The following is a 72,089-nucleotide window of genomic DNA, read 5'->3' on the forward strand; positions in this document are numbered from 1 at the left end:
AAGCATGCAAAGGAAAGGAAAATGCAAAGTACGGGTCCGATACTTTCAGCGGATATAGCGTTATCCTAATTCTGTCTGGAATTCAATGAACTACTTTTGATATGTCCCGTCCACTCACATAGGTGAACGGGAAGCTTCGTTTACCTATTGATTTAACGTCTATTCATTAAATATAGCGAGCCGAGTCCTGGAAAAGAATCTTTTAATACACTGATGCACTTGATCAGTCTACGAGATCGAATCTGAACAAGGATTAGTCCTCACTTATTCATATTTCGTTTCATAATTGAAAATAAGGTACTGGAAATTAATCAATCTCTTTTATAAGGGCTAAATTCAAATAATAGAGTTTTGTGAAAGTTAATTGTTTGAGCAAAATATGGGTAACACGAATTCGGAGTTATATTGTAACACGAAAGCTCACCTAGCTGCGATCGAACGTTACGGCTCATTATAGGCCTTGTTATGTGGACCGCTTTATGCAAGAACAAATTATAACAACAAACTTTCTGTACACATTTAAATTATCGCTACATTTTTAAATTAAAAAGCTTTTGGCGTTTCATGAAATAATTAAAAAAGAGAGAGAGATTTTGCTGGGGAGTTAATTCCACCTTTTATTCTTACCAGCAAGAACACGTAGGTAGGTATTGAAGGGCGGGCGTTTAAAGGGCTGTCTTTTGTTTTTCCTTCAAAAAGTGTTGATTTTTAGCTCGCTTTGAATAAATGATCTTTTATCTTACTGCTTTTTTCTATTAATTTAGCTAGGTCATGTTTTGGGTTTATACGTCCATAGCTAACCCAACAATATGCGTGGTTAAATGGTGCGAAAAATCATAAGCCTACTAAACTATCTTCTTCGGAAATAGTCGTCTATTATCTCTCAAAGACAGTATTAGGGAAATTACCTTTAACCTAATGAGTGTTTAGGGTCTTTTACACAGAACGAATGCAATGAACCAAGAGCAAAAACGTTATAGTGTTTATTTAGGTATTCTTGCTATACTTCCAAAGTCAATGTTATTTTCACCAGGAAGTATCTACATCGTATTTAACATTTTTTTTTTAACATTTTTATATGTAGCATGAAACCAAATGAAGATTTTGTTTTCTTTTAGTTAAAACAAATTTTTGAAAATGTAATCTTTTAACCAAATAATGGCGATATCATCGCTGAGTGTATACGTATAAAAAATGTTTTATAATAAGCTACTAAACGTTCGAGAATAACTGGGGATCTTTGCTAGTCAGATGATCTTGGAAATGAAATATGTAAATCTAAAGTAATTAAACGTTTTACTTCCTGAATGAAATGAGTCAATTACTTATTCCTTTTATGAAATCTAATGGGAGTGGGCTATTTTTAAATAACCATTTATATCCATAATGCGATATAAAAAGAATGTAATCTTTTTATATCGCATTATGGATATAAATGGTTATTTCCTGGTGTTAAGATGAGTATTTTTGGTGAACATTGTTGTTGTCTAAATATATAATATAGTGGCATATACCTACATTACAAATCGATACATATTTAGTGTCCTGATAATAAATAGTTTATTTTTTCAATATCTGAGCAATCTACCACTAAAAGATTTTATAAATTAGCCTAGTAGTTCCTAAAATTAGCGAGTTCAACCGAAGAAACAAACTCGTTAGTTTTATAATATTAAAAGTGCAAAGATACTGCGCCCATACAGCAGAATGCCGTCCGCCCGCAAGTGTGCGCTGAAGCGTTGACCCTTGATTCGGTCTCGATAAGCCCCGAAATACTTTTGTCGACCAGCATACCGACGAAATTGGGTCGTATAAATAAATAATTTTACGATGTTACCCTCACAACTAACACTTAACGGCCTACCCTTAAAATTGTTAAAGACTCGCAATAAAATCTGAAAAGAAAATCTTTATGGTCATTAATTGTAAAATAAAGCTAAATTACTCCCCATTTACAACTAAGGCAACAATGTTTTTGGGTTGGGTTTTCACACATTCTTGCACTGATGTACGGGGAAGTCGCTCCGAACAGTTCAAAAGTTCTGTCCAAAAAAAAGACTTGAAGCTACATACGGAAGCAAAAATAAATTCTCACTCAGACTAGTTCGTCCGCAGTGAGCGGACTCGAGACATTGACACTAACAACCGCCAGTGCGCATAGTGACGCTAATTCAATACTATATTTTTACGGAAATGGCTTCTACAAAGTCAGCTTTCAACCACTGACATATACAATACACACTTCACTCAATATTTCTTTGTTTATAAAACAAATTATACATCGTAAATTCTCATGAAAATCGTAATAGATAACGATATTATTACCGCAGCACGGCAAATTGCCCTATCATATACTTACCGCTAACGGGCGTTCGCAAACTTTGCCGACTTTCCAACTCGATACAAAGAGCTTCTACCGGTTCTAAACATGCTCTGAAAAAGAATAAATTCAGGAAAACTGCTAGAAACTTACGATATAAGCTAATACACTGAAAGTACTTCTTAGAATTACGAGACGCAATAAAGAAAAACCATGGCTGTATCTCCACAGAGTTGTTAAAAAGTATTTTTTCCTACAGATTAACAGTTAACTTTTCCTGTCAAACAGGAAAATGTACATTTCAAAAAAAGATCTCGTCTTCAAATCTATTAAATATTAAATGTGTTGTTATTGTAAAGGGAATGTGAATACATGTCACGGAAGGCATAAAGAAAGAAACGTGTATAAAATCGTTCCCAATAGTGAGAAGGATACCACAATTCGTGCATGCACGCACGGCGCCCACGCTCGCCCGCCACCGTCCCGTCGTCCCGCCGTGCCGCGCCGACGATTTGTTTGTTTGGACACGCACGATTAACTCCCGACCCTCGATAATCCTATTTGTTTCATTTTTATTTTATTTTTATTCAAAATACACGATTTCATTCTTATTTCAAGTTGTTTTCTTTTCATAGAATCAAAGCTTCATGAAATTCCTAAAATTGATAAAACCCTCTTGTGAAGGCAAAGAATTATGCGGTATTAAATTTTAATCTGTTTCTATATTGTACGCTCGCATTGTCGACACACGCGTTATGTAATACGAGATCTCGTATGAATTTGAGAATTGAATAAGTATTTACCTTAAATGTAGGCATATTTTATTGCCTAAAGCAAATATGCATAACATATTTACGGAGACGGATGCCTCACATTAGCATAAAAAGAAGTATGTAATGTATAACCGACGGTTTAGAATATCCGCGCATATTCTCACGAACGTGGTTAAAATTACTTGGCCAGCTTATTTTGCATACAATTTCTTTTCCCCATACGTATCGGTGCACTTAGCTATTAAGGTTTTTTACTGCTCAAAATTTTGTTCCAAGACTTCATTATAAATATGCCAGTACAATCAAACGATCAGTTTTTCCATACAAATACGATTATAACCGGTTAGGTTTGCACGAAACTGTAATTGAGCAAGTATGAAATAATTTCATTGGACTTAATCAATCATAAAGCCACCCATTATTATTCACTATTTTTCCAGATTTAAGCAACCTTTTCAAATAGACTGAGAATAATTGATTTTCAAAGCTAAACTATGCGAGGGTATAATATTTTTAGGGTTCCGTACCTCAAAAGGAAAAAACGGAACCCTTATAGGATCACTTTGTTGTCCGTCTGTCTGTCTGTCTGTCTGTCTGTCAAGACCCTTTATCTCAAGAACGCGTGGACGTATCAAGCTGAAATTCACATGAAATACTCAGGTCTATTGTCCCTTTAAGCTGTGAAAATATCAAACTTCTAAGCCTAGCCAATCAAAAGATACAGCCAATTATGTCGATATTTTCAACAAATTTTGGACACTCGCAAAGGAATCAAAACCTACAGTATACTTCCCGTAAACTCAGAGTCTTGAAATTTGGCATGAAGCATTGTCATATAATGCAAATATAGGAAAAATTGCGAAAATCTCATTTTTTTAGTTATATAATATAAAAAAAAATATTTTAATAAAATGAAACTTACTACCTTATTTCTCACGAACGAATAAAGATATCAAATTGAAATTTATACCAAATACCTAAGTCTATTGTCCCTTTAGGCAGTAAAAAAATCAAACTTCTAAGTTAACGCGATCAAAAGATACAGCAGTTATGCCGACACCTTAGACGAATTTCCGTCACACGCTAGGGAATCAAAACCTACAAGGTACTTCCCGTGAACTCAGAATCTTGAAATTCGCCACGAAGCAGCGTTATATAGTACAGATAAAGGAAAAATTGCGAAAATGATAAATTTGAAGTTACATAAAATATTAAAATATTATTTTTGCTTACACGACATAAAATATTTTTTTAATAATTATAAACTTACTACCTACCCTTTTTTACATGAACGCGTAGAGATATTAAAGTTGAAATTCATATCAAACACTTCTTAAATATAATTGCCTCTAAACTGTGAAAAATTTTAAATCATTCAAAGGTCATTGGGCACCTTAGTATGGAAACCATACCCACGGCGGATACGAACGAAATATAGCACAGTATAATGATAAAGGCTCTGATTTACTATGGCATTAGTCGCATCTATGTGAACCATGGGATTCTAGAGAAAATCAGGTGTAAACATCAAATTTAACGGACCAAGTTTAACGGATTTGAGAAATCATTTCTTTGTAGTGAAAGAGTATACTCGCTGTTTATTTCCATTGTCATCAGGTCAGGATCTGATGATGGAAATCCTGAGAAATCGAGGGCAACTATCAGAAATTGTAGGCATGCATAGGATTAAAACTTGATTCTCAGATGTATGTCTGGTGATACTATCAAACAGTGAAAGTTTAGAGCTTACCTGATGATGGAGACGTGAGAAAGTCGAGAGAACTCTATGTATGTTTAAAAAAATAAAAGATCCCATTAGTAGTGAATTCTCATCACCTAAAATAAAATAAGCTCCAACACTAGGTTACGTTATAAATTATAAAGGAGTTCCCATAACTATATCTGATCTTTGCTATCGATGCCACAATGGCAGTTAAACCTATCTATGTGGAAAGTCTTCGCCAATACGAATAAAATAAGCCCAAACACGTGGTAGTTGCAACATACCGTTCAGAAGTTCCCTCGACTCTCTGTAGTCTCCATAATCAAATCAGCTCCAAACCTTCACTGTTTACAAGTACCCTCAAAAATACACTCACATGTCTGGTTTTGACTCGATGCGTGACTACAATATTCAAGAGTTGCCATCGATTTCTCAGGGTTTCCAGATCCTCATCAGAACCTGGTCATCCGAATTGGCATGTTCTTTCTTTATGAAAAGTCTTTAACAATAAAAACTAGCATTGCAACCTGTATAATCCTCTGAAACTGCTTGTCTTTTATATTTTTCAAACGATCCTGGACATTCGTCTCCATGGAATTTTAATAAAATATTTATATTCAAAGATACGTCATACCATTCTTCACGATTTAAAACTACTTTGATTCATGTCCGCCACTTTTTACAAAGCGGGTCAGATATGCCCAATGACCTTTAAGACATAATTAGTTATTTTCAATCAGATTTCTGAATGATGACTATAAAATGTTGTATATAAATAACTTTAATAAAATAACTTTTACAAAGTACTGGCCTACTATTTTAGTTATATTATAAAATAAAAAATATTAGCTGTTTTGACTCTCACGAAATTACCATAACTATGATTGTTCTAAACTGAACGGTTGGCGTGAGACTCACTTTTTATCTATACAGGATTTGTACGGAACCCTCGGTGCGCGAGTCCGACTCGCACTTGGCCGGTTTATTTAAATAAAAATAGGTATATCCACTAGGTAATTATTTTCTCAGAATCATACAAGGTTTCATCGAGCGATTGATTTGAGCATTAATAAAAGCTTCAAAACAGTGAAAACAGAAACCCAAAAGTTTCACTTGTTAATACTGAGAATAATCAGAACATTACCTATTTTTACAACAAGGAACCAAGTTACCTACAATGAAATACTTTGTAACCTAATAACTTCTAAAGTAGCCGTAAAATGAGTAAACCAAATTACTTTTGAAGTACAAGTACAATAATATATTTGGTAAATATTTGACGAAGATCAAAGAATCAAGTGTTACGATCTGATATCAATGTTAATAAGTCAATAAAACGTCGGCAGACTGGAAGCAATCTCTTTTTATGAGTCCCGGGACGAGAACTGTCACAATTCACCCCACTCTCAAGTACCTATGACCAATGCAATACTACATACTATAAAAGGAAGTGTTTAGAAAACTACCAAACTTATTCTTGAGGGATTTCCATAAGTTTGTTTCTTTGGAAAACGTTTACAAAAGATCGTTTAGAGTTTTATTGCGTTGTTGAAATTCAAAAGATTGAGGGCTGTTTTCTTAGCGACTCAACTATTAGGTATACATTTTTCAGTTAAGAGTTTTAAATAAAACGTAAATAAATGTAAAAAATATATAAATATCTTTTAAACTTTGAGGTAATCAAAAAGGGCATTATTTATTACCCGTCTGTAAACAAACGCCATTAGTAAGATACTTTGATTTTCGCCCACGTATTTGTTAAAAAATATTCGATGACTGGTTTTCTTCTTTGATTTGAACAAGTATTTATGGTTTGAAGATATACGCCCAATTTTCAAGATGTCAGATTTTAGGTAGATACTTAATTTATTCGTTCATATTGAGCTTATGGTTTGCTCATATCAAATATCTTTTAACTTACAGTTTTGGAATAAATATTTCTTCCTGCATAGTGCAATTCACGTTGAAGATCCCGTTATTCATACGATTGATATAGGTATTGGAACGAAAACACGACTATCATTTTTTCAAATCTAATACCTAAATTAATCATCTGAAATGACTCCGCGTTTTATTGTCAGTCAGCCAGTACCTAAATGATGAATATTATTGTTTTTCAAATATTCTGTTGTACTTGTTATCCAATATTGTTCAGTTATTTCAACCTTACGAGAGATTATTTCACCTGAATTTTGATTTATGGCTTTAACATTTAACAAGACAGAAGTTGTGGAACAACAAACGGAACAAGAGAGTTTAATAACAAAAAGTTTGAGCACAAAGTTACTGTTTTCAATTGACATTTTCTCAATACCGCCCATTTCATTACCTTTGCCATTAAAATGTTTATTTCTACTCTGTTCACAATTCAAATGCCAAAAGTTTATTTGCATTTTAAAATAATATTTTAAGTAAGTACAGGTTTAAACATCAAGAGTACCTAAGTGATGATTGTAAAGTTTCGAAATGAATAAGTGAAAACTAACTAATTATTTGTATTTTAAACAAAAAGTTTTAACATAAAAACAATTTTAATGGTGTACATATTTAGTCTAGCATTTTTTTTTAATTTATTAAAAGCAAAGGTTTCTAAGGCAATTATAAAGATATCAAATTATTTTTGTTTTCTTTTTTGATCTACCCTCACTAAGAACCAAACAAGCATTATCGAAAACATTTACTCTTAAGCACGCTTGGCCCTGCTGGGCCCCGCTGGGGTTGCTGACATCTCTTTGAGGAGCGCGTAGAACAACGCGCGCCGTCGACACGGGTCTGTCGTCGTCAAGTAGACAGAGGGACGATGAGCCACCCGAACTCACCGCCCACAGACCCACGCAAACGGTGGCCGGGAGTCATCTCGCGACACCCGGCGCCCATGGTGTCTACCTGGTCCAGCGCGGCGGCCGGGATGAGAGGTGCGAACTCTCTGGCGTTCCGCCTCCTCCTTCTCGAGCATGACTGCTTCGCAGAAGGAGGCGACGGCATCCCATTCCCTCTCGCCCCGGACCATGGCCTGAACCAGGGCCGGACGCGAGAGGTCGCCGCCGCTCAAAGCCTCGACGAGGACCCGGCGGTGCCCTTCCCATGCGGGGCACACCTGGACTTTGTGGTCCACCGTGTCCTCGGGGCCGTCAGCACAATGGTGACACCCGGGCGCCTCCTCACGACCGATTCGGTGCAGGTACCTCCCGAAACAACCGTGTCCGGTGAGGACCTGCGTCATGCGGTATGTGAGGGCGCCGTGACTCCTCCCGAGCCACTCCTCAAAGAGGGGACTTACCGCCACGATGGTGGCGTGCCCTGCACTGGGTTGCGACAGTCGCTCCCTCCAGGCCACCATGAGATCGCGCCGGAGCTCTGCCCGCTGCGCGACAACTTGCCGCGGTAGCGGGGTTTCCCCCCGGCGCTGAGCCTCCTCGCACCAGTCGTACAGGCGCAAGAAGACTCTCGCCTCCAGATCCCACGGTGGCAGTCCGGCTAGTAGGCCAGCTGCTTCGCGGGAGATCGTGCGGTACCCCCGGATTAGCCTGATGGCTATCACCCTTTGGGGCACGTTCAGGTAGTGTACGGCCCGCTTCCGTACCGAACGTGCCCATACCGGGGCCCCGTAAAGGGCCATGGACCGCAAGACTCCCGCGTAGAGTTTACGGCAAGTGGCGTTTGGGCCTCCCAGGTTGGGCAGGAGCCGCCTGAATGCAGCACCTACCTTCTCCAATTTGGGGCCCAAACCACAGATTATATAATAGTTACTACGTAACAGATAAATCACTCCATACAAAAAAGTCCATACCTACTGTTATAAGCACCTACAAGTTCCCCAACTACCTACAAATTCCTAGCTGCGTTATAAAATGAACCTTAAAAGTTCGAGCGCTTGATTGTTATTCCAATGCGATAGCGCACAGTTCAGTGACCGCAACCGTGCCGTGGCCGCGCTTAGGGTTGCTTCTTACAATTTATTAATATTTAAGTAGGAAAACAAAGCTACGCTTATTTTAAGATAGCCTTTTTTAAAACTGAGTTTTTAAATAAAAAGTAATATCAAGAATATTTTTCTTTAGTTAACTATTGTATTGCCTACTAAAATGGAGTATGGGTACATATTACTAAATATTACCTAATACGTAAGCATAGGTAAGTACTTAAGTAAAGCTTTCGTCAAAATCAAAGGCGGTTTCCAACTATTTTTCGAGCACAAGTGCCATACCCCATATGGTACAACTCCGTCGAGTGTTGATACATACTTACCTAAAATTGGTTTCTGCGTAGCGACACGCGTAATGTGCCGAGTCGTCATTAAGTTGGACCAGAACTATTCCTACTTACACTTGAGATGTGTTTTGAGCCACAAAACTCACAATACAGTTCATATTTAACTAAGTAGGTATCTAAAGTAAAATAAGTACCTAATGATCTCTGTTGTTAAAATCATAAAGTAGATAAGTATTAATTTATTTAAAAAAAAATAGAATTACTAGATAAGTTCATAAATATAAAATGTTTCTAAATCTTACAATAGTAGCATATAAACCAACACAACTCAAAATAATCCATCAGTTTGTTAGGTAGCTTAAAAAACCTAATAAAAACCAACAGCATAACATGCCACGAAATAAAAATAATATTGGAGCGCGCGCGGCGCGTGACTGTTGAAAGCCCTGAGCCGCGTGGGGTTACCGGTAACCCAGCGAGCGGTAGGCATTTATCGCGCGCAAGTACGTCGAGTGACAGAGGCCTGCCCAAACGTCGGAAATGCTCGACGAAGTTCCACCGGCTGTCGAAGACGAGTCCCAGGTATTTCATCGCCCTCTCGACGCCGATGGGAACCCCCCCCCCACCGTGACTTGGGAGCCTGAAGGTGGCGCGTTCCGAAGCCCATGATAGCACATGGCCTCGGATTTGTGCAAGGCCACCTCCAGTCCCAGCACCTGGATCCTCTCGATGACTATCGCAACCCCGCGCGTCATTATGTCGGCCGCCTCCTGGATGAGAATAAAGCCTGTCTTAGTAGTTTTTAATTAAGCTCCGTAACGTTAAACAATTCGAAGAGAATATCTGTGCTTCAGCAGATCATAGCCAGCTTAATTGCCGAACGTCCAAGTTACTACAAACACGCACACAATTGTAACACAAACACAAAGATTTGATTGGGTTCACAATGCCTACTATAAGAACTCGAACTTGATAACTGGATACGTTAAAATTGTTGCTTATTGATTTGTGACACATTTGTATTGCTTAAAGTTATTAATGATCATTTATTAATATAATCAAAGTGTTGAGTACATAGCATAAGTCCTGGGATCAATTTACAAGTTGTTCATTTGTTTTTCTAAATAAGCAAACATCTTGAAAGTTACTGGGAACAACTCAAAGTAAGTCGTCCCTTGTAAGCCACAGATCGAGTGGGTGTAACATTTAACTTTAAATTTTGCTGTTCCTTATTTTTTTTTTTTTTGTTTAATGAAACCTCTTTGAACACACCCTCACAATCTGGCCAGCATTTTCTTTGATGCAGTCAGCATTTTTCTAAGATTACACGACCAAGAAAACGTTGTTCAAGCAAATCAGTAGTTTCAGTAGTACGTGGTAACGTCGTTTCGAAAACACATGTCGTTGAAGTTCCTAGAATCTTATTTTAGCAACAAAAATTTGTATGTCAGCGATACCTCAATCAAGTCGCGAACAAAGGCCCTCGTACATTATAAAACCAAGCCAATATTTGGCTTCCAGGAACTTTGGTATAGTGTTCACAAAACTTAGAAAAGAACTAAGTTCATTTAAAGCGGGTTTTTACTACGTGATAGATACTTATTTTAATACAGCCTAAGGTGAGAGTAAGCGAAAGAAATGAAATTTCCATTTGTTTCATCATGTAGAATAATTACCGTTATTCATAGATTAAATCAGAAACTGAAATAAAATAATTTGGTACAATATAGACTTTCACTTTGACTATATGAATGTTATACCCATCCTTGTATGATGCCAGACAAATGGCCAAAAACAGCCATCAACCAAAAACCTTTCAATTTTCCTCATCTTTTCTATTTTGTTAAAAATGTAGGTAATAATTAATTTTTGTCATCTGCAACAAAGCAGACACTGAAATAAGGCGCATTGGCTGTACATTATTAATACTGCAGCTGCATTACGGTCCAGCAGTATTGAACAATCGAATTTTCAAGTAGCATCAGACCGACTTCAAACTAGACAATACCGCTCAAAACTGACTTCGGACAATAATCCTTTAATCAGCTGCGGCAGAATGTCTAGGTGAAATATTATTGTATTTTTTTAAGGCTCACACCTCATATAAGTTTTTCTAGAAAGTAAATAAAGTTCATGATAATAGTTAAAAAACTCGGAAAATATTATATGTAGGTACGTAAAAACTAATATATTCTCCATCTTTCTAGTTTGCAATTTTTAATACTAACGTATTTATTTATTTTTTACCTTTCCTTTATTTTTCTATTAGTTGCATTAGAATAATCTAAACCAAAACTCACTAAACCTACACAATTTTGGCACGTTCCATTTACGCCACGTAACTACGAGGTCCAGTGGTTAGTGTAGGCCACATGTTAATATCGACAACGCAGTTAAGCCGTGTAATTAATCGAAGTGGGGATATAATTTGTCTTCGTCAAGCAGTAAATAGCTAATTCCCACACATTAGGGACACAATAGCCCGCCTCGTCTCTTATTGATTACTGCCCATTGTTCGCTTTAGACCGCCTTAAATGATACACTTGGCACGATTTACGCGACAACCACTACCGTTTATAGATTAATGAACTAATGATTGTCATTTCAAGGGTTTCGTTATGGGAAATTTCTGTATAAACACACGATACAAAGCTTGTTTATCCGCCTCATTCAGCAGTTTACATGGGTTGTCAAAAAACTCATTACGCTTTCGAAATAACTTGAACTACGGTGCAGTTTTTTCGCGAAATTGTTGAACTTAACACGTTAGCGGTAAAGTAATTAAGACAGTGTTTATGTCCTTCGTGACTTCTAAGCGGATTTATTATAAGTTCTAAATGTTGAGTCACGTGACTGCGGCTCCCTTGAGACCAATTTTCACAATCATACTGGAAATTTACAACTGCTGCTTTGAATGAATGATTTTCACGGAACACTTCGCCTTTTACCTTTACTTGAGCTTCTATTAAGTATTCATGTAATGAGACATAATAATTATTATTTAAGTATTGGTCGGTTTTTTGTTTGTTTTTAATCGTTCACTCTCCTTTGACTGCAGCTTATTTTAATTTGAAGATTATCATACGTAACGTATAATTTCCTTAAATGATTACATAGGTACCTCCATTTTCCACTTTAAAGTAGAGGACCATGACATTGCACATTTTAACCAAGAATACCGCACGGCCTCGGCTACTAAACGATTCCAAACATAGAATATACAGGCCACAAACAAATCTAAGTAAAAAGAAAGCTAATTCAGTACCATGCACCACGTAAACCTAGACGAAAGACATTTATTCGCGAAGGTACCTTACTTGGTGAAGTTTGCTAAACACTTACAGTATTCTGGAAGCCCGTGGTAAGAAGCCCTTTATGATTTCATTAAAGATGAGGTTTTGTGTAATGCATAACAAGATTTGGAGTGATGATGGCATTGGTAAATAATAAAAAAAACACATGTTTATTCAAAAAAATCAAAATTCAGAAAATAACAATACCTTCTGTATCCTTATTTATATTATAGGCCAAAGCCAAGAGAATTATTTTATATAGATACTTTAGCAATCATTGATGTTGAATTTCAGCTCTCATGGGAATTCCTATTATATTCTCGTAGTATACGGCGATAGGTTGATGATGACAATGTGCAATCTTTAATAAGTTATGCAATGAAAAATGAATGCATACTTTCGGCCTTTATTAACCAACGAAGTTCTAACAGCCAAGGGCTCTGGGTCTACCTATATCTTTTCACCTACCTGCCTATCTACATTTGCAAAGGGTGACTCATATACAAGGAACGTGTTCACTGGTCACTACGCATACAAAATGAACACAAAGTTTTGTTTTACACCAAATTGGGCATTTAGCGTCCAACATTTAACAGTAAGAAAGCAATGGTGCGAGATAATCGATTTGGCATTGGTAGCTTTGTTACGTCAAAGGCGAATTGCATAGGAAGCAAGAGGATTCTAGACGCTGCGGTAAGAGTAATTTGTGGATTGCTCTAATGTTTCAAGACAAAGTGCCTTATAACAGATTGATTATATTAATTGGTAAGTGGTTGGTTTAAATTACTTACTTTAAAATTAATATTAGAGAGTGCATTATTCTTCTCGGACTGCGGAATAAGTTCAGGTACTTGTCAATTAAATTGAGTCACGTCTATGGTTATCATTTGTACTTACAAACCGTTACAACGCACAGCGGCCTAATAAAAAATGATTTAATAATATTTTATCTCCTCGTTTTAAATATTCAGATTAGTAAAGCATTTTCTTTCAAACGTTCCCTGGACCTCAAGCACAATGTCTTACGTTTACATAATTAAAACAAGTGTCGGGTAAAAGTTAAAACAACGCTCTGTTACAAAGGTCCTGTACGTGAGGGCTAGTCGGAACAGTTGTGACAACTCAAGCGTACCATTCAAACATTTTCAACTTTACATTTCAACGGATATAAAACAGAGCAATTTACCTTTAATGATCGAGCGTGTAGACCTTTTTTTCCCTAATATATTTCACGGAATCCCAAGTTTTTATGGGAAGTGAAACACAGGAGGGTTTAAAACGAGTTTTCATTGCTTTTTACGTTACAATATTCATATTGCTCGGTTGGGCAATTCCAAGTTGATAATCCAGGGTTTGGTTTAATGAGCCCAATGTTATCCCGACCGGATTAACATTGGAGCTGGCATGATGTTACATAATTCCCCTGTATTGCCTTGCACTTCGTGCAGCGCTCGTGTCAGATTCTAAATGTGAAACGTTACAAGAGCGCTTTCCCTTTCCGCTCGCTTTGTTATATTAATGTGCGCTGCTCATATATTTTTGCTGTGTTCAGTACTTTGGCATTATTTATTGCATGTAAGAGCTGATGATATTTTATTCTGTATCAAAAATGCTTGGTTTTCGTTTTACTATTCCTACTTGTTTCAATTTAAATAAAGATTTATCCATCGACATAATTACCATAAGTCTAAAGATTAATTGGACTTTCTATTAAAAATACGGACTGAAAACTTTTAATAAGTATATCTTGTTTATTTTCATTTGTAATCTAGAATGTATTATTATAAGAATTCTAAAGGGCAACCAAAGTTCTAGAAGTTGTCCAAGTTAGCGTAAGTAAGTGAGCGATATTACCCGCGGGTGTATCTGACAATTAAGTTCTTACCTACATTAAGTTATTTAAGGTCATGCCACGAGTAAGTTCAGTATGGTAGAAACAATTGACAAACTCGAACGCGTTTGTCAATTTTTTTATTAGTAGCACATAATTTGTCTCTACCTCTTCCTAGAATTAATAACTTTTTGAGTGTCTGTCTTAAAATGTTCTTATATACATACTCATTTGTGTATATTTAAATTCTATTTATACATTTGCTCAGCTGCAGTTATAGTTCTCGCCAAACTCAATAGCAGCTTGCAACTAACTTCCGTGCACCTCTGCTACGCGCTAGAAATAGTTTCTGCACAGCGACTCATGCGATGTTCCGAGCCGCCAGAAAGTTTGGTGGGATAGCTTTTAATGTGGATACTATTCAATAAATATCTCTGAAACAATATACAACGTATGTAGGTATATGTGTAAACAAATAGTTTGTCTAATATTACAATAACACGTGTCATCTTCGAGACAAAACAAAAGATTATTTTTACTTCGGACTGTATAGGATTTTATCAATAACCTAATACCTAATCATGTTTTGGTGAATTTCTACTAACATCTAATGTATCCTCCGCATTATTTTAGAACCAAGGGCTTGGTTGTATCGCAGTCTCAATAGGTACATACATCAACGTCAGATGCTCAATATATTATCGAACTTCCGTAAAGACTGATAACGTTCCTCGGGGAATATTGTCCAAATTGTCACACTGTTATTGAGCAGCTAAGTTTAAGTTCCTACCATAAATATATGCCACTATACACTGAAACTCAAAGATTAAAAAAACCTTCAATACCATCTCAATAGTACCCAATAGACCATTGAATTTTTTATATATATACTTCCCAGCCGATTTCGGCTATGGTGACTGCTTTCAGTTATCATTGAGAGAAGAACTAGGATGATCAGCTCTTCTATGCGCCCTTTGATGGCTGCAGTACCCTATTTTATGTGTAAACGTGCGCGAGCATTGGCTGCACGTTAGGATACCGTCCACGTAGTTATAATGAATGGCTACTGGTGTTTTAGCCTTAAGAGCATCACACTTCGCATCCAGTGTGGATTTCCTTTGCTCTTCGAAATCTTTGATCGCATTTTTAAGTAGGCCTCTCCATTCAGGGCGGCAAATGGCTTTTGTCTCCCAGTTCTGAGGATCAATGTTGCACCTTTTCATGTGTCTTTTCTGAACATCCTTGAAGCGTAAGAACTGGCCACCTTGTTTCCGTCTGCCGTTCTGGAGTTCAGAAAAGAAGATGCGCTTGGCCACCCTATCATCATCCATGCGTAAAACATGACCGCACCATCTGAGCTGTCGCCGCATCAGGTACGCTTCTATGCCGCAGACATTCGCGCGTCGTAGCACTTCGGTATTTCTAATCCGATCCGACCATTTGATTTTCAGAATGTCTCTTATGCACTTTAGATGAAATCGGTCCAGCGCCCGTATATGTTTCCGATAGAGGACCCATGTTTCAGCCGAGTATAAAAGATTTGGGAGGACTATGGCCTTGTAAACGGAGATTTTTGTCGAAAGCTTCAAATCATGCGTGTGTAAGACCTTGGCTCGTAATTTACCGAAAGCAGCTGATGCAGCGCCAATGCGATGGTTTATTTCGGTATCAAGGTCACACTTGGATGTAATTGTGCTGCCCAGATATTTGAAGGTATTCACTTGCTTCAGCTCAGTATCGCCAATGTTTACCTTGACAGGTTCTGTAGCTCCTTGAGAGTCGCTTGCCATTACCTCAGTTTTCTTAACACTGATTTTTAGACCGAAACGACAACAGACTCCCTGAAGGTTAGTCATCAGGTTCTGGAGCTCTTGTCCAGAGTTGGTAACAAAACACAGATCATCAGCGTACATGATCTCCGTTATAAGAGCATGAGATACTTTAGTATATGCTTTTAATCTGGCCAGGTTGAAAAGTCCCCCATCAGTCCTGAAACGTATTTTGATTCCAGCAGAAGTTTGTTTGAGCGCTTCACTGACAACGACAGAAAAGTAGAGAGCAAACAGTGTTGGCGCAAGCACACAACCTTGTTTGACCCCACAGGTGACAGGAAAGAACTCTGACTGGTCACCATTATAGGTAACACAGCAGGTCATCTCGTCGTGCAGAAGGCGAATCATTCTCACAAACTTCTCAGGACAACCTAATTTTGCCAGTAAAGTCCAGAGGGCTTCCCTCGGCACGCAGTCAAAAGCTTTTTCTAAGTCCACGAAGCACATACACAAAGGTTGGCCTTGTTCTCGGCTTTTTTCCTGGAGTTGCGTGATGGAAAAGATGGCTTCGCCGGTGCCCCTGTTAGGTCGAAACCCAAACTGAGTTTCTGGCAATATGGCTTCGGAGACTGGTAAAAGCCGGTTGAGAAGAACTCTGGCAAATATCTTCCCAGGGACAGAGAGGAGCGATATACCCCGGTAGGAGTTGCAGTCGGAACGGTCTCCTTTGTTTTTATACAGTGTCTGTATACGGGATATTTTAAATTCAGGTGGTATTGTTTCCTCGTTCCAAATGCGATCAAAAATTTGCCAGATGTAAGTATGAAGTTGCTCCCCTCCGTATTTCAGCAGTTCTCCGGCGATGTTGTCAACGCCAACTGCTTTTTTATTTTTCTGCTCTTTGATGGCTTGAACAACTTCAGCAAAAGTTAGTGGTTCAGCAAGCGACTCATTCGGCGGCAGAGGATGGATACGCCTTATATGCTCAAGATCTGCTGATCGATCTACATTGAGCAGGTGATTAAAGTGCTCTGCCCAACGATCAAGTATATCCTGCTTAGCAGTGAGCTTTTGGGAACCATCTAGGGATCTTAACGGAGTGCAGTTCTTTATGGAAACGCCAATCAACTTACGCATTTCTTCATAGAAAGCGCCTAGTTGGTGGGTATCTGCAAGCCACTGTATCTTTTTTGCCTTCTCAAGCCACCATCTATCTTTCATCTTCCTCGTTAATTTCCTTAAGGAATCACCACTACTTCGGACTTCTTGACTGGATTTATGATTTCCTTCATTACGCTTTATGAGTGCACGATGCTGTTTGAATGCTTCAGTTAGGGCCCTATCATTCTGGTCAAACCAGTCCTCGTTGTTTCGTTTTTTGTATCCTATGGTTTCCGTAGCCACAGTCAGTACGGTGGATGAGATCTGTTTCCATTTTGATATTAAGTCACCTTGCTGGGCATCAAACACATCTAGCGCATCTGTTAGGCCTTTCTGGTATTTTTCTTGAAGATCTTTACAATCCAGTCGATCTAAGTTGAGAGATATTGGTTTAGCCCTGCAGGGTCTTCGTGGTTCACGAAGGCGGAGTCTCAACTTAGTTACCAAAAGCCTGTGGTCTGTCCAGCAGTGCGCGCCACGCATAACGCGTGTGATATGCACCTGGGAGATGTCCCTTCGTCGCGTTATCGCGTAATCGAGGAGGTGCCAGTGTTTAGAACGCGGGTGCATCCAGGTGGTTTTGAATTTGTCGCGAAGCCTAAACAGAGTGTTTGTGATGGTGAGGTCGAATTGGGCACAGAGTGTGAGTAGTAATTGTCCGTTACTATTCATATTGCCCACACCATTATTTCCAATCACGCCCGGCCACGACTCAGAATCTCTGCCAACCCTCGCGTTGAAATCGCCTAGCAGCAGTATTTGTTCGCTTGAACGTATGCTGGTAAGGCATTGGCAAAGTTCTTCATAAAACTGATCTTTGACACTGTCCTCGTTACTCATTGTTGGTGCGTATACGCTTATCACATTCAGGTAGTTGTCGTTTGGTAGGTGAAGGCGTAATGTGATAATGCGGTCCGAGATGTATTGTGGACATTCTGGCAGCTTTTTTACGATGGTGGATTTGATGGCAAACCCTACGCCAGCTAACCTTCGTTCACTTTGGGGTCTTCCTTTCCAGAAGAATGTATAACCACCGCCGATTTCCTCAAGTTCGCCTTGGTCAGCTAAGCGTGTTTCGCTTAAAGCTGCCACGTCTACATTGTATCGAGCAAGTTCACGTGCTACGACAGCAGTTTTACGCTCCGGGCAAAGGTTTCCGTCATTATCGATTAATGTACGCACGTTCCATGCGCCAAATGTCATAAATGATGTTTTTATCTTATTTTTCTTGTTACGTCGACCGCGAGTAATGGGGTGCCTAAGCAGCCGCGGTTGCTACTCCCCCAATTTGACGGGACAAGCATTTTTTTAGGACACCTTTTCTAGCCCCCTCCCCGGCTGAGCGGGGGAAGCAGTGCCTCCCTAAATAGGGCTGCTTCATCACCTAAGGTGCTGCCCAATCCACACTGTTGTCCCAAGTGCAGTGCAGAAACGACCACTCTCCTTAGGCTGCCATACGTGCAGGCTTCAGACAAAGCCGGGTGTGCACCACCACCCAACCTCTCTACTTCAGCCCATCGCCGCAGGTCTTTTATCAGGATCCAGTAACCAGAAGCAGTCAGTTGCGCGTGAAATATTTAAGTGCGTAAGTATTTGCGCAGACACATACGCACTCTCTCGTCCTCCACCCTCTATTCCCAGTGGAACGGAGAGCCGCCACGACTGGAGAAGGTTTCGGATGCAGTGAATGGCCGACGAGCACTTTTGACCTCTGTCGTCGCCCTAAGCCTATCACAAGACTTCACTGCCCCGCCGAATCCGCCACTACCGGTTGCCTATCAGCGTTGGTGTGCCATCTTCGCCGGGGCAGATTCTACGTATAAAGCGGGAGGTATCCGCAGCACTACTACTACCGACCGCCGCGCTACCGACGGCGCTTGCCGCCGTGCTCGACACTGTGGCGCCCTCCAGCGGACACGCCAGGTACTGTGGAGAGCCTGCTCTCGCACACGTCCGGCGCCGGCGGTGACCGCCGCGCTACTGACGGCGCTCGCCGCCGTGCTCGACACTGTGCACGACACTGTGGCGCCCTCCAGCGGACACGCCAGGTACTGTGGAGAGCCTGCTCTCGCACACGTCCGGCGCCGGCGGTGACCGCCGCGCTACTGACGGCGCTCGCCGCCGTGCTCGACACTGTGCACGACACTGTGGCGCCCTCCAGCGGACACGCCAGGTACTGTGGAGAGCCTGCTCTCGCACACGTCCGGCGCCGGCGGTGACCGCCGCGCTACTATGTCAATTATGTCAGTATGTATATTCTTTAATGTCAGTGTAAATGAATAAAATCAAGTTATTTAAAAATATTGTAATTCCATCAGTAAGAATAATGTCAGTACTTCTATTTTTACTTTTTCTACTAACTTCCTCTTTCTACTTTCTAAACTAACCTATGTATAGACACCAAAACACAGAAGTACTTTAAAATCAATATTATTTCGTTAGACCATCCAAAATACCTAGTGGTAATATTTAACTAAATTCGAGTACAGGCGAACTTCGTACAGTTAATTAACTACATGCATTACTTGGTGTTTAAACTGAAATTGTTCTTCTAGGATTATGGAAACTACCTTACTGATGAAAATGCTGCATACAGTTTAATTAAGCAATTTTCTATTACAGCGGTTCAATATTGGTCCGGAAATATAATTCGCTGGTAGATATTCTAATACAGAAATATAAAATTTGGTGGAAACATGTTTATGTGCATTTAAGTGGGTGTTCGACGAAATCAATTGACAAAAGCAACAGCTCTTGTTCTAGATAATTATTTAAATTATTTCCAAACAACTTTAATCACAAAATCAATTACTAGTAATTGGATTTACCTAACCCACAAACTAGTCCCCGAAATCATCTAAATTGAATACCTAAATATATAATTACAGAAATTACATATGTTGGTACTAAATATGTCCTCTACTTCTTAATTCAAAACAAACCAGTATTACAGGCTCCGCTGCACTTGCACAATCACATTTGCTATTCGAGGCAACTTCCCCAAACAATACGCAATCACTATGATGACACATCAACACAAGACAGCATTAACTAGACGTAATACACGGCGGCGCTCTATAAAGGGATCTATTATGAGGATTCTCGCTTGACAACCACTGAACCTAGCAAGCGCTAAACTAGTCTAAATAATAAAGTAATAAACCTATTTGGTAGGAATCACCTAAAATTTCATGGATTGTAGAAAATTAGGCAGAATTCAGTAACTCAAAAATACAAGCCAAAAGACACAGCTTATTATTTTAAACACTTATGTTTAAGGCCCACTGACACACACCATGTCCATAGAAAAACACTACTTATCACACTATCTATATATGCAAAAATGAATAATTACTATATCCCTTGGTCACGCCATTACGCGTGAATGGCTGGACCGATTAAGCTGCAACATTAGAGGGGAGATAGCTTGACCTGGGAAAAGGATTAGTTTTTGTCTCCATCCGGCTACGGGAAGGAGTTATCTCGGGATGCGAGTGAAACCGTTGGTGGAAGCTAGTGTATGTATGTGTTTTGGTGAACTGTAACCCCGTGGTAAGCAGTCCTGATAATAGAATCATTTAGGATAATTACACCGTTCCGTAAATGTTTAACAGGGGTATGAAACTAAATTTAATCGTCGTTAACGCTATTCTATTTCGTGAGACTGTTTACAGTCTTGAGCGAAACTGCTTACTAATTAGTCGGTCTGTTTATTGAGCGCTGAACTTCAAGCGAATTTTAGGTTCACGGTATATAAATATAAATATTTCACCATGAATATAATAATTTATTACATTGATCGGCGACACCTGCATAAAAGTATTTTTAACTCTAACTTTAGCCTCTCGCTTTTGATATTTTAATTTATGTTAGTGCAGTTTAGTTGGTGCTAGCACAAGAATAGGCATTCTTATTGAACGGCGAAGGTAAGGGTGGTTCTGGGCACATTGCCACACGAACTTTACCTGTACAATAATATTACTGCACCACGTTTTCTTGGGAGACAGCTACGTCACGTGATCACAACTACGTCATGGATACAAATCAACCAATAAAAATCGGTTTCTGTTTTCAAATTTTTATCGAGTCAAGTCATCGACACGGCGAACGGTGAATGTCTTTTTTTTATAACGAGGTTTAATTTGATTTTAAGGTACCATAAAATATGTATCTGAAACCGAGCAAGGGACGGTCGTTAATTAAATTTGCTGTACATCAGAGTCACCTTATTTGCATCATGACAACAAAGTTTAATAGTTATGTATATGTTAGCAACTTTTATGCTCATAAAAAAGTTTCAACTGAAACATCGGTAGTTCAGTAGTAAAAAACTGGAGTAAATTTTCATTTTAATGAGGTAATGTTTTTCATTGTTGTTTAAAATAAAATTGCTACGTTGTCATACTACTTTTATTATACGCAATTAATATGAACTAACATAATGAAGTTTTGACACGGTGAAAATACGAACGTTAATTTGTTTGATTCTAAGAATTAAAATAATTAACAGTCAAAGTTGATGAAATTAATCATGCAATAATTAATAATCATTTCTGACTTATATGTTTTCTTCGTCTTTCTTGGATGTTGACGAAATACAATATTCTATCTTTGGACCTCTCTACCTACAAGGTGGATAATTTTGGACTCTTTACAACAGTTATCTATTGGTATTCATACGCTATTTCGATTACTGAACTATTTTCATTTTGAAACTTCCTCAATTTTTCAACTGCGTTATTCAAACAACGTATTTTTGCCCATGAAACTTCAGTAAAAAATACAAGTAAGTAATACCATTATTATAATAGTTACTACGGTAATACTATCTTTATGATTGGTCAATAAGTTATAAATCTCCCGATTCAGACCGGATTGCTTAGCGCAGTTCCCAGCAATGTTAGCATTGTTAAGTATTCTGTCTAGTGAAGCAAATCCTATGAGAATTAGTGCACCAGAACTGTATAAGTACGTAGGTATTATGTATAGACTTGCTCTCGATAGCCAATAACGATTCTTGATAGTAGAAGAGGTTGTTACCCTTCGTGAACTTTGGGATGGCAGATTGATATATTTTTCGTTTAAACATGATTACATGATTCCGTTTAGATGGTCACTTAACTATGTATCTACAGATGTCGATTTTTTAACTATCTACTACTTGAACGCTTGGTTCTCAAGCACCGATTCGGAAATATCTTTGTGTATTTTGCATAGTGCATTTATCGAGGAATCTTGCTCAATCTGAGAGCATGAAAGACAGGGAAGCTAAAATAGGAGCAGAGTTAATTTGTTAGGTAGCTTAAGATAAAAGATTTAATCGTTGAAATTTTAGTTCATAGTGAATATTGAAAACCCCTTTGTTAACTGGGTAATTATCTTCACACGACTATAACCTGTTTAAGACAAATCAATTCACATAGTAAGATAACGCTTTGAAATCGGTAATTGGATAGGCGCTGGAAATTAATTATTTTCCTTCAGGCTAGAGTACAGGCAGGAACATAATTATATGAGGCTGTTGTCAGTTGTAGGTTTAGCAAAACATATCTGCTAATTGGTATACTTTATGAAAACATAACTCTTCGCTCAACAACTTTTGGAAACATCAGGAGTGTAACTTTGAGATTATGCTGGTTTGAAAAACGAACGACTCATCAACATGGAAGGGAAGTATGTTAAATAATGAAAGAGCTAATTAACATTTACGGTATAAAAATATTTACATAATATAAGGTAGGAGTGACTTGTTGACGCTGTTTTGTCAGATTGAATTTTCTCCGAATTTGGACTAGGACTACTAACTCACAAAACAACCATTTTATGATCAAGTTTATCTACCCTTAAGAAAATTTAAATGGATAAGTCCTTCTCCATGTGAGAGGAGGCCTGTGCCCAGCAGTAGGACGATAAAAAGGCTGTAACAGTAACAGTAAGTTCGAAAGAACTCTTGTACTATAGGGGCAGTAGTAAGGAGTGACAATTGTTTACTAACTAAAACCCATCTCTTTTCCTACGGGAGCCTTTCATGTACCAGGGCCACGGTAACTCTTTCAAACTGTCCCACAGCCCATTTACTTACCTGAGAGTAATACTTACAGCATAGTGCATCACTGTTATACTTGTTTTCAAACGAAATCAAGTAGCCTTTTCTCGAAAACATACATCTGATGATGTTCCTTAATGGTAAAAGTGTCCCTGAATTTGACGACTTGCCGATTGAATCCCTATAAGATAAGAATTTTATAACTTTTCATTGACTTGTATGAAGTGTTCAACGTTGCGATATTGTTTAATTCCACGCTATTTTAGTACTCTGCCAATTTTAAAGTAAACAAATGAAAATTGACCGTATAAATTCTGTTGCTACGAAATATTCGGATATTTTAACGTTTTATTGTGTTGTGTGTTTGGGAGCAAATATTGACACGAATATTACTTATAGTATCCCAGTTTTTCATAATTGGCAATAATCAATTCTTATCAGTGAGTAAATGTGCCGACATATCCCTGATTGCCCAAACCATTTATTATCTTGGATTACCTAGTTATAAGTATAAAACGACACTACAGAAAAATGCTTAGGTACCTAATTTACCGTTCACCGGCCATTTACCAAAACCGGAAGATTGTAATGAACTAATTCAAACTACCTACACCGATAATATCGTCATTAAAGGGTTCTCGAATTACTAGTATGAAAGCCAAACTCGATAGTTTTTTTAATAATTAATATTGAAACAACATAATACATGTCACAGAATTTTCATGCGTCAAATGCTACACTGATTCTGTTGAATTTATTAAGCTATATCCAAAAATTGTGAATCAAAAGGTAATAAAATAAAACCACAAAATAAATTAATATTCATTTATTTTTACGGAAAGCGACAGTGGTCCGCGTTACAACAGTATTTTTGACACTCTAGGGCTAAAACAGAGTTATCGAAACATTTTGTATTTACACTGTCATGCACATTTATTACATAGCTCAATGATGACGAAGGCAGACGGGTGAAGAGAGATGCTTATATATATATTTTCCATTACGTTCCGTTAACAATTTGGTGCCTCATTTATATGTTCTATAACATCGGCAAATTACTTTCCTAGTACAAAAGCGATAAAAGCAAACTGATCCCATGTTTACCTAACGTCATGCCCAAGTAATTGACTGCCTTTAACAGATTTCCCGTTTAAATTTAAGCATAAATAACTTACACATTACCTACTTATTACAATTTCTTTAATATATACAAGCCTATTTCGTGGAACTCAGTCTATGTTTATTAATACTTTTAATTTTTATATGACATAATGAATAGGTATATTTATCTAAAATTACTTACACATACAATTTGCCTATGATGAGATCTAGGGATATGTTCCGTAATAAACTATTTAATTTCAAATTAATTTAAATTAATTATACAAATTCGACTAAATACATCTATTAAAATAACAGTAGTAAAATAACATTTGCATTGCTCTAATATTCTCCGTAATCCAGTTATAGGAAATTCAACATACACGGAAAATAACGTGTGAAGGTTTTCACTGACGGTGAAACCAATATTGACATACATATTTATATGTATTGGAATTTATGTTACAGATCGGTCCCATGTGAAAATAATTAAATTCAACATGAGCGATCCTTTCAAAAAGCATGTTACACCAATTGCATGTATGCTTATTTGTTATTCAATCACCTGTTTAGCTTATTTCTACGTGGAAACTCTTATTTAGTTTTTCCGTAACACAATATTGCAGGTTGATTAATATCAAACATAAATACAGGAATGTTGATAACAATATTGGTGGTTTGATTATTCAGCTCAGTAATTACACTCTCTGCAATGAATACGTCAATATTACCAGGAATATAATAATTCCTTTTAGAAGGAAAACAGAGTTAGGTAGGTACTAGTTCGCGGATGTTGATGAAAATCAAAAGCGCAGAGTCAAAACGGGACAAAGCGTTATGAGTTTAAATTTATATACCAGAGTAAACTAACAACGATTAAACTTTAAAACTAATATCAGATACGTAAATTATGAACAAAAGTGTAGAAAAGTTTAAGACAGTGTATTTGAAATACCAATTGGTAAATTACTACCAACTACGGATTTTCAAGTTATGGAAATAAATTACGTCAAGTGAAGGATTGCACCTACGAGATATATTGCTCTTCCCTCTCAGAAATGTTTGCGGAGAATTTTACAATATTATTTTTACCACATTACCTGCCACGGTGGATACATTATGCGGTGACATAATTACTTCAGATTTTAATTCATCCCACGTTGGACTGCTGCATAATGTATAATTGGAACGTTTGATGGCTGAACGAACAATTAATAAAACTTACAGGAATATTCAGTGCTCATCATTTGTGTATGGAATAAAGTCCATTATTTCTTGTCATGTATTCAACCGATCATTTCGGTGTCACATTAAAATGATACACTGGGTAAGTTTTAAAACTAATGAAAGTCACCCAATTTTATAAACAAAATTATCTAGAATCCCGTGATCATGGTCGGTGCATTCGGCTGAAACGTCGGGTAAATAAAAAGGTGTTACCTTTATAGTACATCGCATTTAAGTCCCGTTTATTTTTTTAATAAAATCTAATGTGAATCAAAGCAGATGTAAAAATAAAAACAAGTGTCGGCGCACCTCAGCGAGCAACCGCTATGGCGACCGAAGGGAGTGCTGCGGAGGCCGGGGCGGGGGCTGCCCCGGCTGGCGAGCCCGCGGCCGCGCTCCCTTCACTTCTCCCTGCGACGCGCTTGACCACGGGCACTTACTGGTTTTCTTGTTTATCTTGTAATTTTAACGGCATTAAAAGCCTATGTAATACAGTCCGCACAAAGTTTTATTTATGAAGTCCCGTTAGGGCTCCTACAGTTTGATCCGGCTCGAAGGACCAAACTGTAGTGCGCGGCCGCGGGCTCGCCAGCCGGGGCAGCCCCCGCCCCGGCCTCCGCAGCACTCCCTTCGGTCGCCATAGCGGTTGCTCGCTGAGGTGCGCCGACACAAGTTCCTTAATTTTTCCTCAGTACTATATTTTTTTAATAAAAAAGACGTAGTGAAATAGAACGAAGTCTCTATCTCTTTTCTCATAATCTGAGGATTCGACAAAAGACTATCTGCAAAATCTCGGGCGCAAGCCTAAATATTTCAGTACGTCCACGTTACTATCCTTTAACGTTCAATTTTGTACCCAAACATCATCAAAATAACCTTTTGCAGGTATAGTGTTGGATATGGTTCGATAATTAATTCTCACTATCGGGTAACCAATTAAAATGTATATAGTTTCATAGAATTCAATACTACCAGCCATTGTTTTTATATAATATAGATATTAGTATTGAGTTTCTCATTTTTTGTATGAAGTGATTAACAAGGCCAAAGAATTTAACTGACTCCTTTCAACCTCTTCATCTCAAAATGACGAAAATGTGAACCTTCCAATTTCGTTCATATTTTAAACGAACTTCCCTTATGATAATTTTACCCCACGCCGCAAGCGACATGATGAAACAATTCCATTTTATACACATTTTGAGATTCGTTTTATTTTCATTTATACAATTAAGCCTTAAGTAAGAAACTTTTTGATGTATAAGAAATAATCATGGAAGCATACAAAAAGACAAATTAAAAAACAAATTGAAAGTTGAAGGCCTAGTTATTTTGAAGATTTACAAACGGAAGCTAAGCCCATCTAATTGATTGAACTGTATGGGCAAGTATTATTTACTTAGTGACTAAACTTAAACAGGAACATTAACCCCGGGTCGCTGCTATCTGGATGAAAAGTACTAATAAGCATAAACAAACGCGGCACCAAAGCTCTATTGATCCCGCCCTGTTGTAATCTTGTAACCTGAAATCTGAAAACATTGTACTTATTAACAAAAACATTCATTGTATTTCTGGTAACACAAAGGGATATTTTTTCTGTAGCTATTTATAGAACTGTATTTGTAAGGCTACAGAAATATTTCCCTATTTCTCGAATTGGAACTTTGACGGCACTTGTGTAAAAAATAAACAGGAAATCCTTGCGTGATTCATGAGAAATCGGTTTCCATAATTATTATAAACTATGGAAAATATAAACAATACAAACTGTTTTAATTAATATATTGATTTAAAATACCTAAGGATTCTTTCCGTTCAGACAACCTTCATCAGGTCATAAACCATACTTAACTTTTCAAAAACACAGTTAACTTTATACAAAAGTACGCAGAAACCCATTAACCTCAACGTGACAATTATTATTTAAATCAAGATATTTATATTATAAACACAGGCGAAGGTTCGCCTGTAATTGCCGGATATTAAATCAAAATTGTTGTTGACCGTAGTTAATACCTACCTTGGGTGCCGAAGGGGGTACTTTCAGATGATTTATCAGCTATGATGTTTAACCTTTGGACAACTGTCAAAACATTCACATTAGTACGTGATCAACATTCTGAAACTTTGTACATACGATAGAAATGAATCGGGGTCGTTTACCATATTATGTAGGTATGTGTTTGGAACTTTTTTGTGAGATTAGTAACCTTTAAATGTTTGATTGTAATGTCATGTAATAAATGGAATGAAATATCTTTGGTGCAATATTGCAAACACAATTAAGTCGCTCCAAAGTTACTGGTCGAATATATGGTATAATATACTCTGTAGTTGTATGTACATAAATGCAAAAAGATACACGCAAAGCAAATTTTAATGTTTTCAATAAAAATATACCATAACTAATATTTATATTTTAAAGCCTTGATTTATTACTCTGGAGTTTATTGATACTAAATGACTTACCATTTTTGTTCTCCATCGCTGGAAGAGGCATAGCTGCGGGGAGGAAAAGTTCGTCAATCCTTTTATCAGAAATACTTCTTAGTATTATCTTGTCTATTTTACGAAGAAATTATTTTACAAAGAATCACGACGCGACTGTGTACATTTTTTGGAAATTATTATATTACGTGAATTAAAATTGATTGTTTTTCGTTTTCGTAAAAGGTATAAAAAAGTACCAATACTCACGATACAATTTAATAGTACCCTCGGTGTCACCAAGGGAATTTTTAGAAACACATTTGTAAGTCCCGTAATCGGAACTAGTGACTCGCCGTATCGCCAGCTTCAGCACTGATCGATAAGATCCATCTATCTTGTGCGGCTCCAAACCACCCCCTGTACATGAAAATGTATTTAGCATATTACAAAAATACAATACCTCGTTATGCGGGGAAGTTGCTGACTGAAATGTGTGGGCTTTTAAGCAATTCTCGCTGAAACATATAGGGTATATATGTCGGACGGCGCGCGCTATAATTTTGTAGTAACAATGGCTACAAACAAAATGTACATACGGACAAAACTTTGTAGTGCTTGTTGATGCAAAAAATTGCATACCTACTTCATTCTAGGCCCTAATTTTACAAAACACATAGTTATTAGTACCAGCTCGAGAACTCGATAAATGTTCACAAAAATATATTATGTTTAAAAAATATCACAATTTGTGCCATTTTTTGAATCAACGGTCGCTACACCTTTGCACAGTTTTTTAACACTTTCATTTTAACGAGAAATTACTTTTGAAAGGCGAGCTTTTAATTACTCGGCAGTTAATATCGACCAATTTTGTAACGGGACAGTAATAAACTGCATATTTGTGTGCACCAGTCTCGTGTGTAGTTCAGCTGGCTATCCCAAGAGGTCCACACGCTTTGAAATTTAAAGCTGGCCTCTAAGCGGATAAGATGCAAGCAGCCAACATAATTATAAGTTCATTTATATGTAGTATACAAGGTTCTGCTAGCGGGGTCACTCGTACCCATAGGGAATTCCCATGGACATAGAACAAAACCTCGATAAGTAAGCTACATGAATGATATAATTTTTCGAATCTGTGCATTGTACTCGTAGTTTTTGAAATAAGCATCTTCAAGCTAACGAAAAAACATTAAAAAATATATTTGTAAGTACAGATTAGTACAAACATAAAGGAATGAATATACCTATGTAGGTATATCTAACACAGAATATGTTTAATTTCCACACAGACACTCGACGCGGGTTTAGTTATGTTAAAGAAAAAACGAGAACAATTTCGAAGAAATAATTCCATTATATGTAAAATACAGCGCTCATACGTGCCTCAGTATAGTACTTTCAGCCAAAGTGGAAATATTTATGGTCCATTTCTTTTAATAAAATGCGGTATTCGCAGTCAATTTCGTAAAATTACTTTAGACGTCTAAACGTTGATAAATACGAACACATAAATAGCGTAAAAAAGAACCCAACAATTTGATATTTAAAGTTTTTTAGTAACAAAAATATGTAAAGACTGCTGAAGGAAATAAGCGCAGCGCACAGCATCGATGTGATTCTAAGCCGAACACTGTTAGTTTGAAAACAATCGTCGTACTCGTACATTGTAACGACTTAGCAAAGGAACTTGAACTTAAGACCTTTCAAGACGAACTTAGGCGACGTAATATGTTAATACTGGCACGTTTACTGCTGAATCCGTTGTTGCGAAAAGGTTAGACTGTCTGTTATGTAACGGCGATGCACTAAACATGTGATGCAGCTCTAATGTGATATAGATGGCTGCTTAAGCAGCTCTTGCAAAGTTTAAAACAACTCAAGTGAACCAGAACACATATTATCTCAAAACGCTTCGCTAAACGCGGCCTTACTCGCTACATATACCGCAAAAGATCCAAGAATAAAAAGGGATCATTAATCACATTCGCCCAGATTTTTACCTCGTATCACAAACACAGGCAACCATATTACAGCTAAAAGCACAATAAAAAAAATCAGACCACAAAGTCACAGCATCCCAAAAAGTTTGAGTCCACGCGCAAGTCCGAAATAAATTAGTTTTGCATTTTGCATCTCGTCGACTCGACAATCTACATACCTAAGTTTGCCTAAAAGCTTATGAAGCAAGTCTGTAATTGAAAGCTATTTCAGACTTTAACGAAATAATACTGGCTGTCCAAATATTACCATTTCAAAAGTCCCCATATCGATTTAACTGGTTGCACTAAGATGACTAGAATATTCTTGGGAATGACCCATAAACTCAGTCTTTAATAAAAAATTGCATTTATTTCTGTTGTGTTCTATTTTATTTCTGATTTATTATGTGTGCTTTCGATTAGCTACTCGCAAATTGCTATTGGGCCCACAGCGGCCACTAGATGCTGACAGGGACAATCGTGTTTACGTCAATGAAATTCCGACTGCTGCAGAGCTAATGGCTGTTTATTGTGGTAAGCTACTATCGAAACATGAGCACTGATTGTATTTTAGGTATTATCCAATGTGGGTGGAGGTTGGATTAAATTCTAAACACAAATTCCCCTGTATATCGTAAGATAACTAAATTTGGTAACGACCAAAACATGGCCGACATTATCTTTATTAATTTTGTAAATAGTATCCGGATTATACCGCTAAAGCTATTGATCATCGGCCTAGCCATTTCCCATATTGGTTCAGTTTTCAGTAGGTATAAGTTGACGTAGCTGGATAAGAAACAGTATTTTACATGATACACCTAGTACTGTACTTTTTTCAATGAAACAATGCATCATGCATCAGTCCTAACTTTTCTATCCCCAAGATAATAACTTTAATTTAAAAGTTTAAATCAAATTAGGACAACGTACAGTAAACGCGCATGCTGGTAACAAATAATAGAATAAAACATTATCTCGTAATGAAAATGTAAAAGTAATGAAAGTGTGAAAGTAAACAAAGGATTTGTTAATTTTGTTCTAACAATGGGAACAAGCAAAGCTGCATGAAAGCCAGAATATACGATACTTATTATTTTAGGTATAACACCAAGTTTTATGTTCATCATATCGTGGAACTAGTTACGTTTTGAATATTCATTTTAATTGGTCGCTAAACGTAATCTATGAAATATACACTCGAGGCCAATTAACTTGGATTAGTGACAAAAATATTAAAATGGATATAAACTTTGGATTTCCTTAAATATGCATTAATTTCTTGCTATATTTAAGGAATGTCTAGACGCGCCTTTCCAAAAAGTAAAGTGGCTATTAAGAAGTAAGTGGGTTTAATCCTCCAAATTCAAAATGAACAATATTTTTTTGTAAAAAACCAAATTTTTACTTCATTAAGCTAACTCTTGTAGCTTTGAAGATGTTACAAAATTTTGCAACTGACCCGATTCTATGGCACTCCACTGTAGCAACGTTTCAGACGAATATTTGTTTTAATTGGCCACTAAACGTAACGTATATTATGTATAATTTAAGTGAGTGCTGGCATAAGCTCAGTTTGAACGTCCAAATCCGATGCGGGTGGAGATACATGAGGCCGATTTGTGTGGGCTTTGTAGAAATGTGGCTTATTAAGATAATGAGACCCTTCATACTATGAAGGTTAGTGAAAGAGAATGGTTGTTAAACTTGTAAAACAATAGGTCCTATTTAAAATCTGAAATAGCATACCCTAATGTCGGGGTTATGGGTTATTACAACTTATTGTAGTGTGTTACAAAATTAATTGAATTATATTCTCATGAATTTGTTGATGCGCAGACTATTACCAGAGTACATGGTATTTTATAAATCCGTCATGAAATAGCATAAAAATTATCATTTGCGAAACTAAGCAATATAATGATGTAGTTAATATTTATGATAATAAAACTACGTTTCTTTAACAAAATCGTCACCATACAAACCAGCTATGTCACCAATGAAGGTTGCCAGAGCTGTGGATACAAGGCAAAACTAAATAAAGCAAGACTCACCAACAGGGACGATCTCGCCGTTATCTCTGCTCCAGTAGCTGACTGGTTTAGGATAGGCCTCCGTCTCACATTCCAGCACTAGCTCGGTGCCGAGCGCCGCCCCCACTAGCTGGTTCCTTATTGTTATTACTGGGGGAACTAGGAGCAAAAATGTACATAAATTAGAAGTCTGCCTACTACATCGTCAAGCCAGTACTTGGAACTATGAAATTGATTTGACCTTTGATTTTTATAATAGGTAGATTTTTCAAAGCCCACTTAAAATAAATTATGAATAAGCAGTATTTTTTTTCTGTCGTGTTTTTTGAGCATCTTTGTTTTTCTTGTTAACATTTTCTGGTTAGATAAAAAAAATCGTATAAATACGCGGATATATAAAGTTGACTGGCCCTATATTAATCTCGTATTTCTGTGTGCTGTTCGAATGGAGATTCCTATCAAACTCAGTTGCACACACGTAATCCTATATCTCAAGAGCAATTACATACAATTAGTCAACAATTTCCGATTACAATTTCAGCGTCTAATCTAATGGTTAATTATACAATCAGCATCACTGTAACTTGATAAGACATTACTATGATAAGATTAAAGTTCATTCTGAGAATAAATAAGTAGGAACCAGTGAATGTAAGTTAATGAAGATGTATGTAAGTTGCAGTAAACCTTTGTTATATAGGGATAAAGACTTGTTTGTATATTTACCTATCTCATAAAAATATTGCGTGATAGAATTCATTCATATTCGAAAGGGAATGATCCCTAAGAGCCATTTTATTAAATTAGAATATAATGAAAGTACAGTACATAGCAACATACACAGTCAAAAACCAGCTAAACTGTATAGGTATGTTTACGAAGATTTCCAAAAGGTTTTCATTAAATTTTAGCTTTGTAACTAGCAGATCCTAGTTTCCAAAAGTCATATACATTTTCCTCTATTTATTTTTTTATTAAAATATTATACTCACACTGTACAGTAAGCATGATTCTCTTGCTGACCGTCGGAGGCACGCCGTTTGACGCGATGCATAGATAAGCCCCCGCATGTTGTCTCGTCACACGACTTATATTCAGCTCTGGGCCTTCAAATGACGTCACTACAACAAAAGGAGACAAATAAATAACAGCAAAAAGCTTTTTTCTGCTTTACAATAACATGAGGTGCACGGACATCCATTGTATCCCCATTTATCTGATCTAGCAATTAATTACCATGGACATAAAATCTTAAAACCTTTTAGATGCTACCTACTGAAAATTATTCGAATGCCTGTGAAAATGCCTCTATGAACAACAAAATTTGCATTGACATCGACCTTACCAATTGGTTTCGACTATTTGCAGAATAAAGTTACGACTAATTACTAATTAAATAACATTTACAATACATATTGTATTATTTCATCAGGCTTTTATCTCCTTTATTAATATTCTTACATACCTAAAATAAATATTAACTTTACATAAAAAATAGATATGTGAAACAACTTTTGATACTAACTGTCCATGTACAACGTTAGGCACAAACTTAGTCATGCGAAGTAAACAGTTCAGTGTTCGCATCTTGTTTGTGTTTATAACGGCTATATTTAGAGTTTGTGTTTACATAAATACCTACATACACTTAATTAAAGACCTTAATATCATAGTAGTCATATGAAGTTGCTAGCATATACAATGCCTACAATGGTATATGACATTGATAGCTCAGTCTTATATGATACTGCAGTTTTTAAAGGAAAGACTGTTATCTGATTTCTATTTCATTACCAAAAATATATGTAAATGTAAATGTAGCTTGACAAAAGCTGGTTCATGACTTTTTTGATTCCAATTGCGATCTCTACAGCTAGGTCCTATGGCTTAACGTGCCATATTGTTCACCCAAACCCAGATCGACCACACTAATCATATCTGTTTCTACAGTCTTTGAACCGGTGTGCCTGTTATTTAGCCCCGATCTCACTCAAATATCAAACAATACAACGTCAATATAATAACTCGACAAGATCGCGCTACATTGCTGCTAATGCTCAAACAGTGTTTACCTTGCATGCCATCTGAGATGGTAATAGGTTTGGAATGTTCTCTTCTCCAAGTAATTTGCGGATGCGGTGATCCTGTGGCGGCACATGTTAAATTTATCGAGGCGCCTTCTCGCACCGTTTGGTCTGTGCTTGTGCCTCGGTCGAGGATATCCGGAGGTACTGGTGGGAAAACAAATTATGTTTAAATTGGTTATTAAATGTAAGATATTTTTGTGTGCTAATCTCTATTCATTTAAATATTAATAAATATTTCAATTAAAATATCTTAACCACATCTAGCAGCTGCGTGAACAATAAACTGAAGAGTTTGTTCTTTAAACAATCAATATTAGAAATCATAAGGCTTAGCTACAGCTACTAAAATTATAAACTCATGTTTAAGATTTCTCTAAAACTTAGTTCGACTGGAAATTAGAAGTGTGGGTAGTCTCTAAGCTTTTTGTTTACGAGACCACTTTGCATTAGCATATTGTAGAATCTAAACCTTTCTTGGAATATAGGTACCATTTACTTCTAAAACAAAATAACTTCTAAGTATATTTTAGCTGAACGTCATCATTTAAATACAAAGTAGTCATTTATGAAATTAATTATTATTTATCTGTGGTGCAATGACTTTGGTTCGTATTAATTAAAATAAAATAATAATTACCTATAATATAGTATATCTTACTTAAAATATTTACTAGGCAGTTCTTTGTATTCCCAAAATAATACGAATTTAACTTTGCCAAGAGGTATCGCTTGAATGTGGACGACTTTGGCATTATGTACATAATAATATGTAACTAGCCTCCGCCAGCAGGTTTACCCGCATCCTGCGGCGGTTCCTTCGCATATCGCGATAAACTGGCCCATTAGATCCTGAGATTAGCACGTTAGCTTTACATATTAGTCATTATACCTATACTGATTGCTAAAAACAGAACACAGAACACTCACCAACAATATCCAAATACCCAAGTTGCGACTTCATGGGGTCTGTGTTAATCTGACACATGTACCATCCTCTGTCCGTCTCCCGAAGCTCCCTGATATGGAGGAACCAGGTCCTGTGGTCACTATGCGTCACCCCCACTCTTCGACTCCTCGATATCACGTGCGTGTGTATTGTAAGAATAGTCTGCGTGTCCACTCGCAGCCACGCCACCTATTACCAAAAGTTTATGGCTTTTTAAAAAACACCATTACGATTACGACCAGCCTATTATAAAAATCACAATTCACTCCTGACAAAGCGACGTTCAAGGAGTTCGGTGCTCATACGCAAACATCGATTGAAAAACTTTTTTCAAGTTTCGAACGACATTTTTAGGAGCAACGTTGATATACGATACTGTTGGTACATGTTAGGTAGTACATTTTTGCAAAGGATTCAGTTCGTTCAAAATTTACATTCATAGGTACCTAGTATTGAAAAATATATCCACTAACTTTATATGCCGTAAATGGACGCATATTTGATAAAAGAGGTAAGTAATTAAACTAACCTTAAAATATGTGCTTTTACAAACTAAGATCTTGATAATGTCTAGCTCACACATAACTTCGACATTCGATGTAACATTAAAAGCAGTCCTATGTACTTATCTATTCTTACGCCAATTACCATTGATTTGAAATCGCAATCACAAACTGTCGCGTCACTCTGCTAACTATAGTTCTCTCATTCCTTATTTATGAGATAGATAACCTAGGAATTACAATATCATTTTAGAAGATATTATTAGAGAAGTTAAGTTTTTTAACCGACTCCCCAAAAAGAAGGAGGCCTTCAATTAGGTTTTTATTTTTAATTTCTCAAATCTTTTATGCTGTTTGTATCCCCCAAATCATTTCACCCTTTCCTCGTCATTTTAAGAAGTAAACTTGTTTACATTTTATTGTTATCCCAATTTCTGAAAGCAGAAAAATTCTGTCAGTAATTTCACCCTAACTTCATCTTAACTTCGAAGTTTTTAGCAGCTTGCTTCAGATAGAGCAAGTTTAAGGAAAACTGTAAGAAGGAGTCTGTACGATCTAAATCCTATAAGTATGCTCTTATTTAGCATAACGCTATATCTCAGTTGTTACGGCACGAGATTTTCAGATTCACTCTTACTCGGCTTTTCACTTAAATGTATAGTATTTCTGTTAAGTGGGTATAACATTATAATTTTTGATTTTACAGACGCATTTACAATATTACATCTAACATTTTATAATCCAGATTTTTTTTTAATATGTTAGAGATATTTCCAATAAATTAAAATGCGCGTTTAAAATGGCTTTTGGATTTCAAGAGCCACCATAAAGGCGACCTATCAGAATCACTCTTTTGTTTGCTGCTGTATACCGTTTTCAACGCTCACGATTGTTTCTAATATTCTAACTATCTCTGGTTTTACTCTAGTAAGCGAATAAACTGAAAGACAGAATATTGGGAACAGTTGTTAGCTAACACAAAATACACACGTAACAAATTATCTATTTACTTTCATTTTAATTCATTTGGAACACACCAACACCAACTGAACTACGCTCAGTATTAACCATTACATATTTTAAATAAATAAACGTACCAACAACACTAATATCTTCAGTACCATCCAAGTCATTACCAACTGGTACTTATTAACCAATAATATACAAAAAAGTACCAATATTACCTTATAAGTGGAGAGGTTGTGTACGGTGCAAGCGAGTATCGCTTCTCGGCCGAGAGGCGCGGTCACATTTGCTATCGGCGCGCTGAAGCCCGGCTCGTCTGAAACAATATCTGTATTTATTATGCCTGAAGTTATTCATTGTATTGTATTGTTATTGTACCTTAAAGTAGGTGTAACTTATAAGTCAAACTTCGTATACAATTTAAAAATAGGCATAACTTATGGGTCAATCTTTTGTTTTAAGACTATGTAGTTGAAACGTACTTAGGTAAAGCAATCGGCCAAAAGACATGCATTGCCATCCAGCGTGGCAATGCAGCCAGCCTTTTGGGCACGATCCCAGCTGACAGCGATGCGGATGAATATTTTGATACTTAGTTTTTAATATTTCCCTATCATAAATTGTATTGAAACTGTATTGAATAAAGACACTATTTACGGTAAAGCAATTAACATATTGTATGAATATGCTTATGATTTGGTAATTTTTAGGTACCTAGTACTAGCCTTCTCAGTCAGAGATAAGCCTATCTGTAACCAGGTAGGTAGTTGAAAAACCCAAGATAATGTTGATAGTAATACCAAATCAAACAAATAGCATGACAACGACAAAATGTTGTCGGATTCAAGCTCCATGTAACAGCTATACTCAGCTATAAACCGGGTACAAATTCAGAACCACAAGTCACGGTTGTAAAAATCGATTCCGCAAAAAAGTACCGTTATACTGCAGCCAATCGTCGTGTAGTTACTGAAACTTTATTTATGAAAAGCTTTTTTCGATTACAAACACTTTTCAACAAAAACTCCCAATGTTTTTGCCTTTAAATGTCAATTATTACTTAATAGAGACAATTAAAAATTCACGGCCACGATTATATAAAACTGTATTTTAAGCTTTATTTTCGTAGAATGAAAAGACAAAATGATTGATTTTAATAAATTGATATTAAAGGTCAACCGGCAACGTCGAATAAGGACTAAAATTAATTCTGGTTGGTGCTTCAAAATCCTACTTGGCTTAGGATTGTAATTTGCTTAAGCGTCTAGTAGCCACGAAATTGCATAATAAGGAGTTTATATGCGGTTGAGTGGCTAGAGTGGTCGTTTTTAGCATAAAATTGTATACGTAGTAGGCAGAGTTATTACCAAAAGACAGGCTCATTTTGCCGGTTATGATAAGGTCCCATGATATGAAGTTGTATTTATACTTAGTCGGGCACAAATCTAAGTTCTAGGTACTAAAAACTTCCAAAATTGTCAGAAATAAACAACGATCAGAAAGACAATAATAATGTACAGTCGCGCTTGCGATCAATGAAACAGTTTTAATTCTTTCACACATTGGTTTATTTACAAGGAAACGTCGTCGAAATACAACTCATTTAGGAACATTTTTGTACGAGTTCTCACAAACTTACAGCCATAAATCAAATGTATCGTGTCTTTTATTTTCAAGTCGGAGAATAGATTTGTTTTAATGTGAACGGATATGTAAGGCCGTAAAGATACAAATATTAGTAACACCCCGCTCCTATAAATGTTGATGTTTTCACCTTTTGGGAAATCGCGTGCGGTACCTACCAACAACACGACTGGAAATTTTAATTAAATTTAACCAATTTTGTAAAGAACGTTTATTCAAAAGGTCTTATTGATTCAACATGTTGCTGCCTGATTAAAATATTCAGCCATATTTTTTTAAGAAAATCTTGCCTATTATTCTTTTTGAGGCCTTTGACTACAAATGAAACTACCAAAATATTGAGTGAAAATCTTTTGTTTCAATTTCTTATTATAAAAGCTAGAGTCGAGTTTGTTGCCTAATTATGAATTTAAGTGGAGCGGTGTATATGATTAAGGCTCGTCTTACCAGGTTTGTAGCATAAATTATATGCTCTTCGAAATGCTAATACATGAACACATATATGATACGTAGGTAATACAGTTAATTAAATCTAAGGAGTTTTGCAGTAAATGTGAAAACCACATTGTTTATTTAACAAGTTCAAAAAGTTGATTGATTTAATTCGTAGTTAAACTTATCTGATTAACCTTAAGTACTTATGTAAATCAGAAATTAAATATTAGGCTTCATCCGCTTTCACAGTTAAACCACTGCCGCTGAAGAACAGAACTGCCACGGGAAATGAAGTTGTTTCACAATCAACTCTGTTACTAGCCGTCTCTGGAAAACTGGTAATGATGATAATTAGAACGTAACGGGTATAAACCTGACACGCTACTAACTAATTGGTCAGTGGGTGAAACGTAGCGCATCCATTGGCGTGAGGTCACATTTCATCCAATGCTGCTTTTAAAATTTACTACATGCGGATTTCAGAGGGTTTTTTTCTCAATATTTGATGGGGTGATTGTAGTCATACAATTTAATTTTCAAATTAGGTGAATAAATTAAATATGTATCTGTAGGAATGATCAATGGATATTCAATGTGAAATTTTAATTCACTCTTCCACGCTTTAGATAGCTAATCAGTAGTGGATCACTATGCTTACAACATTTATTTGCCTACCAGAAATTCAGAGCTGAATAAACTTCAAAACTATATTTCGACTAACTGACTGTTAGTGTTAAAGTTTAAGCTAATAGGAAATAATAATTTTAAACTAATAATTCAAGAATTGAGGTCAAAGTAGCCTATTTTGCCAAGCCGCAATGAGTTTGGTGAAGTACGTCTTACGCGATCTCATAGAGAGATAGTGTTAAGTTCCCAACAGTGGGATTGTAAGGTGTAATACAGACCTTACATCAAAAAATCAATAATCAAAATCGTTCCTATTCCCCTACAAAGTATTTAAGTTCAGTCTTTGTAGCACACCTTCACTTTTTTATGTAATAAATTAATGCAGACGCAATCACATATTATCTTGTTTGGGTACTTACCGAGTTTTTTCTGGCGACGTTGAATTGAATGTTTTTTTTTTCGTCCTACAAATCACATTTGTGTTATCAAGTTATCTTTAGTAGAATAATTAAAACGTATAATTAAAGGTTGTCTGTAAGCGATCGCTTTTTGCGATAAAATCCATTATGTCAGCCTATGTTAATTTTTCTGGCGTAATATACAAAAATGTTTGATATACTTACATGATAACAGATATTCGATATTAATGTTATGAACAACATTTTAACACAGCTTAAGTCCCCAAATTAATTCAATGTGACCTTTAAATAAAATGTCATAATTAATGATCTACTAATCATGAAGTACCACAATATAATATTACTTATCAAAACTTTCGATTCCGAGTTTAGTGACCTATAATGATAGGTTGGTAAACCCCTAAACATTGTGAATATTTATCGAGGCCCGTACTAAGGTAAATTTTCTTTTTCCTTTTCAGTTTTTTAGTGTATAGCGGTCGTCAACGTGGTCGAATACATCTAGAGAACAGTTATCCCTAGAGGCTGTGTTTGAAAAAGGTGGTAAAAAACGGTTTGATTTTTTCCACTAGGTCGCTATGTAAAACAGTTTCAGGCTGTGAACGCGTGCTTTATCGACGGTCAGTACAGAGTTGCGTGCTTCAGGCAAAAATAAATTGATTCCGAATATTTTGTAACCGAGATATTTTCTAACATTGTATTTTGTATTGTGTTGGAAAAATTTGTGGTATTGCATTTTTTAAGATTTATAAGCCTAACATTTTAGTCAAATGTAATCGTAATGCGTGATAAATGCAGCAGGTTTTATTTGTCTTTACCAAAATTGAGTACGATTTCAAGTAAGCTATAACATGCAAAGTAGTACTACGTTGAATAAAGAGAAGATTGCCAATAACATTTATATTTCCATAGGTAAGATTATTAAAAACGGAAAGCTTCAATCAATACAGCTTAAAACTATTCCTAGAAAATTTGCAAGCCGCATTTCATATTCTGTTATACTCAAAGCTATTATCAGTATAATGCGATAAGGTGCTTACCTTAAGAAGGTTAGTGTGTGACATGAATCTCAGCGGTAATGCCAAAATACCCTTTAATAAACTGTGTTGTTTTTATTAAATTAGTTCCGTAGCACGCGACACACGAAACCAAAATATTACGTAATCAGGTCAAAACTGACATACGTACGATTATTATAATTTAGAGCTTTTCTTTTTATTTCTTAGAAGCTTTTTAGTCAAATGACTCATAAAAAGTCTGGGTATCTAAAAATAGCGCTTGTGATATATCGTAAAGCATTTCTTTGTTGATAAACAGAATGTACGAATGTAGATATAGTTCATTCTAATCGGATTCAATTACAAAGGTTATTTGTCAAAAAATCGAATAGTATGGAGAGGCCCAATTAAATAATTTATATCTAGACTTAAAATATCACCAACCTTTAAGAAAAATCCTACCTATATTTAAATTACCAATATTAGTTCTATAAGAATCCACGCAAAAATAGACTTACCGATCTAAATGATACTACCAAGAAATTATTATCATAAATACTTAGCGGCCCACGTAAAGTACAAAATGGCGAAGATTTATGATTAATCGACGTTGAATGAAGTCCTATCATAACTATGCGACGCTTTCAACCGAAGAGATAAGCTATTAACTTGAGTATACAAATGTTTGTGTCCGATATAACATTAATTTTGGACAACTATAAATAAATCATCGTTGTAATAAATGATATGATTAAGTTATTTTTTTACTTGACCTTATACTTATGGAGTTTGCGTTTCAAATTCAAAGCATGCACTCAACCATATCCTCAACTATGGCTTATTTTGAAAGCAGCAAAATCTACTATTTAAGTAGTTAGGTAATAATCCTTAAAGTGTTTTAATTTGGGTCTAAAAAATGCGAACATTATAACCATCCCAAATAAATCGTCCCTTTGGGTGAAAACATATTTTCTACACCTCATTTCAAAATTAACTCGTTGGCTTAAAAACAAAACTTCAGGAAATCACAGAGAGACTAGGGACAATCACATATACATTAGAAATTATGTGTAAAGTTAGTAATTTATTTCAACCGAGAGACTACGAGCAGAATAAACTTTCAAAGTCCCTTATCGGTGAATTTTAGAATGAAAATGTGTCACGTTAATACTGCGCTCAATACTAACTGTAACCGACGAACTACGGGGAATTGAATCTATATTGGAAACCAAGCTGAAATCACGCCACTAAATAGCTAATAAACAATCGACGTAATAGAAACTTGTGCCATAAATACTGCGGCTATATAAATCCTTGACAGCACAATTTGATTTAATGTTTTCTAAATGGCGCTATAGTGGTTGATATTGTTAAAACTAGGCTTGTTAAACTTCCGACGTTGTCACTGACAAATTAGGAACGCGCCCCGGCGAACACCCTGCCCTACTAATTGACTGCACGTCAAGTTTCACCGCGATAAACCAAATACAAACCAAAAACTGATTCGTTTTAGATTCACACCTATTTAATGTGATTTAGTGAATTAGATCGGTGGAATTGTGTTTATTTGGTGTTATGTTTTATGCGTGTTGTTTTAGCTTTGTAATTTGAGAGATGACGTTTAGTTTTGTTGAATTGGAATAAGTAGTGGCAACAAATTAATGATAACATTATCAATTAGTAATTTAGAGATTTATGTTAAATCTAAATACAATGGTAATTCAAACTGCAGAATACAAAAGGTTAATAATTACTTACGCTTCTAAAACGTGTTTTTCGTGAATATATTTGAAATAAAACTTGTAGCTACTGCTGCGGTCATTTAAGTAGCAAAAATAAAAATTTCAGAAACAAAATACATTTATAAAATTTTGGAACACTGAATATTTTAAGTTGACCGCTACTTTGAGTACCGACCGCAAAATAAAGTAAGGTATTTATGTGGTCAGAAAACGGAAATACTCTGTGGTACGAAACCCTACATTGTTATGGGTCTAACACGCAGTTGTACGGTATAATATTTATTATGTAATATATGTAAATGTCTGACAACGGATCCCCTAATTCAATGTGTCGCTCAAAATGCTCAGAACAAGGTTATTTCATACTAGTTTTGGCCTGGTAATACGTTCGTATTAAATGCATATTAAGACAACCCGCACACGGCGGCGTACTAAACAGTTGGCCGACAGTCGATCGATGGCTGGCATATTTAAAAAAAAGAAAATCTTCAAATCAAAGTTTCAATAATTATTAAATATCTAGCATTCATCTCCATACTGATTTATGAGCCCAAACTAGCTATCGGTTGACTAAAAGTTTGCAATATGGAGGTAGGTATCCTCAATGTGGGCTAGTATAAAAGATTTTTCTATTTACAAGTTCTATGAAAAGTTAAACGAATAAGTACATGTGATCCTGACCCGCCAAACTACCATAGACACAACGTCAGTTGCTCCGAAATCGTCGGTTTAATATACATAGTTGCATAACAGCGGTGATTACATGCAAGTTCGCAAATGGCTCGTCCTTACATAGCAATGCAAGCAATGCTTACACCGCCAGTTTGATAGACTTACCCGGACTAATGGCGGGTAAGCCCTGTCTTTAGAACACCCTACGTTCTCTTACACGAAAGTGATAGTTGATAGACTTTGATAACTTAGCATTTGAATATCATAGACAGTGTTATGTTTTCGATTGTAGTTGCGTAGAACTTTACGAATTTGCATTTTATGTAGTTTAAAATAAAATACGTGGTGTGCGATGAAGTGTGGTAAAATAATATTTCCAAATCAATGTTAGTTACTTTGTTAGCTTGAAGTTATTGACAACTAGTTATCGTTAGCGGAAACGTCCCACGTCCCGATGTAACTATGTCCCATAGTTACATCGGGACGTGGGACGGGTTGGATAAAAAATGTCTCGTATATTATTCTAATGGCACTTGGATAAAAAATATCTCGTATATTATTCTAATACACAAGCTATATTACTGCCAAATCCATTCATCAGTTTTTCGTTAAAAAGTTATGAACATACGTAGATACATTGAAACACGCTTACAAACTTTTAAGTTAAGAATATTACTAGGATAACTAAATGAAGCTTCGGAAACCACGATTTTGTTCGGGCAATTCCTTTGCTATTAGAAATCTACCCAAAAGTTTAGTTTCTACGGCAGAATGGAATAAATCGATGTGCTAAATTCTGGTTCCTAGAATGCGCATTTGAACTATTCGTAGAGATTATTTATTATAGAATTTTTAATTCCCATGCTATTATAAAGTGAATAAATCAAGAAATATTAAATAAACTGTAATAGAGAAGATTGATATGTGGTTTGATGTTATCCTTTACTGGATTAAGTTAACGCAGCGCGTTAAATTAAAGTTCTCGCGGTAAAGGTTACCCGGCTTCCGGCAGATCACGGAACACCTACACATGATTCAAAAACAATAGGTATGTATAGCTTACACATAACACATAAAAATACTATCAAAATATGAATGTTTTACTCAAATTTTCAAGAAATAAAACGTCAATCATGTGGCGTAGAAAATGTATATTGACGTTATTTTTAGTTGTGTCCTAAGTTGAGCAAGTTAAACGCGTGAAGTCAGGGTCTATCTATCAAGTTGTATTGACAACTCATTTTGAATGGACAATGGACATCCACAAGAATGATACGATAGATACGAGTAGATAGATAGATAGTTTTAATATGAACACAACGTGTTTGTTCACTAATAAAAATGGGCAAAAACAGTATGTTTACAAGAATGCACAAAAATTCAGACAGACTTACAATCAAACTTTACTCGTTATTCCTTTCAAATAAAATAAAATGAAATAAACACTGTTATTACAATAAGAAATGTTGTTACCGTAAATATTGCATGGATAGATCATATATCATTCAATCAAAATAGTTTACATTTCAAAAGGAGGTTAGTTAGGTGCTGTATTAAACTATCTGTATTAAACTAACTGTAGAAACTTTGTTTCTATTGCCAATACATTGAAGTTATTGTACTTTCGTTGATATTGTTACCAAAAAAAAATGTTAGATAGGAAACAGCTAAAAATTGCACTGACTTTCTAAAGTTTGTTTTGGGCATTTAGTGGGATTTTATGATTCTGGAAAATAGTTTTTATTTAGTTCTGCATTTTGGATTTGGAACTCATTCGTAGAATTTTAAAATATTGTTTCAAGTGTCATCCCTCAAGTTTTAAAATACATTTGAGCGATTTAATTATGTATTTACAATCGGAAGAATAAAATGCGTAGGTTGCATGTTGCTTTCTGTTATAAGAAATAAATTAATGTAAATAAAATTTACCTAAACAAAAGTGACTTTAGAAATCTCTTCCTTAGATATTTTCTTCTATGTTTTTATACCTGGCTTTAATCTGTCTCCGAGTAAGCGTGTCCTAATCCTAATTAATATTTTATTTAGAATGAAAATAACGCGGAACCTTGTACTTAAGCTTAGACAATGTAGGCTAGTTTTTATCGGCGGGTAGAGGCAAAACCGCGGGAAAAGCTAAAATCATATCCAAACAAAATCTTTTTTTTATATTAATTAGTTTTATTCGAAACCAAACGCTTATTTTCCTTCATCATTGTTAACATAAATTACGACTAGAAATAGTGGTGCCCTACATGAATATTTAATAATATATCTATTGTTTACAAAGTACCGTAATTCTATGAAGTTCAAACTAGAAGTTAGTAGATAGGTATAGTTATCACAATTTAGTAGAGTATCCTGATTCATATTCTGGATCTTTCTACATTACATAATATGCTACTAGCTGTTTTCCCGCGGTTTCACCCGCGTCTCATGAAATCTACTTCTGGTACCTGGATAAAATTTAGCCTATGTTGGAATAGTCTAGCTTCGTACTAGTCGAGTAGTTGCGGAGCCTTAGGATACAAACAAACAAAAAAAGCGTCTTCTTATTGTGTAGATAAGCAATTTTAATGTATTTTGTTTCGGAGATAGATTAAAAGTAAAAAAAAAACAGATAGCTTTTATTATAAACAACAGAACTAGTTTGCACGTTTAACAATAAATAGTACATACAAATCTGACATTATTTTATTTAATTGTTGTGTAAACCACGCTCATTATTTTCCTGGTTTGTGTATTCAAATTTCAGTTTCTAACACAGTTTATTCGCTAGCACAGTTTTCATGTGGCTTAAGCAAGGTCAATGACACTTCTTCGTTTTGATATTTAACTCGTAAGAGAGGATAATGCGGTCTTTAATGCAATTAAACTTTCAGCTGCATTAAAGTTCATCATATGCTATGATTTATTTTCAAAGAATGTGTACTTGTAGTACCCACACATAGATGGTGTAAGAATTTTCCCGCGTTTTTACTAATTGTGTCCATTATAAATATTTCACGGCTCCTCTCATGTGGAGAAGGAATGAACAAGAAACAATTGAAAAGCAGATTATATTCGATAATGCTCTCAAATTATACATTGATTCTTGCCTGTATTGGAATAGAAAAATTAACAAAAATATAGCAATCTCATATAAAACCTATTCAGTAGCTTCCTTGTGGAAACGTAATACAGTTTCTTTTCCACTTAAAATAACTATGACCACATGCAATACCATTTCTTTAGCCGATAAAAGAGATATTGTTACCTCAAAACCTGGTTTTATAGTAAGTAAAGGGGAGATAATTTAAAGAGCACGTAATTATAATAAAGTAAGTTCGCCTGAACGCTTTTATATTGGTCATAAAGTACACGCTATGTTATAGCACTGCTGCATTCTTGTTTGCAGCTTAATTTTATACTGTGAACAGAAACCTGAAGTGAATATTGGTCCAATGAAATTTTTAAATAATGGTTGATTGTTTTTAGCAGAAGTGTGGGAATTTTTAGTTGAAATTTTGTTATTTTTTTTTTTACCTACTATTTTTGTGATTTAGTCAAACGAAGGTGTTATACTATCGTTAGCAGTTATTACAAATAAATATACTCACGAGTGGTAGCGTCCGTAGAAGCAGCAAATAGCCAATCCAAAAGAAACAGTGCCATTAACATTTTTCCACTTTTCCATATACACAGTCTATATAGTAACATCATCGTGATTGCAAAGTTTTATATTTAGGTATTTCAACAATTTTGACTCCAATATTGTTGTTTGACTTAAAATATAATCAACTTATTTCTGTCCCACGTTGGGCGCCAAATCAAATTTAGTGTAAATAACCATCCTGATCAAATAATTCGTCAACATGTCACCATAATTGGTCACAAACTAGTTATGACGTATAACAGCGGGGTTATTTCGGAGAATGACAAAATTCGAAATAAACAAACTGAAACATAAAACCTGCGGTAAATTTTCTTTCAGATTGCATAGAACACACGCAAAAAAGTGATTAAGGAGGCGGGCAACTTAGAAAGTACGTAATGTTTTCCCGAAATCCCGTGAAAAGTTTGATACGAGACTTGAGGCGGGCGAGCAGCACGCGACCGTCAACGTCGACGGCTTCGAGATAACTGTTGCAGGCGAGTTATACCGGTGCCGGCAGAAACCGACACCTCCTCCATATCGCCCTCTCTTTCACACAAGGTGGGCACGCTTTTAATTCATTAACCTTCTGATACTGACATTTCTTTTCATAAGAAGGAAAAGTACTCAGTTTATTGGCTAACTCGTTTTCATATGGTCTACCAATCCAAGCAATTCGGATGGCAATTATGACAGAGGGTACTGCAAAAAATAAATATTTTGCACAAAAAATACAATAGGTATACGAATCATTGCATCCTTTAATTTATAATAAATGCTTTTTGTTTTCTCTGTAACAAAAAGCACGAAAATGTAAGATTACAATGTTAGAGCTTTGTGAACAAAACCTGCATGCTATGTGCGGGATGATTACTTTTTAATGATAAAATACTGTTTAAACTTAAAAAATTAAAAGGTACATTTTTTTGGCAATTTTTTTTGTAATCACGTGGAATGCAAATGTTTTTGATGTCATAGTAGACTTTTAAGTAATTTAAGTATACCTAAATTCTAGTACATAAGATAATGAGTTTAATATTGCAGACTTTTGATATCATTTAGGTAATGATTTCTATGAACTGTATTTAATTATATTGCAAAGTAATCTTCAATTTTATAAAATTAATTTTAAAACTTTTTATTTAAAAAAAAGAACTTATGTAAAGATGCTATTTATAAATGTACAATTCCAGGACTTTGCTCAACAATCACTTATTATTGGAACTGAACGTACCGGGCGCTGTTAATTTCCAAAGGTTTCATTTGGTTATCGGCAGCTAGATGTAATTCGAGTACCTTCTACCGTCGAATAATATTTCATTAGACTCGAACCGCAACCACAACAGCAGGAAACCATGCAAATGCTACTTCAAACATTGATTTTTTAATAATAATTACCCTTTGAACTATAGCGCTATGGTAGGTATCCTGCATATAACTAACTACCTATAGATATTTTTAAACATCAATGTCATTGGTAAGGAATTATTACACTTTATAAAGCTGTTATTTTCATACGCCGCTGTGGCCCGTAAGAACTTCTTCCCCCACCCGGGTAAAATAAAACATGAAATTTTTTTTTAAACCACTATCTAATTTTTTCTGAGATCAGCGCCTTCTACTAGACAAAGTGGCTCTATTTCGTAATAGTACTATGTATCCGAATATCTCTATCATCAGTCTAATATTGTTATTTTTAAATATAGGTATAATATTATTTTCAAAATGTTTCTATATTACTTAGGTAACTGTCTTCATAAATCCCTCTTACACGGGTACTGCGTGCACTCTCATAAATTAATGAACAATGTTCTCTTAGAGAAACATCGTTTCGGTATAATATGGCCAGCATCTTGAGAAAATTCTATGGATGGAGAATTCTATGGTGGTTCGAGACTCGAGTCCTTAGTCAGGTTAAGTTCAGTTTCTATGAACGAATATGTAATAGCGAAGTGTAGTGTATTCCTGAGCTCATTGTTAACAATAGTCTCGTTATTTAGTATCTATCTCAAAACACTAAAATACAATATAAGTACAACTAACACTTCTGTTTACCTTCTCCAAGAAACAAGCCCCAAGCGTCGTTAATTTAGTCTTTAAAAACCGCGACGGCACTTCTTATTTTTGCAGCAAAACTATTTCTTCGTACGCTATGAGTGGATTCTAAAAACGTGCCTATTATTTATTTTGTTTCCTAGTAAATAATGTCCGGCTAGCCGGCGCCACAGAATTGAGTTCTGCGAACGAAGGGGCATTTCCTTGCAGGCAGTTCCCCTAGGCCAGCGGCAAGCGGCCTTAGAAACACCATTAATATTTATACACATATACGTCATGCTTGCTGTTTCAATTCGCTACGATATCGATATGAGATATCTTTGTTTATTATTCGATAGTTCAATAGACACTCGGCTGAATAACTTAGAGAAACGATTCATGTCTGATATATATTTGTTCTGGAATAGGTATGTATTTTATAGCTGCACTATGCATGCAAGCAGGACAAAGACAGCCGATACAATGCATACACTATTATTACAACGCTTGCTTTTGTTTCACAGATTTCGTAAGTTAAACTCAGTTTTAGACACAAATACTCATTTTAATTTTAGTAACCACTGAAAGATACTAAAACTCAACTTACTAAAAATAACAAGTTACGTATTATATATTTACAGCTGCAAAATTCACCTCTACAGATCAAAAGGTAAATAGTTAAACTCTGTTTTATTCAAAGAAACCAATATTTTTAGACTCCTTTTTTTAACCCTCAATCAACGAGTTAGTAAATATTTTTTTATCTGATAATTCCTACGTTTTCAGGTAAAGTGCCTAGGTAGATAGGTACTATTTTGGTCAAACAAATGAAATTAAAATCTATATTTAGTATTTGTTTATTGAACACCCGAATATCAACTTTGTTTGAAACCAAATAGTAATTAATTTACGCTGATTAAACTATTAAATACATAATTACATAACTTGGAAAAAAAATCTCAATTGGTTTGATTACATTTATTAATGACATGATTTTTATTTTGCAGATCTGAATTAAATAGTTTTCGTTTATGATAAGTAGCAATAAAAGGAATTGGCTGTTTCTCTAAGGAATAAAGTTTCTTAAACTCTTAGATACTTACCTAACAGAAAATTAACATGAATTTACAAAGATAGTCCCCAAAACGCCCACCCTACACAGCAAAAACACATAGGAAGTGCTACGTGTTTTTGCTGGCAAGAAAAAGTGGCACAACAAACTCCCTAGCAGAAAGACAAAAATCTACACCCATTTTAAAATAATATTATATTATTTCAAACTAGAAACTTTCATACAAACAAGGTGACAATACTAGAAAATATGTATGAAGCCCTATGAATGTCAGAAGTCATAACAAGGTGGCAAAGTACTGTTCCCATTTCACTTCACAATAGGAAAAAATAAATATCACTTTAGCTATTTGTTTTCTTAACAAAGTAAGTATGTATGTTTTATGTTTGTTAAAGTATTATGTTAGAACAATATTTTTATGGCATTACCTAAAGTTTTATCACTTTGTAATTAAACGTGGGTGACTGCTGGAATTTACAGATTTTTCAACTTTAAAAAAAAAACATGATAATTGAATGTTAAAAATAGACGACTGGCCAGCTTCTGTTTATGTACTTTTTCATTTAAAAATTATATATTTAGATAAACACAGGTATTCTTAAAATGAAAAAAAGTGAAATAGATTCAGCACTAATGAAACTATTTCTATACTTAACCAAAAGTGTTTCGTTACAAATCAACGTGTAATTGGCATTAGGTCACTTTGATACGTCTGTCCGTCTGTATCATCATTTATTCTACTAAAAACTTACTTACTTATCACAGTCATGAACGTTTCTATAGATGCTAACAGAATTTTAAATTCTACGATCTTCTACTGTTAGAACCTGTCATTTCAATGCAAAACAGCTCTTTGCGGCGCACCTGTAACGAAATATTCTCATGAAGGGCCCTCGGGAGCACGAACATTAAACAATGTATACTTGATTATACAATGCTATCATCACGAGCTTTGATTCCGCAGTCACAATACATGTACGCAACGCGCATGGAGAACAAAATGACTAGCGGAGGCGCCATAACGGAAAATCGCCTAAGAAAGTAGCGCGCCAAAATGCGGGGGACGAGGAACGTCACTGTTTTCTCCCTTATACATCTTCTTTGGACCCGACCATTTTTTGTAAAACTAAAAAAATATTTATTTATTTATACAACAACATCATCACTATCATTACAGGTTTCCCTAATTCAATAGTGTGGTACAAAATTATAATATTTTCATTGGCAAACTAACATCATTGTGATTTTTGCGAACTCATTCAGAGAGCAAGTAAAAATTGTTGACACATGTCTCAAATAATCCGAACGCTTCGTTGATTCACTCGTAACTGATCGTTTTGTCATAGAATTTGACCTAGAAGCTTGACCTACCTACATTACGGCATCTCCGCTCATCCTTCGTTACTTCGTTCCAACGCGTCATACTGTGCCTTTGGTAACCACATCACAGGGACTTTCAAGAGCTGTGAGCAATGTATGTGCGTAACTTTACGTTTTTCACTTCAAAGGCTCTGGTAAATCGGTGACACTTGTACGTAGATTTTTTTTAATATTCAAAAGGCCGGGGAGATATGCTGCACAGGTAAATTTTTGTGTTTACAGTTTTCAGTACCTAACTCTATTTAAATTCGATTATATATTTTGATCGGTATGTCGAATTCATTTGCGCTACGTACTACGTAATATTGTAATATTCGCCACGTATCGAATCTGTCTGCAATTATTGCATAGACAAGACTTCTGGAAGCAGAAAGCCTACCATCTTGCCTACCATCTTTTTAAAGTAATAAATCTCGATTGAGATACTGTTAAACTACTCAGTGATGTCTGTCAAAGCGTAATCTGAAGAAACATCCTATGAAAAAAGAACACAGATATGTAGTTTCAAAATTCCTTGTGACCAACACAACAAATATAAATGCGGTAAAATATAAATTCGCTATTGCTTCCATTGCACACGATAGTTTCATAACGTATCAGCATATCGGTGGCGTAAAATGAGAAACACATATGACAATATGTAGTTGTATAATTAAGGTACTTAGATTCACAGTGTAGCTTCGCGTATTATCTAAATAGCTGGCGTTGTGTTCGCTAGAACGTATCACATCTTGCTGACTACTCGTATTACGTGAAACTACGATCCTAGCTTGGAGTTGGAGAAGGTAATTATTATTCGTTATAGAAGGTAATTATAATTTATATATTAAAATTTAGTTACTAGTACAAGTATATTTGGTAAATTTTGTTGTGAGTAAAAATGCTACGAAGCTACATAGAAAAAAATCTACTACTTAAGATTTAGAATGTGATATGATTTGTATACCACAATTTTAATGTAGCTTTATTTGTTAGGCACAATAAATGTCAGTGTAAATAACTTAATATATTTGGCACATCCTGTATTTAACACGTATTATTTGTTAATAATATTGTTGTAAACACTGTTGTGTTTCAGTCCAAAATATAAATAAATAACATTTTCTACACTCATTAAAAAACCCTTCCAATAAATTGAGTGCGTCATTATATTCCTCAATAAATGTATGTGTTACAAATAAACAAAACATCACGCTTTTCAATTTACTAAATTAATACTTGGATAGGCATATAAAACTCAATTCATTTTGGTTATTTGATATCAAAATAAGTGAACCGAAGATTAATCAGAACAAGTGTCTCAACCACTTATTTAAACATATTTTAATTTAATGAACAACCTCGAATAATTATAATTGGATTCCTACAATGCTTCATTATGATACATTTATTTAAATTTATAAATGAAAAGTATTTGTTCAACAATAAATTGGTGGAAATAACAATGTAGCGAAATAATAAATTACTCCAATTACATATCAATCATAAATGGAATAACAATTCCATGTTCTAAAAGTCTAAAAATCTAGTTATTTTTAAATCTTATTCAATCAAATCATTGCATTCGACATTTGAATTACAACCGGTCAAAATCCTAGACGAAATCAGAACAAAAACAATTGTTTTAAAATTCGAACGAAGTAAAACCCTAGTTTCTTATTACTCCCCATCCACTATTACAATTGAGAAACCAAGAAAACTTCATCAAAAGTGTTTCAATTAAATGAGGCGAAGTTGAACTGAGTGAAACCTTTTTGTTAAAATATTTTTGAACGTTAAATGATATCAAGGGTTTTCGTAGAGCGCAGTTGACGTCGGAGATAGAACGCCGTTTTGAATATGTGACATATTGCTCGAATCTGCTGCGCTCTCGAATCTGTCAAGCGTTATTAAACTATGACATATGATTTATGTACCCTTACACCAGCTCTACTTAATACAAAAATATCAGCGCATAAATAACTGTGAAATGCAACGCTATAATTTTCATATCGAATTCTGAAAGTCTGACAGGCGCTTTTAATAAGAATAAAATGTATTTATCAAAACGATTTTTCGTATTTCAGTCGTAACGAGGACGAGTAAAAATGTTATGTCATGTAGATTTTATTCGAGTACTGCTCTGATAGTGGGTCTTGCTTCAGTCTCCATTCAACCAGATAGGATTTACAAAAATAAACCTTATTGTTTCTTGGAAAATATAAATAACATTAATATGCAAAAATCTTAGCTCATACATTTTTGAAATAAATGCTTGCAAGGCTTTTTTATTATACTTGTTATAATAAAACCATTCTTCCAAGAAACCTTAGTTTTTACTGGAATATTTTTTATTCTTCATAATTTGATGATTTATGTACACTAATTAAACGCAATGGCAGAGAAAAAAGTTATATTCGGAAGAATTACCAAAATACCTACGTATTGAACGAATGCCACTATAATGGACTGTATTCCTACTATCCTCATACAATAGCTGCTTATTATGTAAATCTTACGACCCAATATTCGATTCCTTTCTGCTCCCGTGAGTACCTAGTAGTCAAGTGTTTTATTCAACTCCAACATAGCACCAACGACCACTCGTGACGTAACTGTGTGTAGGTACTGCAACAAAATAAACAGATACAAACAAATGCTACAAGACTTGGAATAATTAAAAAACTACGATGTTCTAGTTTCGAGATTAGCAAACTTTATTTCGTATTTGGTTCATTTGAAGGAACTTTTTTGTTATCTTCGTTACCAATCTTAGGGCAGGTTCAGCGTTCACGCGGAGGGCGTTATAAAACGCTCTGTATTTACGATACGTCTATTTTTGCTTTATTGCCGCTTATGTGCTGCCACTAATTTACCCACCCAGTTTTAGGTATATAGCACGCAATCTATATAAAAATAACCTTCAGTCTACGCCGGGGAAAATAACTACAGCTAAATTAAATCGTTCACGGTTTAATTGCCCCTTCGCTACGTAAAGCATGTATCTACGTGCAGCCGTATATTATGTATGTTAGTATTTTATTTACTGCTATTTTATAGTTTATTAAAATATTTTGCGCGAAAATATTTAAGATTGTTAACATTTCATACCCTCTAAAGCACATAGGGATAATTTTATGAAACAAGACCTCTTGCCACTGAAATAGGCCGAATCTAGGGTCTTTTTCATAAATGGCGAAGCAATTCGCAGTTTATTTGGCATTTAAGCAAATTTAGAGGATCCCTTCTCTGCTGGCATTTTGTTTTATGTGGCTGCTCGTTACCGTCGGCGGCCGCGCGTGAAGTTACGGCCGCATTGGGCCGACTATATCTGTTACGCACTAGGAACTAAACACGTAGCCGTCCAGGTATGTTAAATCAGTTGTTAGGCTGATAGACTTCATAGTTTTTTATAGGAAATTATTCTAATTATTTAAGAGTGTGGGGGATTTTTATAAGGAAAATATTACATTACTAACTCTTTAATTTCTTTCCACTGTCTTCAATTTTTAATCCAAATTAGACTTTGAACACAAAGTTATTACTTAAAAATAGGAACCCACCAACACTAGAACACATCGAAGTAAGCTGATAATATTTTGTAGGTACCTACAGCATCATATTACAAAATCTGGTACCGATACTATAAGCGTAATTAATTTTCAACGGCATTTTGGGAACAAGGTTAGGCATACGGAATCGAAACGCGACAACAATTTGGCCTAGTGCGTATACCGTCCAAATCGTGCCCGGAGGGAACTGATGCAACTCGCATCTCACTACGGACAATATTTTTATATTTTCACTGCATTTCTGTTCAGCTCCGCAAAAGGGTAGTGTTTGTCGGCCGTAAAACAAAAGTAGATACGTTCAAAAACACGTTGTTTTGTTGTTCTAGTTAGTTTACTGTTTTATTCAGGTAATGTTAGCTACATTATTTTCGCATTGCCTATGTTATCGTTGTTTGTCATGTGAGGAAAATTAACTTCTATGAACTTGTAAAAGTGTGTGAATGTGTAACACTCGAACTTCTTAAGCGATATTGTTTTTGCTTAAGTTGAGCTTACGATTAGGTAGTTTGGCGTTACTTCACATAAAATATGTCAAGAAATAAAGTTTTAATTAGCTGTAAGCCTTATACCAATAATTAACCAAAGTCCGGTTAAAATAATGAAAAATAACAATAAGTATAACCATTTTAATTTCCGCGGAAACACTCGAATCGAACAACAACAAGGAACATCGTATCTAAATATTGTTTTGTAAAATAAACACTGAGTAAAGCTATTTCCCTTTTCAATTTCCCTGGATTCCACGTAACTCATATAGTCCGGTCCCTTGTCAAATAAAAACTTTTCCCATGTCTTATCGAATCAATTACTTTAATGGGCAAGAAGCCATTTTATATCTGTGGATTAAATCTCGGTTCCTGTTTCACTACATCCACGTTGGATCCAATTGAACATCAGACCACTTGATTTTTTTATAGAAGGTAGATAAACAGATAAATGAGATTTTAGTTTCTTTTTCTATGAAGTGAATCGTAAATTGAGTTAGAACTATGTCAATAAGTAGAGACAAGTTGGAGCTAAAAAGTGTACGTATTCATGATGAAAGTCGCTTAGCTTTTGCAAAGTTCTCTATCTATCTATCTACCCACACTAGTCGTATTTCAACTTACCCACCCACGCCTACTGTTTTTACAAAACAAATGTATCATTTCACTGTCGATAGATCTAGGTAATTCGTACCGCATGAAAAAACTTCGTAGGGCGTGTATGCACTTAAGTGGAAATACTTATTTCTCCAAAGGGCGTGGGGTACTCAACTTATGCACCCGGGGGTAAAATAATTCACTCAAAAATGTCTAACAATTTATTTCCCTACCTCCACTTAAGTAAATGTTAAAGAGGGAACTTTTGATAGTTATTATTTTTTACGTTTGTTGCCTCAATTTGTATGTTTCTCCCCTCATCTGGGTAAAACGTCGTTTTTTCAGGTAACATGGTGATTTTATGTTCTGTGATGGTTTCAAGTGAGCATTACCTTTTTGTAGTAATAATATGCGGAAGGATCATCCCTAGGGAGTTAACGAATGCCAACGCTCATTGTACGTACTTATTTCTTGTATTGTATTTACAGCTACAGGCAAGTGTAGTTATATTTTAAAGAACTGATTTGGATCAAAATATAAAACATAATATATTAAAAAATCGTGCCTATATTAACTGAGCCATTTTTTTATTTCCCTATGTTCAACGAAAAATAGCCAGTGTTAGAATGTCTAAACATGAACTTACATTAATCGCCAAGTGGGCAGTGTATAACGCCTCATAGCCCAACCATTCCAGCCGAGTCATATCACAAAGGTAATAATTAAACCGCTCCAACAATTGGTTAACATGATTGAGCAACCAGGCAAGTGAAACGGAACACCCGGTAATAGCTGGATAGCTCTTATTCCTCAACTATTTATGAGTAATTAGGAAATGTTTGTGCATGTATAGGTATCAATTTATATGTATGTATTATGGTATCAATTTCGTTATGTTTAGTCTTGAAAAGTGAGGGTCGTATCAGCTCAAGATTTGATTGTTTTAACTCCTTTGACCTTATCAACGTACCATTATCCACTATCGAGAAAATTAAGGAAAAATAAAAAAACACCTACTCCTTTGAACTTGTAAAAAAAACATTTTATCAACTTCACAGTGAATTCGGAACGTCATGCGTCACAGAAAGTTACCAAAACTCAATCAAAAACAAGCCCACTCGTACATCCGTCGAAATATTTGTGTCTGTATATTTTTTAAATATTTACAAAAATCTATTGCGAAAGATTTGAAATAGAATATGTGTTGGCGGCTTCACCTTTACAAATCACCGAATAGGGACAAATACGGGTATGTTTAACCCTGCCTCGCCGGCTTATGGCTCAAGAATCGTAAAATATTTCACAAGCAACGCGCACTCTGTACCTGAGCACGGATATAAAATGCCTGGATGTGACTTAATGTTGACTTTACTGTTATTTAGTTTATCAACTTGTTTTAGAGTTCGAATAAAGCTAGCATATACTGAATGAATAATGCATCGTTTTTCATTTTATACAGTTATGTTTTAGTGAGTTTAGATATTGTTTAAGTTTAAATGAACAACGCATACTTTAAAAAAAAATGACAGCTCTCACACACGTATGTGTAAAATGCATTGTCATATTCCCCGTGCTGGACATTCGCGGGCTCCACTGTGTAATTGAACTTTACATAACAATGTGACCACAGCAAAGAAAGAACTTTGCATGTAGACTGCAAAATAACGTTTATCTGGAAATTTACCGAATGTAGTATAACAAGATTATCTAAGAATGTTGAATAAATTGATAGCATTATATTTGCCTTTACTAATACAAAGTAGGACAAATAATGCTCATTATTGACATTAAGATGGAACATTGCTTATAAAAACAATTTAAAACGAAAACTGAATTCTACAACTGAAAAGACCGACCAGAAAATTAAAAAAACGCAGCATAATACAAACCGCGCAACTAAAATGACAGACTTCTGTTTAACAAAATACAGTATAAAACGAAGCCGAAGAGAATAAAAATAAACCCAAGTAGCAGCCGCTCGACTACTTTCTGAAGTCGTTTATCAAACTTATTTAACGTTTCTAGCTTGATTATATTTCACGGAGCGATATAGCGGAGAAACTTGTACAAAACGTAGGAAACGCCCAATTTAGACGGTAACTGCATCCGAATGTTACCATATCCGTGGAACCGTGGAACAACTGTAGATTGACTCGCGAATGGTGCTCTCGTCGTAAACTGCGTATCTTGTTATGTTATACGCGAAATTTATGAACACTCTAGTTTTTACTTGACCTAGTAGTTCCAGGATTGTTCGAAAGAGTTACCCCGGCCCTGGCACATAAAAGGCCTAAGAAGGAAGAAGATGGGTTTTAATCAGTAGAAGTCTGGCAATCCCTCACGCTGCTCACCCACAGCGGGATGGGCCATTTGATGATTAACCAAAAAAAAACCTAGTAGTTCCAAGGTAAAGTATAAGCTGATTTGTCCAAATATGTTTATTGTATTCTGTTTTAAGCCGACGAAGGCCATCCAAATGCTGACTTAAGTAGGTGACGTAACTTTAAGAAATGGAATCTCATTACTGACTTGTCAATCATCATGAGCCTTATATTCAAAAAAATAGAAACTGTTCTTATAATAGTTTTAGTGCCGAGTCAAAGATGTAAACACCTAGCTCTGTCATTATCATTCTAAATACAAATGTCAATAGATCAATAAATTACCAATTATTCAATATACCCCGGTCAAAATAGACATATAAGTAGTGGTCAAATAACAAAAATTCCCACAAAGCTGATTTTTGGTGGAGAGCTAGATTTGATCATTATAAATAAAATACTAAAAGTCCCCATCGATCCCATGTGTGCGTCAAAAGTTATTCGAGGTTAAATGTCAAAATTTTAGGTTTTTTGTTTTTTTTTCGAAAACGGTAAGTTTTATCAAAAAAAGACATCAGATCAAAGTTGTAGATCTTTAAATTTTCTACAAAACGGCATTAACAGTTTTCTCCTAAATCTTACCATTCCTGAGGTATCGCGATTCAAAGAGTCACACTACACACGATATGCACATATAAGCCACGTATATACGACGGCTGCCTTTAAGTTGTGTCGTTTGAAATAAGTATAGACAATCTAATAGGTTAAACCTACTATGTTGTGGTCGGCTTCCAGTTTAACCGGATGTAGCTAAGTACCAGTCCTTTACAAGGAGCGACTGCCCTATCTGACCCCCTTAAGCCAGTTACCTGGGCAACCCAATACCCCTTGGTTAGACTGGTGTCAGACTTACTGGCTTCTGACTACCCATAACGACTGCCAAGGATGTTCAATGACAGCCAGAACCTACAATTTAACGTGCCATCAGAAACACAGTCATTGGTGTCCAAGATATGCTTAGAAAGTACATACAAACTTAGAAGAGTTGCATTGGTACTTGTCTGACCTGGAATCGAACCCACTCATACTTGAGAGGTTGGTTCTTTACCCACTAGGCCACCACGAGTTTTTGTATGAATCTGATAAATCTAAAACAATCACAATAATAGTTAACCCAATAGTTAATATCAATAATGACATCATATTAGAACTTGACGGCAATTATTCCCTTAAACTATCCTAAAATTGTCATGACAGTTAGTGGAGCAGGCGTACAGGGGAAACCACGATAAAAAAAACGCGCCGAGTACACTACCTCACAGGTGGAGTGGAAATGTGTGCATGTCATGTATGGAATATACTTTGAAGCGCGATATCTCAGGAATGGTAACATTTAGGAGAAAACTGTTAATGCCATTTTTGTATAAAATTTTATAATCTACAATTTTGGTCCGATGTATTTTTTTGATAAAACTTACCGTTTTCGAAAAAAACACAAAAAACCAAAAATTTTGACATTTGACCTCGAATAACTTTTGACGCACACATGGGATCGATGGGGACTTTTAGTATTTTATTTATAATGATCAAATCTAGTTCCCCACCAAAAATCAGTTTTCCGGGAATTTTTGTTATTTCAAATGTCTATTTTGACCGGGCTAATACTTTGGTTCAAAGTTTAGCCTTAGAATTAAACCTACCTGTGGACGTATACAGCATAGCTATTAACTATCACTTGCGGTATTGACCAACACAAACGTTTTCTCTTGTAACTTGCAAAGCAAACTATCTCTCAGCCTATTTTGATTAGTGCATGCTACAATATTGTCAAAAAATCCCACATTGTAAGGTTGTCCCATGTCTAATCTCATATATTCTAAAAAGAATCAAATTTTACTGCCATACTATAACTCATTTATTTTTGTACAAACTTTTTCTTCATCCGTATCGACATGGACTACATACGGAAATAGCTTATGTCAGACGTCGATGGTGAATCTGACTGCCCGAGCAGACTGAGACCGTATAATTCCGACACTTGCTTAAAAAAATATATTGAAACAGTCTTCATGAAACTATTTTGAGAGCCTGTTACCTGTTACAGCCTTTTTATCGTCCCACTGCTGGGCCTACTCTCACACGGAGGAGGATTGAGCATTAATCACCACGCTTGCTCAATGCGGGTTGTAGATTTTGAGAGCCAGTCATTCTTTTTCTTTTCTATTAGTAATTTAGTTTAGAATGAAAAAAAAATATACAAAACCAATCGATAAATGCGTAAAGCAATTTATTTCCAGATATCTTAGCGACATAGCGATCGTTTTAAAAGCAATTGCCTGCTTTTAAATTGAAAGCAACCGCAGTAGTACTTTCAGCATAATAGAGTGATGTTGTCCGGTCAAAGTACCATAGCTCAAATAAGAGGCTGGGACTTGTATCTTCGCAGTCCCGGGGCACAGTTAAGACCTTTTTCACGGGATCCCGTGAAAAATGCAGTCTCCGCACCAAGACTCACGGGATAATTTTATAAAGTACACTTTATTTCTACAAGCAAACCACTTTGGCTTTGAAACATTTACTGTAAACTAAGCTAAGTATAGGCGCTTATCTTGAAAAGCCATCTCACTAATTGAGTAGAACCAAAAAAACTGTACATAAAAAACAGATTGTACATTGAAAATTCATATTCTAAGATTATCCTGAACCAATTTAAAGAATGACACATATTTTCTGGGAAAAATCCGAAGATAGCAAATCTGAAACTGGTAGGTAGTCATGTATTATTCCGTGTTTATATCGCAACAGTCGGAGACTCGCACGGATTGGACGGCTGACCGCAATAGTGCACGAGAAACCAAACTGAATATTCCGAATTTTCTTTTATACTGTAGTTTAATAAAATATTCCGTAACCATTGCCTCTCGTACATTTACGATACACGAGCAAAATCCTCAGCTAGAATACAGAAAAGATTTATGTTGATCATTTCTGTTTCATCTAAAAGCCACACAACCACTAAAATATTATTCTCTCGATCCGTACTCTATACATATCGATTTAATGATAATACCGGTTGTTTCGAGAGGAAATACGAAAATGTTCTGCCATATTTTCTTTAAACTCCCGTGTTGCTTTTTAAAATAACGACCGTCTAAAGCCAGTGCTTCAACATTTGCTGGATCAAAGCAGGCTTACCTTCAAGTAGCAGACAAAAGAGCTAAAGACAATTGAGCAAAAGCAACTCTTGAAATGCAGACAAAAAGTTGATACAAATATCTTTACTCTCGGTTGTTTTATAGAAAAGAATTATGAGACTATAACGCGACTTTGCAAGTAGGTTACCAACTATTTAATAAGTTTAAAACGTAAATCATCATAATCAATCAATCACGCATTAAGTTATCCCTAAGGGCACTCTGAAAACTTTTAGTGAGCCGAGATCGTCATAAATCAGTATGGAATGAATGGTAGTACGGATGTTCAACGATCAGGTATTTGACCGTTATTAAATAGACTCAAAAGTTTTATTGGATTCACGATCACTTTAAAACAAACTGTCAACCAACCATTGGGTCTACTGTGCACCGACAGTTTAGTTTGCAGTGTGAGGAGGCTTTTAAACTTTCGATATTTTTAAACATAGCAACTTGACTGTTGAACTTAATGATAAACCTTACGTACTTACGTCAATGTTAACTAGTAAATGTCCAGCCCTAAGTATTTGATTGTATAACAAACTCATATCGTTGAGCTAAATGTGTCGTTCACATGAACCGTAATCCAATTTGGTAGCTAAATAATCTCTAGCATAATAATCGTCTAGTATAAATCATTTTAGTGGTATAATTAGCGGAGCATGATAGCGCCGACAAACGTCGATGGAGGGTCAACCACTGAAAAACAATAAGAAATGGGAAAAAGAACATTAGTCACGCGAACTCGCCGCCGTAAGTTTTGATTGCTGACTCCGAATATGACGCTGTCGTCAACCCTTATTTTCGAAATAATTGCCTACTACCCACCAATTTTCATTCGAATAGCAAAACTTTATGGGGCAATAAAAAATAATATTGAATATAAACGATTATTTATAAGCTTGTATTATGATTTTAAACACGTTCTGTCACAATAGGAACCTGTATTTACATACACATAGCACATTGTGCATTGAGTCCAAAAGTCTTAATAAGAAGAAGTTCGTTGAGTGAACATTAAACTTAAAGTAAATCTGATGGCGACTTATTAAGTATATAAAATAAATATAGCGCTTATTTATGTTCCGAACTCTGGACTTGTCCCAGATTTCGTTCTTGAGATAATAGCTGTCGTTGCACAAGAAACTTTTATACTAAATTATTCTTTTTATCCTTGAAATTACTGGCTTAAATGGATATTAAATTTCTTAAGTTTTCATCACGCTATGCGCCAGTTATTTATAAATAGGCTGTTAAGTACGCCACCCTGCTTACACCTATTTAGGGGTGATTAAGGCAATATTTTTGGTTGATTAGCGGTGCATTATTATTGATGATTAGTTCATGCCATGAAAGTTGATTGGATTTAATATTAATCCTTTTTTATATGCTTATATAACTACCCCTATATCCGTATTATACATATTACGATCATTTCTATTAATAATATTCAAACCAATAGGATATCTTATTAAGTACCCACATAGCACTAATGTTGAACCCACTGATATATAGTATGAAACAGTGAATAGCATTAAAAGACCTATGAAAGCTGATTTACTAGAAGAGACTTAAAGTAAGTACGTATCGTACACGAGTGCTACTCACTAAACACAGTAATTCGCTTCCCACGGTCATTTGGAGAAGATTACGTGAAATTAGTGACACATTCTGGAAAATAAAATAAAAATATACTAAGTACGTTAGTCTAAAGATAAAGGAGCCTCGCTTGTAGCCGTAATCTTCGAAACGACTAGTCCTGACTACGGAGTCACCACATTCGTACATTGATAGAAACTGCGCTTTCTAAGAGAATGCTTTGTTGTGATGAACATATCTTATTGAGCAGCTTTTTTGGATTATATTCATTTAACGGCTTTATGGCAAAGACATGTCTATTCGCTTTGACCAACAGATTATAACACGCAAAAATGTTCAACAAATATAATATATGTATTTATGTTTCATGAACCATATTTTAATAAAAAGAAGACAATTACATGTTATTTATTCTAAAAGTTAACGTCCACACAAATGAACATATTAATACAATAAAGACCAACACTACTAAAAAAGAAAACACATGCAATTCTCAGAAAGTTTTTAAAAAAGGAACACCACAATGAACAAATGAAGTGCGGCAACAAACAGTAATTATGTCGTTTACAACGCGAACGCAACAATCCCGTGCTTGCCAGTGAACTTTCATAATAATTATGTAGATACGTATGCTTACACTCGTCCGCTATTGCGTGACGGCCCACCCCTACCGTGATACCTCTAAGAATAGTGATTTGTTATTCCGTGGGCGGTTTTATTCAAAGAAAATCTTACCCATATACTTTACCAGCTGTAGGGAAGGAAACATGAGATTTTCTATGAATAGTTCCATCATTTACCGGTTGTATTTCTATTACATTATTCAGTTATTTTGGTTCAAACAACATATGTCATTAAATACATTACAATATATTACAGGACATTGACTTTCAAACAAATCTCACCGAAATACATAGCTTGGTGCAACTTTTCCCGCTAATTTCGACGCGTATCATATGCATTAGCAATTGGCTCAACTGTGTATGTACGCCATTCTCCTCATGATATAGCAAGTTGGAGTTGAACAATAGTAAAAGCTTACACTAAGGCTAACGAGGTTTTAATGTGGAGTGGAGCGCCCAATCCGCGGCTTATCATTATCTCAGCCAGTATAACTCATATGATAGCGAGATGGAATGACTGGCCGGCGAACCGCCTGGAAAAAACCGCTCTTTATAAAGGCGTGAACTTTTTGATACGATCTCTTTGTTGAATTTTAATTAGTAGAACTTTTGTTAATTTTGCGTATTTTTTTATAAAATGTCAGACGATGTTTAATGTCTAATCAGTGATAAAGGCCTATTGGCCTGGTATAAAAAGCTCACAATAACACTTGATCTTCTAACCTTAGGGGGTACTTTTTTGCTAGCCATAAATATCCATCTGCGAAACGCACTAAACTAAATAAGAAATTATTAAAAGTTCCGAACAAGACCCTGCCATAAACTTATGTAAATATATGTAACCATCTGAAGGCAATATCGAATATTGATCATTTTACTGCGTATAAATAAAGCGAAAGTGAGGTTTTATTGGCCAATACGAAATTGTTACTGCAATAACTTAACGCTCTCAATCTCTATGATATTGGAGTGGATGAGTTACGCCGAAAACATTCGCCATCACACTTACGGAAAACCTTCGCGTTCCTCGTGAATACTAATACCTTTTATTAGAAACGACCTCATAATTTACCATTAAAACTATGTTATAACGTTACGAGCGGTGTCATAACGTATTGCTGCACACTTTGGACTGAAACAACTAATTCAAATTTCCGCTACCGTTAGCACATAAACAAAAGCGCGAGTTACAGTTCACATAGCTACACTTATAAACATAAATCAAAATAGGTCATTCAAGAGTAAGTACACTAAATCAACAAAATAATGATGATCTTTTAATTACACTAGCTTCATAAACATTGTACGCAATATCATTGTCAGTTCGCAAATACAGACAACACAAGGTAAACGAGAAAAAAGAAACTGTAAAAACAAAACCTCGTAGATCCCCAAATCCTCAAGGTGAATCTCGAAAAAGTCTGTTACGGAAAATTTGTTTAACTTGAGTTGAAAAGGGGCAGATGCCGCCGGAACAAAAGTAAAAGATTTGAGGTACAGCTCTGAAGGAAAAACACGCAGAATTTCTTATTTGGTAGCACTTATCTTTCAATTAACATTTGCTACAAGTCACGCTGCGGAACGGGACTTATGCTCAATTACTCTGTTATGCTCGTTACGCTAAGAACAAATAAAAAGTAAAACAGTTCTACTTTTCCCAGGTTGGAGTAATACGCTGACAGTAACACAATTGTCTAATCACCTGTCCTAGTTTAACTCAAGTGTTAATAGGAACAAACTTGTCTGAATCGAGGATAACTCCGCGGAACTATTGCTAGCACTAATCAATTCAGAAGTTTCTATTGGAAACTTTTCAATGGTCGGATTGGAGGTTAGCAACAACGTTTTATACAACTATCAAAACTTGATTTTATGTTATTTGCTGAAGTTTATACGTGAGCGGACGGGAGCGGAATACTAATGCCTGTGTCCACAAGCCAACTTTAAAAGATAAACATACATTATATGGTAATCGGACCGCTCGATTGAACAAAGTTTCAAAACAAAACCGACTACGTACATGATATTTAATACGACAGGATATTCTACGTCTGATAACAGCAGGAAGTAACCTTTACTACTTCGGTAAATAAGTACACAAGTTACTTGTTTTCATAAGCCAAAGGAAAGTTAACACAATGTATCGATATTGGGTACCTACTGATGCAAGTACACAATTATAGAAATTATTGTTAATTTAATTAAAACTTAGCTCTATTATAGAGGGTTCAGTATACATACACAGATACAAATATTTACATAATGACAATTAAATTAACGTGTAGGATTGTTAACTAATGAAAGTCAGTGTGATTAAATATTGTATCTAACGTTACTCTCTTATGTACTCTCTTATGTACTCGCTTATGTACTTACTCTCTTATGTACTCTCTTATGTACTCTCCTATGTACTCTCTTATGTACTCTATTATGTACTCCTCTTAAATACTCCTTTTAAATACTCTCTTATATGCTCTCTTATGTATTCTCCTATGTACTCTCCTATGTACTCTCTTATGTACTCTATTATGTACTCTCTTATGAACTCTTATGAACTCTCGTATGGACTCTCTTATGTACTCCTCTTATGAACTCTCTTATGGACTCTCTTATGTACTCTCGTATGTACTCCTTTTCAATACTCCTCTTATGTACTCTCTTATGCACTCTCTTATGTACTCCTCTTCTGTATTCCCCTTATGTACTCTCTTAAGAACTATCTTATGCGCTCTCGTACGTACTCTCTTATGTACTCCTTTTTATGTAGGTACTCCCCTTATATACTCTCTTAAGAACTATCTTATGCGCTCTCGTACGTACTTTCTTATGTACTCCTTTTTATGTAGGTACTCCTCTTATGTACTCTCTTATGAACTCTCTTATCTACTCCTGTTATGAACTCTAATATTTTTTAAATAATATTTGTTGGCACGTCACTTAGCTACATTCGGCTAGAACAACTTCAGTATTTGTTGAGTTACTTGCTAAAGCTTAAATTAAGATTTGCGTTAAGTTGGAGAGGATGAAACAAGTCTAGAAGCTGTTTTAAGTGCACATAAAGCGGGTTAGTCGTCGCTCGACCAGGCGGCGTAATACTATATCGTGTTCTTTTTAACGAGTCTCAAGTCAGCCATATTTCATGGCGTAGAAATAAAAACTGAACTTGTGACTTGTCTGTGTTGTGGATGGCTGAAATAATTTTAGTAGCTCAAGCTACCACTGTTTTAAGAGGACTTTATTTTTAACACACTTCGAGTGCATCGTCTAATTTTCTGAGAATTTTTTTCAGCATTTTTATGAGGTTTATTTTACATATGCAAATTCCTTATTGGTTTGAATTTAATTATAAAAATGATATATCTTGCAACTAAAGTATTACGGACTGTCTGCGTTCGTATCGTCATTGGGCGATTGATGTAATCCTATTTACATCTTTTCTGATCGTTAATGGAGTCTTTATTCGAATTACAGATCTGAAAGCCGCAACAAAATGGAATAAATATTCCAATTCGACGGATATTTCTGTAGGCTTATACAAAGTTGACTTTAAGTTTATTTATTGTGATTACGTAATTAGGATTTTAAACATTTTGAATAAATCTTCAATTGATGTTGTTGGAGTTACTAAATTAACTCATAAGATCACATAATTTTTCGAAATGAAAATCTACAACGCCGATGAAAATACTTGAATGGTGGCCTTACATACTTAACATTCTTCAGTAATTATTCAGCGCTCAATCATAATATATGTCATTTGAGCACATAAAAACATAAAATACCAACGTAATCAATTACAAATCCTTTGTTTACCCGAGAAAATTCAAAACGTATTTTAAATTCAAAGAACACCGTGAGAGGTGGATTTTCCTTATTTTTCCGAGGTTAACGCACGCCGAGTGTGTAACCAAAGGATCTAAGCTTATAATCTACGTACAAGTCGCTAAATGGACTTGGCTTGGCTCAAGCCCAGGCCAAAACCAGCCATGTCCGAAGCTAAAAGGTGAACAGAATTATGCAAATTATCATACTCTTTGTTCCGTTCCATATGCTATTTACATTTTATTTATTTGCTACAAAATAATGCGGGGTTACTCCGGGTCGGGCAGACGGGTGAACGGTTTTGTTTTAGCAACGTTCAGTTGAATCAGTCCTTATTTAAGTTTTATTATTCTGTGATCTTTTGTGCTGTTTAGAATTGTTACAGTGCAAAACATAAATTTACTCCACATTAGAAATGCTTGTTTAATTGTGTTATTCTTCATCAGTTAAAATAGGTTGATGCCGATAAATCATTTGATTTCTCACGAAATTAAACCTGTAGCTTCTGCCTATAAACTATTTTCAAGCACTTAAAGTCAAACAGATGCTATGTAATAAAGTTAATAACATTGGGAAACTTAAGTATAAATAAAATCATTGTTGCAGTGGAGCACGTACATATAATAGTTAGAAACTGTGTGTAAGGTTGTAAATTGTCTAGATTTACGGGCGGTGCACCAAGAGACTGCAGTCTGACACGAGCCAGATGGTCACCATGTTGCATTGCGATAGACCTTACACACTCAATATTATTTAAAAGAACTTACTGATTAATACATCCTCTTTAAAATTCTTTTTGTTTAATCTTCATCACAGAACGAGTGTGTTAAGTCTCAGAAATCAGATTCACAAAATGATCCAATTCCATAAAGAAAACGTAAAGAAATACAAACAGCGAAAACTTCTTCGAGTTACGGAAACTTAAATCTGAAACAGTGAACAATAAATATAAAATTTTAAAAGTTATTTCTCCGTTGCTTGGTGAAGAGTGTTTATATCTGTATTCTCAATAGATTGTTGTATAAGCTATCTATCTTTCATTATCCATCATTAGTGTAAACAAGTTTGTTAACAAAAGCAAGTTTCGCCAGCTTTTCTGAAGTCGGGACCCATGGGTGTAGAGTTCCTACACTCCATCTTAGTAAGGGCGATCAATTCATTTCATCTTACCCTCTGACGTTATAACACCCTGTGTTTGAACATGTTCTCGACACCACATCCCATTTTTAGAGCGAAACTTTTTGGTTTTCTATTCCGTGCTTTTAGGGATTTCAACAAAACATTAGTGTAAAGTAGAAATAAATTACAACATGTTGTGCCACTGTGTTGTACTCTTTCATGTGACTAAAAAGACGCTTTCATAGAAACATAATTAAAATATTTCATTGTTGCACAACATAAAAAAACATTTACTCACTTCAGTAAATTAATTTAGACACTTCATAAAGTAACTACCTCACCGTATATAGATATACCTATAGTATGTACGTCCAAGACATACCAAGCGTTCAAGGGTAGGTAGATGTAATTCATATAATCACTCCACTAATTAATCAGTCCGTTAATTAATAATTAATCTGACAACATGTCACTCGCCACCTCACTTGAAATGGTATTTAGCTAATGCGATTGGCGACGGAACCTCCAATTAGAGACCAACTTACTACTTTAACCAAAATGGTGATTGCTTGGATATTTTAAAGACAATTTGGACAATGTTCAAGTAAATTGGCTGCGGACACGAATCTGAACATATTTAGACAATGGCCGATTTTCTCACTGGAAATTCTTTCAGCCTTCGCTCGCTCGCTGCAGTTGTTATGTAGCATAAAGATGTTCTTCTTCACCAGTGCTCACTTTAAATCCTATTGATAAATCTAAGCTACATATAAATATTGCAGTTGCTACATTCTCGCGATTCAGGTGTCGTATGCTCGTACCCCACTTCACAAACAAGCGACGATCCGCCGTGGCGTGCTCGAAAACCTACAATTGCATAACAAAAATAAACAATAGTGCAGAAACGAGCGTTGCCTTTGTGTGGGCTTCGTCTTGCCAGGTGAAGGAAGCTAAACAATGGTCTGTTGAATCTAACACTCAGGCTCAAGCCCCTAAAGTCTACTGAACGAGACAATGACTGTGAGAATATGGGCTCGAGAGAAACGTTCGCGTCTTGTTACCGCGAACGTTGTTAGTTTTATGAAGGAACTGAAATAACCCTTTGTACAGACTGTATTGCTGTTGCGGCATCTCTCAGAGCATTTCGCATATCTTTTCTGCATACACAATTAAACATGCTTTGATATTTTTATGCATTTTACAGGTATGTACATAAAATCCGTTGATACAGCTTGTGTGCTGTCTTTTATAATTCACTTAATGCCTTGCGGCTAACTCAGTCAAATCATATCCCCTAATGGATAGTGCTAGCCTCTATTACATAATCTAAACAAAGCAGCGAAGGCTTGACCAAACGATAGTTAGGCCGATGATTGAAAGGGGACGTATCTAGCCGGTCGGTGCGCAAACACTAGAGTTGTGGACAATAGACCAAAGCGACTGTTTGTGCTATCGAATGGATACACTTTTGCAATTAGCCTAACAATCGTGTGATGTGTACTGCCACTGAGTTTTTAGTCGGATTAAACTGTAAAAACTAACATCAATTGGGTCAGTAACAGAATTTGTGAACTTTTACCACTTTAAAACTGGTTGATACAATCTATATACTTACCAAACGGTAGAATAATATAAGTTTTTAAATTAATTTAACGCAGTAGTAATTTTCATAAAGTACTTGTATTTTTTAATCCCGTAAAAGTGACAACCATTGCTCTCCCTTTGAAATTAAATTCACCTTCTACAATCCCAAAAAAACAAAAGAAAGCAATAAACTCCATTGTATTCAAATAAACACTACACAACGTGTCCTTATACGTTTCTTAGTATTAGTATTCGGAATTCCCTTAAAAAGCGTGCATTTTGCAGCGACTGATAATATAAAGTTGAGTTGTTATTCCGCCGTTAAAAGTTTTAGCGGCAATCCGGTGCACGGCACGCGAATTAACTAAGCTTGAGCGACGTACTTATAACATGACACAGTATTGTGTTTAAAATGTAGACATCTTTAAGAGAATATATGAGGAAAGTACATTAATAATGCTACACCATATTATTACGAATTTTTCATCAAAGTCAGTCAATAGTTTTCGTGAATTTTTATATTCTGACGGTCAGTAGACTTTACAAGTCACTAGATGTGGCTAGACGATTGATGGCTACAATTTTTCATTCCTTACATAGAAGACATAAACCAACTTAGATAATGGATAATCCTATAGGACACCATAGACCAATCTCTTAACCAAACCAATAGTGCTGTCGTTGGCCCTACACTCTTTGCTATTACCATTCCGAACTAGTTAGCTTTTACAGTTGTCATATAAGACCCTCTCGGGAAATAGCGAGGGAAGGCAAAGTCGCCTACTTGCACTATCCATAGTAAATGAGGGGTATGTTTTATTAATATTCTATGACATTCAAATTAGTTTTGAATCTGATATCAAATACATATGGCGGTTATGAACCTATTTGTGTATATAGTAATATTGCAGGCATCAAATAAGTCTGATATGTAAAAAAACAAGATATGTTTAAATACCACAGTTTAATTTTTAAACTTGATACTTTTGTCTTGGATGCAAGTTTGTAAGAGGCACTAACTTTTGTAGCTACTAACATATAACATTTATCAATTTTGTTGAAAGAGCTACATACAAACGACAGTTTCATACATGTTGTCCTAAAAATAATATAATTCACATTTATAACAATCAGCTTTTCAGTAAACATTGACACTGCTACGACAACATTCATGGTCTGAAAATACAAGCACATAACCAGTTAAAATGATTATTTCACAACACAATTTGAAAGCAATGTCTTAATTATAAGAGATAGCTGTGCTCGCGTGTGCCGTGTATAGTCTGTCGCTTCGACGCCTAACAACACAAGATTGACGTAACGTGTGCGCGCCATCTTACCTTCCGTGACGTCACTTCCGCACGCTCTCAGCATCTTGACATTTCTAACGTTCACGCTCACCGTTAAATGTACCGATTACATGTTTTTCACCATTTTGTATATATTTACCGCTTCAAAGAAATGTGTTCATTTGAAATATTTTGTGTTATTTATATCTTTTCTACAATACATTATAAATGTGTACAATCAATTTCTGTAGGCACATACTTTAACGAACCTATGCTGCTAAGTATATTCAACTAATTAAACCGTTGAATGGCATTTAGATCCTTTGATGTTCTTATGTAAAAATGCATCATGTATAATTTGTAAACTAATAAACTTAACAGAATATTTCATCAAATTATTGTAGAAAATAATATTTCTTCTTTTACTATTTATTGAATTATTAAAGAGCGAACGTTTGGCAACCCTATACATGTGCTCGCGGGAGATATTTCCGCGAGGTAGCACAGACTTAACAAGGCCTTATATTGACGCCTCTTCAGATGTAAGCTAAGCCAATGCGATTAGTAACAAAAATACTTTCATCGCTTCTTAAATAACAACCAGCTGTAAAACAAAACTGATTTATTTATGATGCAAATTATAGTATTGTAGGGCCACGAATTCGACATAAAAATGTTGTGTTACCAAAAGCCCCTTATTATACCAAATACCAACAAAGTAGGGAGTCATGCCAGTGTGTGGTTATATTGGGACTATTGTAACCCCAATTACAAGCACAAACACGACATTATAACCGCCAAATATATTCGTATCGGTACAAAATTAAGTTGAATAAACATAG

At 35.6% G+C, this 72,089-nt stretch overlaps 1 protein-coding gene across 1 annotated transcript; it reads right to left on the reverse strand.

The window, feature by feature from the left end:
* Positions 1-26,117: 26,117 nt before the first annotated feature.
* Positions 26,118-46,901, reverse strand: LOC124631814 (neurotrimin-like). The gene is made up of 10 exons (XM_047166423.1): positions 46,543-46,901; positions 36,628-36,725; positions 34,922-35,129; positions 33,980-34,138; positions 32,900-33,028; positions 31,929-32,066; positions 28,160-28,309; positions 27,932-27,964; positions 27,483-27,545; positions 26,118-26,991 (listed from the first exon to the last, which is right to left on the reverse strand). Exons 1-10 carry the CDS (start codon positions 46,643-46,645, stop codon positions 26,885-26,887), a joined length of 1,188 nt encoding a protein of 395 aa, XP_047022379.1. The 5' UTR covers positions 46,646-46,901; the 3' UTR covers positions 26,118-26,884.
* Between the last annotated feature and the right edge of the window lie 25,188 nt (positions 46,902-72,089).

Source organism: Helicoverpa zea, chromosome 7, assembly GCF_022581195.2.
Source record: "Helicoverpa zea isolate HzStark_Cry1AcR chromosome 7, ilHelZeax1.1, whole genome shotgun sequence".
Classification (NCBI taxonomy): Eukaryota; Metazoa; Arthropoda; class Insecta; order Lepidoptera; family Noctuidae; genus Helicoverpa; species Helicoverpa zea.

Excerpts from the sequence above, each read along its gene's own strand:
- LOC124631814 (XM_047166423.1), bottom strand. The coding sequence starts at position 46,645 with ATGATGTTACTATATAGACTGTGTATATGGAAAAGTGGAAAAATGTTA. Across the intron at positions 35,130-36,627 it reads ACAACCTCTCCACTTATAAG|GTGGCGTGGCTGCGAGTGGA; the intron begins GTAATATTGGTA and ends TTTTGGTAATAG. Across the intron at positions 33,029-33,979 it reads CATCTCAGATGGCATGCAAG|TGACGTCATTTGAAGGCCCA; the intron begins GTAAACACTGTT and ends CTTTTGTTGTAG.